Source organism: Heterodontus francisci, chromosome 20, assembly GCF_036365525.1.
Source record: "Heterodontus francisci isolate sHetFra1 chromosome 20, sHetFra1.hap1, whole genome shotgun sequence".
In the NCBI taxonomy this organism is placed as follows: domain Eukaryota; kingdom Metazoa; phylum Chordata; class Chondrichthyes; order Heterodontiformes; family Heterodontidae; genus Heterodontus; species Heterodontus francisci.
The window spans coordinates 47,579,443-47,651,531 of record NC_090390.1 but is presented as its reverse complement, the minus strand read 5'-3'; the positions used below and the strand labels follow the sequence as shown (position 1 = coordinate 47,651,531).

The window sequence follows — 72,089 nt, the reverse complement described above, 5'->3', positions numbered from 1 at the left end:
CCCTTTTAATTTATTTCCTTGAATTTAAGTATTTTTATAGTACAGTTAGAAAGGCATTAGTCACTTATCACCTTGGATCACTCCAGCAAGAATGAAAAAAGGGCCATTCAGCTTAATGGCAGCAATGGATGCAAGAGCAGAGATATCACATTGGCCAAAACAGATGAGTCCAGACATAGAAAGGCTAGCCAATGGCTCCTTAAACAAGACCTAATTCAAGCTGGTGAAAGTGTGGCAATGGACTGCTCCTTGCTTTGTATGTTTTTTTCTAAAAGCACTGAAAATGCTTTCCATTTTCCTTGGATTTCTTTTGAGTGGCAGAACAACTAAGCAGAGCCATCCTCCTTGCAATACAACAAGATTTCCTCTTAATCTCAAAATTAATTGCTTTCAGAACTGATTTTCAAATTTATGAATTAATGCATAAATTAAGGAATTAATTGAAAGGTTCATTTGCAAATTTATTAACTCATTTCCAAATAATTTATTTTATATTATTGAATGGTAACTGAGAAAATACTACATATTTCAACACTTCTACGTTCCCATGGCAGGTTAAAATACAGTGGACAAAATGATAATTTTGTTAAATTGCTAAATAAGTGAGAAAAAAAATTCCAGCATGAACAGCACCAAAGAAACAATGAAAGCTACTCTCCTCCAACCAATAGCAATTTCTATGAATATAAAATTCAACAATTCTTAATATAAATGAATCTTGAGAAAATTATGTTTGGTGTTTAATTATTGTGTGGTTGTATTAACATATAAATTCAGTTAAACTGATACTTCACAAGAGATTTTGAAAATAGAGAAAATATTTTTTCAAAGTCCATGATACATAATTGGCTAACATTGTAAGTAAAGCAAGTCTAGAATTCCTACCCCTACCCAGTAGAACTAACTTCTCAAATGTAATAGCGCTCTGATAATAGTGTGAAATCAAAAATTAGATACAATTCTTCTGGCTTAAGTTCTAGTTCATCAGTGTGCTGCACTTCCGACACGGAAACGCCGCTGCTAAGCCCCCACGATATTTCGCGCGGTGGCTCATTTAAATGGAGGGGACGGAGCAGCTGCCCCTGATGACGTAGACGGGGTGGCCGCTCCGTCCCCGGCAATGGCACCCGTCGCCACTGCGCAGGCACCATTTTTAAAGGGCTTCAGGTCCTTAATAAAAATTTGAATGTTTAAAGAGAAAGTACTTTGTTAATTTTTTGAAATAAAAATCAAATGCAGGAGATCCTTTCCCAACACCCCCAATGGTTGTTTTATATGCCAATATGACAGACATTAATTTTATTTCCACCCTGAACTTTCCCTCCCCAAACTCGTCATTTTTGCCTTTCAACCCCTTCCGACCATCCCCACAGCCAATAAAAAAACGTTTTCCCCTCTCCATCCCCCCCACCCTAATTATTTCAGTCCTCCCCTCTCCCCACTAGTGTCTCGCCTCGGAACTTCGTACTGAGTTCTGAAGGCGCGCAAGTTGTGGCCGGCAGCCGTAAAATCGCCGTGGGACGGCCGGCGGGACCAGGTAAGCTCATTGCAATATTTATTCTGCTAATTTTAATATTGAAATGAAGGCCCTGCCGGCCGCGCCAAAGCCTCTTCACCACCGGTAACACGCAGCGAGGCCTTCTTGGAGTCCTGGATCGTGGTGGGCCACTCCCACAAGGATTTTACAGACCTCCCCATCACGATCCACGACGTCAAGGGGCTGGTAAAATGCAGCCCCTAGAAGCAGTATTTTCTTACAGTTAAAACGTGACCTATTTTATTTAGGGCCCACATAAAATTGCAGAATTACATAGCACAGAAAACGGCCGTTTGGCGGTTTATGCTCCACTCAACTATCCTCCCATCTTTCCTCATCTAAATCTATCATCGTCATCCTCTATTCCCTTCTTCCTCATATGCTTGTCTAGCTTCCCCTTAAATGCATCTATACTATTCGCTTCAACCACTCCCTAAGGTAGCCAGTTCCACATTCTCACCACTTTTTGAGTAAAGAATTTCCTTCTGAATTCCCGATTGGACTTCTTGGTGACTAACCTATATTAATGGCCTCTAGTTATGTGCTTCTCCACAAGAGGAGATATTCTCTCTGTATCCACTCTATCAAAACCTTTCATAATTTTAAAGATCTCTATTAGGTCACCCTTCAGCCTTCCTTTTTTCAGGAAAAAAAGAGACCCAGCCTCTCAATCCTTTCCTAATATGTATACCCACGCATTTCTGGTATCATCCTTGTAAATCTTCTCTGCACTCTCTCTAGTGCCTCTATATCCTTTCTATAATATGGCGACCAAAACTGCCCACAGTACTCTTAAGTATGGTCCAACCAAGGTTCAATACAGGTTTAGCATTACTTCCCTATTTTTCAATTCTCTCGCTCTAGAAATAAAGCCTATTGTGTAGTTTGCTTTTTTAATGGTGTTGCTAACCTGTAGCACAACCTTTAGTTGTTGGTGTATTTGTATTCCAAGATCCCTTTGTTCCTCTACCCCACTTCGACTTGCATCTTCCTATCATAATCTTCCTATCAATCAGAATCTTCCTATCAGAATGTACTACCTCCCATTTAGCCATGTTGAACTTCATTTGCCAATTTGCCCATTCTGCAAGTTTATTTTTGTCCTCTTGTAATTTATTGCAGTCTCACCTCTCAAATTTGGTGTCATCTGTAAATTTAGAAATTGTGTTTTTGATTCCAAAATCCAAATTGTTCATGCCAATTGTGACAGTAGTGGTATCAGCATTGATCTTTGTGGAACACCGCTTCCCACCCTCTGCTACTCTGAATAACTACCCTTTACTACCCTCTCTGCTTTCTGTCTTGAAGCCAGCTAGCTATCTATTCTGGCACTGTCCCCTGACTCTGCATTCTCTGGCCTTATTCATTAGCCTATTGTGGGGCACCTTATCAAAGGCTTTTTGAAAATCCAGATAAATTACATTTACTGCACTGCCATTGTCTACTCTCTCTCTCACCTTCTCAAAAAATTCAATAAGGTTGGTCAAGCAAGGTTTTTCTTTTTGAAATCCATGCTGCCTATTCATTATTATATTTTTCAATTCTAGATGTTCTTTTATTCTCCCCTCTAATAGGGATCCCATTATTTTTCCTATCACCGAAGTTAAGCTGACTGGTCTAGAATTGGCTGGGCATGTTCTGTCCCCCTTCTTAAATATAGGAATTACATTAGCCATCTGCCAGTCCTCTGACACTATGGCCGGAATTTTACGCTGGGCGGTTGGGAGCCGAACTCCGATGTAAATTTCGGTGCCGATCCCGCTCAGCCTGGGAAACCGTCCCGTTTTATATGTTTCCCATTATTGTTCTACATTGTTTTTTAAAAATTTGTTATAGTTATATACCCTACAGTATTCAGAAATGAACATTAATCTTCTGTCAGAAATGTAGCAGCTTAATATTTCAGCTGCTTTAAATTCAAACCTCTGGTTGTGGTTCAATTAGTTCCCACTTAAGATATTTTTGTGATGTTCAGCAGTGAAGCAAAATTACACAAATTTATTTATAAAAGTAGCAAAGATCTGCCCATTGCACCAAGTTTAATAAGGCTAGTTCTATAAAATGTAACAGGAATCTGCACCTTTTTTTTTTAAGTGACATACAGTGTTGTTTCAGCTCATTTTGACACAAGTAACTTTTTTGATTTTAATCCATTGAATATATGTAAAATTACTAGAGGAACAATGTTTTACTACATTTAAAGGTACTATACAAATGCAAACTGTTGACTGAAGATTGAAAATATGACCTGGCAAGAAAATACATCCCGACTAGGATTACTTCATATGCATAAGTTCAACTTCCAGTTGTCATCAGTCTCCATACAAAGGCATTACTGCTCTCTTCTATTGTCACTTGTGAAGTTGACTTAAAAAGAGTGCCAGCATTTCAGCCATTTACTAGCATCCTTAATAATTTTAGTTATTGATTATATAGAGAAAGCCGATAGATGGAAATAGGTTACGAGAGATCTATGTAATTGAAAGCTGCATTTGGCCAAAATCAGACTCCAGTATACCTTAATTAAATCGTAACTAACCTATCCTATCTATTAAAAAAACCTTGCATCACTATCAACGGACTACACAAGTCAACATTAGAGATTTACAAAGCGGAGATGAAAAGCATGTTTATTCCATTCTATGCTTGGTCAGCATAGACAAAATGTAGAATTTCTTGTTTTGAGAAATAAGGAACATTTGATGCACAATATATAAGCTACTTAATAGAGTTGCAAAATCATTTCAAACAGTTGAAAAATCATGTTTAAATCTAATTGTTAAACGTATCATTTATGTCAAGAACATTTCATGCCATCTTTAATTTCAACATATCCAGGCATTCCAAAATAGTTTTAGTTTCTCGGCCAATGTATTTTGAGATGGAATGTTGGTTTCACTCAGCATTTTAAAATCATAATTAGATTTAAAAAATGTTGAGTGAATCCAACATTTCATCGCAAGATTCATGGGCTTAGAAAATTGATTATACTCCAAATCAGGTGTACACCGCAGGCTTCATTGATGCCACTTAAAGGCAGCCAGCCTCTCTTAAAAAGGGGAGGCCGTCTCTAGCTGCAGACAGAAGGGGAAACTTTACAAGTGGAAAATGGCTTCAAGTGATACAGAGAGGGTATCCAACTGCAGCACGGTTGTTTGCAAGAACTGCAAGGAGGAAGGCCATCAGACCAAGGACTGTAAGCAGACTAAGTGTTGCAACTTGTGCAGGGCGGCAGGCCATCTCTACAAAACCTGCCCCAAATGCTGCCTCAGTTATGCTCAGGCGGCAAGGTCCAAGGAAAGGCCGGGAGAAGGCTCGACGAAGGCGTCCGCTGTTCGAAAGGAGACCAGCAACCTTCTTCTCAGTGAGGAACTTCAACCTGAGAAGGAGGAGGAAGGGGAGGCAGCTGAAACCAGCGACCCAGCACCTACCCTGCGCTCGGAAACCCCTCCTCCACAGACAGAATCAATGGAGGAGGAGGCAACAGATGGACAAACAGGTCAGTGGCAAGTGGTCCAGAGGAAAACCACAAAGAAAAAACATCCCAAAGCGGAACAGGCCACCACCCAAACCAGTGGCAAGAGGAGGCTATCTTCTGAATCAGACTGCAACAACTCCTCTTCACTGGACGGGGGAATGCTGGAACGACAGCCCCTTCAAAAGAGGCGGCAGAACTCCAAGGAGATGGAAGATAAAGCATCCCAGCCCCCGGGCACTGGAAGCTGTGATGTGCCCGGCGTGCCCCAACCCCAAAGCGCCACACGTAACGACGTGGCCAACGCGTCTCAGCTCCGGGAAGCCGGGAGCAGTGATATTATCGAGGAGGAACAGATGGAAGCAGCTGAGGACAACCCAATCCTCTCTGCCTAGAAGACCCCCCCCGATGTCACCCCAGCGGAACAAACCCTGCATGAAAAAAAAGTAGGGATTTCTGAGCCCAACCAACGTGAAACTGCTTGCGCACACGATGGGTATGCAGGAACATCCCGAAGGACTGGGACTAGCAAGGACAAATGGCATGGGAAGCAACAACTAACTTTAAAAAATGGGTGTAAGAATTGCTTCCATTAATGTGCGTAGCATTAAATCTACTACGCGATGTGTTTCAACCTTGGATTACCTTGCCAAGGTCAAAGCTGACCTACTGTTTCTGCAGGAGTGTGGAATACCACACCTCAGCACTGACAGGCAGTGGTCGCGATGGTGGTCCCACGGGCCATCGATCTGGTCGGGGGGTAATGATTGCTGTTCCTCTGGCCTGGGTATTCTGCTGCGGGGAGGTAACTTCACCATCTCCAAAGTTAAGGAGGTGGTGGGCGGTCGCCTCCTCGTAGCAGACGTGATGTACAACAACGCTCCGCTCCGGTTGATCAACGTGTACGCCCCGGTACAACGCAGCGAGCGGCTGACCGTCTTCCAGCAGCTCCCACTGCTGCTGGCGACGTCCCGGCCGGTCATCCGAGGCGGTGATTTCAACTGCATCATCGATGCGGCTGGACGGTCCAGCAGTGACGCCAGCAAACGGGACGCTACGTCCAGATTCCTAATAGAAACAGTTAAAGATGCCAAACTGCACGACGTCTTCAGCAAACCTGCAGACGGAGCGCAGCGCAGATACACATGGTCAAGATCGGACGGGTCTGCCCATTCCAGGATTGACTACCTGTTTGTGTCCCATGCTGTCACGATCAGATCCACCGACGTCAAGCCGGTGTTCTTCTCCGACCACTGCCTCTTACTGGCCGACTGTCACTTACAGGACGACCATCGGGTTGGCAGAGGGACGTGGAAGCTCAATGCTACACTGCTGACCCCAGAGAACGTTGAGGAACTCAAAAGGGATTACAAAGGTTGGAGGACTGTGAAACGCCTCTTTGAGTCTCCAGTTCACTGGTGGGAAGCGATTAAGGAGAACATCAAGAGGTTCTTCGTCCACAAAGGTGTTCAGAGAGCGAGAGAGAGACAGAGGGAAATGTCCCAACTCCAGAAAAGTATGCAAAATCTGCTCCGGTTGCAGTCAATGGGGGTCGAGGTCAAGGAGGACCTCTAAGAGGTGAAGAGCCAGCAGGCCTCGCTCTTTGCCAAGGCGGCCTCCAAGATCATCTGCCGGTCCAGAGTCCGCTCCATTGAGCAGGATGAGACGTGCTCGCGTTACTTCTTCCAAAAGGTACACAGAGAGAGCTCTGTTATCAGCAGCCTGAAGGAAGAAGATGGCTCGGTAACGTCTTCGCAGTCCGACATACTGAGGATCAGCAAATCCTTTTATGCTGGGCTGTATGACGCGAAGCCCACAGACAGCAGAGCCTCCCAGTCCTTCCTGTCATCTATCACAGAGGTCTTAGATGACAGCAGGAGGGAGAGACTGGACAAGCCGCTAACTCTGGACGAGTTGACAAAGGCCGTCGAGTCCTTCGAGACGAGTAAAACTCCCGGAAGCGACGGTTTACCGGTCGAGTTGTACTCAGCCCTGTGGGACTGGGTTGGCCCGGACCTGCTGGAAGTATACGAGAGTATGCTCCTGGCCGGCAGCATGTCAGAATCCATGAGGAAGGGCATCATCACCCTCATTTACAAGCGGAAGGGGGAGAGGGCAGAAATCAGAAATTGGCAGCCCATCTCACTGCTTAATGTTGACTACAAGATTCTATCCAAAGTCAGAGCCAGTCAAGTCAAATCTGCTCTGGAGTTGGTGATTCACCCCGATCAGACCTGCACTGTACCCGGCAGGAAGATCTCTGATAGTCTCGTGCTACTCAGGGATACGATCGCCTATGTACGGGACAGGAGGGTGGACACCTGCCCCATCAGCCTGGACCAGGAGAAGGCTTTTGACAGGATATCACACACCTACATGATGGACGTGCTTTCCAAAATGGGGTTTGGGGAGGGAATCTGCAATTGGATCCAACTGCTCTGCACAAACATCAGTAGCGCAGTCTCAATCAACGGGTGGGAATCGGAAAGTTTTCCGATCAAATCTGGAGTCAGACAGGGCTGTCCTCTCTCCCCGGTCTTGTTTGTTTGCTGTATTGAACCCTTTGCTGAGTCTATTAGGAAGGATGCGAGCATAGGAGGGGTGAAAATCCCAGGCAGCGGAGGCACTCAGGTTAAAACCTCCCTGTACATGGATGACGTCGCCGTCTTCTGCTCGGATCCGCTGTCCGTGCGCAGACTGATGAGCATCTACGACCAGTTCGAACTGGCCTCGGGAGCCAAAGTTAACCACGGCAAGAGCGAGGCCATGTTCTTTGGGAACTGGGCTGACCGATTCTTTGTCCCCTTCACCGTCAGGTCAGATTACCTGAAGGTGCTGGGGATATGGTTCGGAAGGACCAGGGCGTGCACCAAAACCTGGGAGGAGTGAGTAGCCAAGGTACGACAAAAGTTGGGCATGTGGGGGCAGCGATCTCTCTCCATTGTGGGTAAGAACCTGGTCATCAGGTGCGAGGCGCTCACGTTGTTGCTGTATGTGGCGCAGGTCTGGCCCATACCCCACTCCTGCGCTGTGGCAGTCACCCGAGCCATTTTCCGCTTCATCTGGGGATCTAAAATGGACCGGGTCCGGAGGGACACGATGTTCAAATCTCTGGACAAGGGCGGGAAAAATGTACCCAACGTGGCCCTCATCCTGATGACCACCTTCGTGTGCGGCTGCATCAAGCTGTGTGTAGATCTCCAGTACGCAAACTCCAAGTGTCACTATGTGCTGAGGTTCTATCTGTCCCCGGTGTTGCGAAGGATGGGCCTGGTCACATTGCCGCGGAAGGCTCCATGCAGTTGGATTGTGCCGTACCACTTATCCTTCGTGGAGCAATTTCTGCAGGAAAACACCTTTGACCACCGGTCCATCAGGCAGTGGTTTGCACAGAATGTCCTCAAGGCCCTACGGGAAAAGGAGACGGTGGATGCTGTCTGATGGTTACCCGAGCAGACCGCCAAAGTCATTTGGCGGAATGCCTCATCACCAGAACTTTCAACAAGCACCAAGATGTAGCTTGGCTGGTGGTGAGAAGAGCCCTCCCTGTCAGATCCTTCCTGCACACCCGAAGTCTTGCCCCCTCTGCACAATGCCCTCGCGGTGGCTGTGGTGGGGAAGAGACGGTTGCCCACCTCCTCCTGGAATGTGACTTTGCAAAGCAGGTGTGGAAAGAGATGCAGTGGTTTTTGTCAAGGTTCATCCCAAGCAGCTTTGTAACACAGGAGTCTGTGCTCTACGGGCTGTTTCCCAGGGACACACACCGAGATAAACATCAACTGCTGCTGGAGGACTATCAATTCGGTGAAACAAGCCCTTTGGTCTACCAGAAACTTGCTGGTCTTCCAGCGCAAAGAGTTGTCCACGAACGAATGTTGCAGACTGGCACATTCCAAGATCCAGGACTACGTGCTGAGGGACGCACTAAAGCTTGGGGCAGCCGCAGCAAAGGCTCAATGGGGAAAGACTACAGTGTAAGGTCCCCCCACCAAGCTGAACTGAGGGGCTGGATCCATAGGAAACCCCTCGAACTGTATGGGGAAAATTTTGTGTGCTGTAAAATGTAAAAATGTATGTGGCATAACAAATGAAATGGAAGGGTTGTGAGGCAATTCATGATTGTATTGAAGGAAACTGATCACCTTTGCACGGTTTGTATTTTTTGACTTGGTGCTGTTTGAAACTCTTTGGTAATGTATTTTTTTTTTATACAGATTTTTATGAATAAAGTATATTTTGGAAATAAAAAAAAATGTTCTCTGATGCAGCATTGGAAGCTCTGATTTAAGCAAAAGGCAGGAGGAGGAAGATCCTCTTCCCCCCAGTGAGAGAAAGCCCTTTAAGCAAGAGTTTCACCACTAGTAGGAGGTGTTCGCTGAGGCAGTTAATGTCAGAAGCTTACTTCCCAGGACATGGGTCTAATGTAGATTCAATGATCTCTCCAGAGTTGCCAAGGTAAGAATTCGGTTCCCTCATTATTTGCTGAGATCTGCTGCCTCACTACGTGAAACACCATCCCTCCTCATCCTTCTAGAGCCGTATACAGCTTTTGACATGATTAACCACATCATCCTCCTCCACTGCCTCTTCACCGTCACCCAGCTGGGTGGGACTGCACTCACCTGGTTCCATTCTTAACTGTCCAGTCATAGCCAGTTACCTACTCATCCGACTCCATTATCTGTGTGTCAAAGAAAGATACAGCACTGAAACAGGCCCTTCGGCCCACCGAGTCTGTGCCGACCAACAACCACACATTTACACTAATCCTACATTAATCCCATATTCCCTACCACATCCCCACCATTCTCCTACCACCTAGGGGCAATTTACAATGACCAATTTACCTATCAACCTGCAAGTTTTTGGCTGTGGGAGGAAACCGGAGCACCTGGCGGAAACCCACGCAGTCACAGGGAGAACTTGCAAACTCCGCACAGGCAGTACCCAGAATCAAACCCGGGTCGCTGGAGCTGTGAGGCTGCGGTGCTAACCACTGCGCCACTGTGCCTGTCCCCCAAGATCAATCCTTGGCCCCCACCTGTTTCTCATCTAGATGCTAGCAACATCATCCAATAACACACCATGTTCCACATGTACGCTGACAACACCTGTCTCTACCTCACCACCACATCTCGACACTTCCACTGTCCCTAAATAGTCAGACTGCTCATCTATCATCTAATACTGGACGAATAGAAATTACCTCCAATTAAATATTACGAACATACAAATTAGGAGCAGGAGTAGACCACTCGGTCCTTCGAGCCTGCTACGCCATTCAATAAGTTCATGGCTGAACGAATTACTCCACATTTCCACCTACCCCCGATAACCTTTCACCCTCTTGCTGATCAAGAATCTATCTACCTCTGCCTTAAAAATATTCAAAGACTCTGTTTCACTGCCTTTTGAGGAAGAGAATTCCAAAGACTCATGACCCTCAGAGAAAAATTTCTCATCTCAGTCTTAAATGGGTGACCCCTTATTTTTAAATAGTGACCCCTAGTCCTGGATTCTCCCACAAGGGGAAACATCCTTTCCACATCCACCCTGTCAAGACCCCTCAGGATCTTATATGTTTCAATCAAGTCGCTTCTTACTCTTCTAAATTCCAGCAGATACAAGCCTAGCCTGTCTAATCTTTCCTCGTAAGACAGCCTGCCCATTCCAGGTATTAGTCTGGTAAATCTTCTCTGTGCTGCCTCCAATGCATTTACATCCTTCCTTAAATAAGGAGACCAGTACTGTACACAGTTATCCAGATGCAGTCTCAGCAATGCCCTGCATAGCTGAAGCATAACCTCCCGACTTTTGTATTCAAATCCCTTTGCAATAAGCGATAACATTCTATTAGTTTTCCTAATGACGTGCTGTACCTGCATACTAACCTTCTGCGATTCATGCACTAGGACACCCAGATCCCTCTGCATCTCAGAGCTCTGCAATCTCTCACCATTTAGATAATATGCTTCTTTTTTATTCTTCCTGCCAAAGGGGATAATTTCCCACTTTCCCACATTATACTCCATTTGCCAGGTCTTTGCCCACTCACGTAACCTATCTATATCCCTATGTCCTCTTCACAAGTACTTTCCTACCTATCTTAGTGTCATCAGAAAATTTAACAACGATACCTTCGGTCCCTTCATCTAAGTCATTTATATAAATTGTAAAAAGCTGAGGCCCCAGCACATATCCCTGCGGCACACCACATGTTACATCTTGCCAACCTGAAAATGACCCATTTATGCCTACTCTGTTTCCTGTTAGCTAGCCTATCTTCTATTCATGCCAATATGTTACCCCCTACACAATGAGCTTTTATTTTCTGCAATAACCTTTGATGTTGCACCTTATCAAAAGCCTTATGGAAATCTAAGTACAATACATCCATCCCTTCATCCACAGCACATATAACTCCATCAAAGAACTCCAATAAATTGGTTAAACATGATTTCCCTTTCACAAAACCATGTTGACTCTGCCTGATTACCTTGAAATTTTTCTAAATGCCCTGCTATAACCTCTTTAATAACAACTTCTAACATTTTTCCTAAGACAGATGCTAAGCTAACTGGCCTGTAGTTTCCTGCTTTGTCTCCCTCTCTTTTTGAATAAAGGAGTTATATTGGCTATTTTCCAATCTAACGGAACCTTCCCTGAATCAAGGGAATTTTGGAAAATTAAAACTGGCGCATCAACTATCTCACTAGCCACTTCTTTTAACATCCTAGGATGATGTCCATCAGAACCCGGGAACTTGTCAGCCCGCAGCTCCAACAATTTATTCAGTACCACATCCTTGGTGATTAATTTTCTTGAGTTTCCCCCTCCTTTCCACTTCCTGACTTACAGCTAATACTGGGATGTTACTTGTATCCTCAATAATGAAGACCAATGCAAAATATCTGTTCTATTCATCTGCCATCTCCTTATTATCCATTATTAATTCCCCAGACTCACCTTCTATAGGACCAATGCTCACTGTTAACTTTTCATTTTTAAATATCTATAGAAACTCTTACTGTCTTTATATTTCTAGCTAGCTTTCTCTCATACTCTAATTTTACCTTCCAGATCAATCATTTAGTTGTTCTTTGCTGTTTTTTATATCCTGTCCAATCTTCTGACCTGCCTCCCATCTTTGTGCAATTATAGGATTTTTCTTTAAGTTTGATACTATCTTTAACTGTTTTAGTTACCAACGGATTGTTGGGCCCCACCCTTGGAATCTTTCTTTCCCATTGAAATGTATCTATTCTGTGTATTCTGAAATAGCCCCTTAAATAGTTGATAGGTAAATTGGCCATTATAAATTGTCACTAGTATAGGTAGGTGGTAGGGAAATATAGGAACAGGTGGGGATGTTTGGTAGTAATATGGGACTAGTGTAGGATTAGTATAAATGGGTGGTTGATGTTCGGCACAGACTCGGTGGGCCGAAGGGCCTGTTTCAGTGCTGTATCTCAAATCTAATCTAAATGTCTGCCACTGCATCTCTATTGACCTATCCCTTAACATGATTTGCCAGTTCACTTTAGCTAGCTCTGCTTTCGTGCCCTCATAATTGCCCTTATTTAAGTTTAAAATACTAATCTTGGACCCACTCTTCTCTCCCTCAATCTGAATGTAAAATTCAATCATATTATGATTGCTGCTACCCAGGGGCGCCTTTACCTTGAGGTCATTAATTAATCCTATCTCGTTGCACAATACCAGGTCTAGTATAGCCTGCTCTCTGGTTGGCTCCAGAACGTATTGTTCCAAGAAATTATCTCGAAAACATTCTATGTACTCCTCATCCAGGCTACCTCTGTCCTACTGACTTTTCTAATCTATATGTAGATTAAAATCCTCCATAATTATCGCTGTACCTTTCTGACCAGATGCCATTATTTCTTCCTTTATATGCTGTCCTACAGTGTGGTTAATGATAGGTGGCCTGTACACCACTCCCACAAGTGACTTCTTGCCTTTATGATTTCTCTTCTCTACCCAAACTGCTTCTGCATCTTGGTGTCTTGAACTTGGGTCATCCCTCTCTATTGCGCTAGTAGCATCATTAATTAACATTGCTACCCCACCACCTTTTCCTAGCTTCCTGTCCTTCCTAAATGCCATGTATCCTTCAATATTCAGGTCCCAATCTACGTCGTCCTGCAGCCATGTCTTTGTAATGGCTATCAGATTGTAAAATAAAAGCAAAATACTGCGGATGCTGGAAATCAAATAAAAACAAGAATTACTGGAAATACTCAGCAGGTCTGGCAGCATCTGTGGAGAGAGAAGCAGAGTTAACGTTTCAGGTCAGTGACCCTTCTTCAGAACTAGCAAATATTAGAAATGTAAAAGGTTATAAGCAAGTAAAGCGGGGGTGGGGCAAGAGATAACAAAGGAGGTGTAAATAGGACAAGGTCACAGAATAGCTGACCAGAAGGTCATGGAGCAAAGGCAAACAATATGTTAATGGTGTGTTGAAAGACAAAGCATTAGTACAGATAGGGTGTTAACGGACTTAAATTGAACAGCCACAAGTACAAACATGAAAAAAAAGTGGGTAAGCAAACTGAACAAAATATGAAATAAAATAAAATAAGCAGAAAAAAAATTAAAAGAAAAAATAACTAAAAATAAAAGTAAAATGGAGGGCCCGTCTTGCTCTGAAATTATTGAACTCAATGTTCATTCCGGCAGGCTGCAGTGCATCCAATCGGTAAATGAGATGCTGTTCCTCGAGCTTGCGTTGATGTTCACTGGAACACTGCAGCAATCCCAGAACAGAGATGTGAGCATGAGCGCAGGGGGGAGTGTTGAAATGGCAAGCAACCAGAAGCTCGGGGTCCTGCTTGCGGACTGAGCGGAGGTGTTCCGCAAAGCGGTCACCCAGTCTGCGTTCGGTCTCCCCAATGTAGAGGAGACCACATTGTGAGCAGCGAATACAGTATACTACATTGAAAGAAGCACAAGTAAAACGCTGCCTCACTTGATAGGAGTGTTTGGGGCCTGGGATAGTGAGGAGAGAGGAAGTAAATGGGCAGGTATTACACCTCCTGCGATTGCAGGGGAAGGTGCCATGAGAAGGGGACGAGGTGGTGGGGGTAATGGAGAAGTGGACCAGGGTGTCACGGAGGGAACGATCCCTTCGGAATGCTGCCAGGGGGAGGGGAAGATGCGTTTGGTAGCGGTGGCAGAAATGGCAGAGGATGATCCTTTGGATATGGAGGCTGATGGTGTGGAAAGTGAAGACGAGGGGAACCCTGTCGCGGTTCTGGGAGGGAGGGGAAGGGGTGAGGGTAGAGGTGAGGGAAATGGGCCGGACACGATTGAGGGCCCTGTCAACCGCAGTGGTGGGGTGGGGGGAAATCCTCGGTTGATGAAAAAGGAAGACATATCAGAAGAATTGTCATGGAAGGTAGCATCATCACAGCAGATACGTCGGAGATGGAGAAACTGGGAGAATGGAATGGAGTCCTTACAGGAGGCAGGGTGTGACGAAGTGTAGTCGAGGTAGCTGTGGGAGTCAGTGGGCTTATAATGGATATTAGTAGACAGACTATCACCAGAGATGGAGACAGAGAAGGCGAGGAAGGGAAGGGACGTGTTGGAGATGGACCATGTAAAGGAGAGAGAAGGGAGGAAATTAGAAGCAAAGTTGATAAGGTTTTCCAGTCGGGGCAGGAGCAGGAAATGACACCGATACAGTCATCGATGTACCGGAAATGGGGGAGGGGGCCTGAATAGGACTGGAACAAGGACTGGTGCCAGTGCCCCACGAACCAGAACCCACTTCTACCACACCAGTCTTTGAGCCACGCATTAATTTTTCTAATCTTATTTGCTCTATGCCAATTTGCATGTGGCTGTTAATATTCCAGAGATTACCACCTTTGAGGTTCTGTTTCTTAATTTGGCACCTAGTTCCGCATAATGACTATGCAGAACCTCCTTCCTTGTCCTGCCTATGTTGTTGGAACCTACATGGACCAAGACGACTGGATCCTCCCCCTCCCCTGTAAGTTCCTCTCCAACCCTGAGCAGATATACGAGAACCCTGTCACCAGGCAGGCAACACAGCCATCTGGACTCTCGCTCCTTGCTGCAGAGAACAGTGTTAATCCCCCTAACTATACTGTCCCCTACATTCCTTTTCTCTCCCTCCACTTGAATGGCTTCCTGTACCATGTTGCTGTGGTCAGGTTGCTTATCCACCCTGCAGCCCCCACTCTCAAATATTAAAGAAGAAGCTATTGCCTTCAGGCCCTGCCACAAACTCTGGTCACTAGCCACTGACTCCATCCCTCTCCCTGGCAACATTCTTTGGCTGAGCCAGGCTGTGTGCAATCTTGCTGTCGTGTTTGATGCCGAGATGAGCTTTCAACTACATATCTGCACAATCACAAAGCCCACCGATTTCCATCTCCATAGCATTGCCCTTGCCTCAACTCCTCTGCTGCTGAAAAGATCATTCATGCATTTGTTACTGCTATTCCAACTGACTCTTGGCCAGTCTCCTATCTTCCATCCTCCATAAACTTAAGGTCATTAAAAAACTTTTGCTATCCACATCCTAACTAGCACCAAGATCCATTTACTCATCACTCCTGTGCTCACTGACCTACACTGACACCCAGTTAAGCATAGCCTCGATTTTAAAATTCTCATCATTGTTTTCAAACTCCTCCATGGCCCCATCCCTCACTATTTCTGTAATCATCCTCCAAGATATCTGCACTCCTCCAATTCTGGCCTCTTGCGCATCCCCAATTTTAATTGCTCCACTAGTGGAAGCTGTGCCTTCAGCTGCTGCAGCCCTAAGCTCTGGAATTCCTTCCCTAAACCTCTCCATCTCCCTTTCCTCCTTTTAAGACGCTCCTTAAAACCTGCCCTAATATCTCTTTATGTGACTTTTTGTCAAATTCTGTTTGATAACACTCTTGTGAAGTGCCTTGGAGTGTTTCATTATGTTAAATGCACTACAAAAAAGCAAGTTGTTGGTGGTGTTCCCCCTCCCGTTCACTCTCCCACAATCACCACATTTCACTCCTCCTCATCCTACTCACATACTATATATTTCCCATTTTCACCAATGTTGCAATCCTCACTTCCCCACACCTCGTGCAAACTATTTTGCAATGACTGGTAGATTCTCTAAACACCTTATAATGATGTCACTATTACACCTTTCTTTTTTGAGGAGGTTGTGCACAACATGTGACAGGAGGCAGTGACGAGAGAAAGCCGAACATGCCTGAACATCTCTCAGTGCAAAAAACGTGGTCATCATGCGTCAGGGAAGTCATGACCGTTGTGAAAGGCATCGCTGGAGATACAAACATACATACGAACATATGAATTAGGAGCAGGAGTAGGCCACTCAGCCCCTCAAGGCTGCTCTGCCAGAATTTATTACCTCTGCCTTAAAAACATTTAAACACTCTGTTTCCATCACTATTTGAGGAAGGGAGTTCCAAAGACTCACGACCCTCAGAGAAACAAATTCTCATCTCCGTCTTAAATGGGCAACCCCTTATTTTTAAATAGTGACCCCAAGTTCTAGATTCTCCCACAAGGGGAAACATCCTTTCCACGTACACCCTGTCAAAACCCCTCAGGATCTTATATGTGTCAATTAAGTCTCTTCTTAACTCCAACAGATACAAGCCTAGCCTGTCCAACCTTTCCTTGTAAAACAACCCACCCATTCCAGTTACTAGTCTAGTAAACCTTCTCTGAACTGCTTGTAACGCATTTACATCCTTCCTTAAATAAGGAGACCAATACTGTACACAGTACTCCAGATATGGTCTCACCAATGCCCTGTATAACTGAAGCATAACCTCCCTACTTTTGTATTCAATTCCCCTCGCAATAAATGATAACATTCAATTCACTTTCCCCTTCTTGCTTCTATCTCACTCCATACACTCTGCATGGCAAGCAATAGCTGCTTTCACTAGGTACTTAGCTTTTAATCTGAAAGAAGAGGAGAAAAAGCAAACACTTGTTCCTCACTTTAATTTCAGGTGCTTAAAATATGGAAGCCCCACTACCAGGAAGAGCAGGCCAGCGGTTCTTGAAGATGGCGTTCAGCCCCAAGCAAGCATCAGCTCAGATACTAGCATCATGCCACAGACAGTGCTGTCCATGCCCGATTCGAGACGCAGTTCTGAGATAGGTTCCTTAGTGAAGACAGGGTTCCTGACATTGCTCTTTAGTGAAATTAAGGGAGCAGAAGTCTGTCCCTGAAGACGCAGTGGGGGATGTTTTCTGCGCAATGCCATCCTCCTCCTCTCCCAGTTGTCCCTGCTCTCTCTTCCGTCTTATTGGCTGCTCCCCCATGTTCTCCAGCCCCAGACCTACCTGAGCATCCATGACAGTAGTTAAACTGTATAGACTGACAAAGGCAGTCCAGCACCAGCAAAAAGTCATTAGAAGTCAGAAATCAGTTGTAGAAAGCAGAAAAAGAGAGACATACTGTATGGCTACCTCTTAAGGCCTCGAGAAAAGTGTAATTTTCAATATCAATTTTCAGGAAGATGTATTAAACCAAGAAATGCATCTTTATATCCAGTGGTCCGGCCCCTTCATCTGCAATTTCAGAAGTAGAATGAAAGCTCTCATTACACATCCACATTGATCCCCTACTATATCACTCTAATTTTATCTTTCTTTCAGGATTATAAGGACTCCAACTGTTTTTGATCACATATTCAAGATTTTGCAGTACTCGTCTGTCCCTCAACTATTATTCTTGATATGCCATTAATTAATTCAGTTTTTCTTCTTGGTCACAGATCAAAACTAATCAGTCATATTCATAAAGCAAATCTCAAATATAACCTGAACCTTACAATGCCTTTAGGTATATCTCTGTTTTGTTTGCCTCATCCAATAACTATAGCAATCATCGATAAGGAAATATCAACAGCACCTTATCATGGTTATTTGACATTGAACATTTTTTTTTCAACAGAATTAAGTTCAACCCTTCCACCACAAAGGGATTTGGGACCAGACTGATGAAGCAATAGTCCTCAAATCATCACTTTTCATTTTGGTAGAGCAACTTTTTCAGCTGTGCAGTGCACTCTAACTTCAACTATCACATCACATAAAGCTATTTTTGCTGAATATTTTAATGTTGAGGCATTTGGGAGATTTAAACAGTCTTTCCCCCAATAACAAAAAAACATGAAATACATCTTAAAGGATGCACAGTACTGGAGGGGCAAGTACTATAAAAACAGATTATTTCCTAATATTAACATTAATATATTAATTTAAAAAGCATTGCTTTTTAGGAGAAATATTTACCTTCAGTCCAATATCATGACTCCAGAGGATAACTGTAATTTTGCATTAGGTAGCTGTTGCTGCTCAGAATTAATTCACGGACTCAACGTCAGTAGAATTGCTGAGGCTGGCAATGAATCTCTGCTCAGAAGCGACATCGAATAATAAAAAGAACACTTCAAATCCTAACAACAGATCAGCCACCAACTGAATCTAACACCAGCAAAGTGAAAATCAATACTGCCATTTGATGCAAACTGTTGGGAGTCCTTGCATGCATGATGCTTTGGAGACTTTATTCAGAGGAATGAACTTTGTAATTTTCAGTCCAAAAGTGCTTTTGTAGAACACAAAACTGTCATACTTTATAGTTACTCATTCTATTCCCAATTTCTTCAATGCCGTCAGGGAGAAATGGTGAACAGAGGTCAGGCACTTGTCCTCCTCTGCCAGGGAAACCTGACTGATAACATCTTTGTGAATGACTCAATAGGCCCCTTAGATTACCTGCCCTTTTAGTTACTGATGTACAAGAGGCAAATGAGAAAGAGAATCCTGAGAATAAGGAAAACTGTCAACTGAATTGATATTAAAGAAATAACTACTACAAATAAGTGTCACACCTTTTAACTTTTAGCACCCATTTTATTTTAGCTCAAATTTAGTTAAACCTAAAAAGAGCTTAGAAAGCAATCAAATGTCTGTTAAACACAGCTGTAAACAAAGTAGATAAAAACATATTGAATAGTACCAACTCCATTCCCACCATAATCTGTACAAAACTTTCTCTTGGCATCTGTCTTGATGCGTGAAATACAAAATATTACATGCCCAGCACATTTGTTTCAGAATGAAGTTTTGTAAAAGATCGTACAGCATTTTGCACAACAGTTTCAAATTACAATCATTTGCAGAAGTGATTAAAAAATGCTAGCAGATATTTTCTAAATATAATCTGAGGTAAACATTTAGTATACAGCTTCCTGCTGAGTATTTCTCAAAAACACGAGTACTAGTACGTTATCAAAAGTGATATCTAATTTTCAATCTTTTTTCCCCAATTATATTGTAAAAAAAAGTATGGACACACTAAATATAAACCATCACAAAGTGATGATACAGATCCAGTTCAGCCAGGCCATTTAAGGGTACTACAAATTAGAGACAAATTTCTTCTCTGGCAAGAGGGAAGCAGTCTTTCCCTCCCTCCCTCCCAGCCTACACCATCCCCATTTATAAATCAGAACACGCCAACCTGGGCAATGCTCTCAATGTTCTGATGTAACACTGGCAGAGGCCTCCAAGAGTTCGTTGATCTATCCTCTCTCTTTCAAGAACACCAACAGGTATGGGAGGAAACAAAATGGTTTACTGGGTTTATGCACCGTGCAGCCTAGAATTGACTACAGACCAAAAGCTGTGTTTTTTTTTATGTTACTGATTTGACACTGAGCTAGGGCAGCAGTTTAGGTGATATATTTCACCTGATTTTGTCACATGTCGAACACCCAGCTAATAGAGAAAAAAAAATGTCTTGAGCACTTCTGGGCTTACCATCTAGTAATCCTACTGGAAAGTGAATAAGTATGGACAGAATCAGGCTCTACTATAATGGCTGCTCAGCTTGCTGTAACATACTAGCTTGGTTTACAAATGAAGAATAGCACTTGGAGAGTTGCCAGAACCCATGAAATTGTACACCAGCATTAGCCAACTTTTTCATGAGAAAAACAAAAGGAAAATGGAAGAAAAAGTAGCAGAAAGAATCTGTATACTTATTCTGTAAATAAATTACCACAGATTAAGTTGTTTATCTTCTGGCATATAAAATATGAAAAATATGGACAAAAATACAAAATTTACATAGCTTTAAAACATGACAACCATTTTCTTTTCAATCAGAAAATGAAGCAATAGTTTAATAAAAATTTCTAAATAAGTGATTTAAAAACAATTTTAATAAACATTAGTACATTGTCATCAATTCTATACTGTAGTACTAATGTTCTCAAGTATTACCTTATTGATTAATTTAAAATCAATGTTATAACTTTTCACAACCAAACCTTGGTGGGAAAATTCCTGCTTGATAATCATTTAACTTCCTCTGGCTAGAAAACAAATGTTACAAAGGAACATACTAGCAAGAGTAGGCCGTTCTTCTGCATTCAGCATAACACAGCACTGATCATTAGAGAGCTCAAGTACAACAGGTAATAATGCCAGCTATTTTCATCAGGTGAATCTTGGTTAAGCTTGAAATCAATATCTTGTCATATAAAGTCATTAAGTAATTTAGACTTCTCTTGTAGAATCGTCACGCAAAAGTCTCAAAGAAGATGTCTTCAGTTTTACATGATGATTAAGGCAGGTATGCTACCTCATTTTTTTTCTTTTAGCTAGCCATATGATTAATATGACCCTGAAACAGAAAAATATAAATTATAAAATTCAACAGGCAGAACAGGTATGCTTACCCTTTGAAACAAACTACATACAATGCAGAAAATAGCACATAACATGTCAAGCAAAAGTTGAAAAATGATAAATTAATGTGGCAAAGCAAATGAGGTGGCGCTGTTTCTTCCAGAAGCCAGAAGAAATACCAGTCACAAGAGCCAACGATAGCCATAATTTCTGGGCATGGCAGACAACACCTCTGCCTGCCGAGTCTTTCATTCTCCTGTCCCCACTCTTTTTAACTTTCTTCACCTGTTTTCTCTTTTCCAACCTCCTCTGGAGGTTTTGACTCTTTTTTGGGATACGGTTTCCCAACCTCTGGACATCCTCTCGTCCCTTACCTAAGTGGCTGTTATTCATGTAATATGTGACAATAAACATTAGCAGTCTATTCAAACTAAGAAGTCTCACAGCCAAACCGGTCTTCCACATGTACTTCTGCTAAAATTCAACAGATAGTGAACAGAGGACAGAACTCTGGGCAATTTTGCTTTCCTAACCAAGGGTGCTGAAGTCCTTGTGATCAACAAAACCACCACAGATTAAGGGCTGAATATAGGACCTTCCTAGTCTGTACGACTCTAACTCACTGCTCAGACCTCTTGAGCCAGTGTGGAGCCTCAGAGAAGCCACCTTGGCTCAAGTGGTAGCACTCTCACCTCTATGCCAGAAGGCCACAAGATCAAGCTCTACTCCAGAGACTTGAGCGCATAATCTAGGCTGGCATTTCCATACAGTACTGTGAGAGTGCTGCACTGTTGGGGGAAATGTTAATCCAAGATCCCCTCTCCCAGCTGGTGGACATAAATAGTGCCATGGGATCCTTGAAGAAGAGGAAGGGAGTTCTCCTGGTTTCCTTTAACCAGCACCTAAAACAGATGGTGATGAAATTTTCAGTGTACTTGCAACCAGAGACAATTGTAAAGCAAATGTCTGGCATAAAAGATTGAGAAAACGCATACACAAGTGTATTATGCATGTAATTATGCTATGCTTGAATTTCCTTGATCTTTTATGTCCGTCTACTGATTCCTGTACCCAAATATATCTCAGGCTCATTAAAATGGCTCAACTCTATGCTAAAGAGCTGGGAATTTCATACAATTACACTGACTCAAAATTAAATGCAAAATTCAACACAGAATTTTAGGTGCAGCAGGAAATAATAATTTCTCTGGTGTTTTATTTGAATTTTGGTTTAAGACAGTTAAAAAATTTATCCACACAGAGACCAGCAGTGTATTTTCTGTTTCTTTGGATGTATTTTAATAGCTTTAGTATCAGTCATATGAAAAACAGAAAATCTTTCCTGATTACATGCTGTGCCGAATGTGCAGGAATGATGGTGAGATGGCTTGAAACTCTAAATATCATATTAAAAAATATAATGGTGTCAGTTTCACACTTTCCTCAGGCCCCAAATGTTTACTCTAATTTCAACTGAATTTAATGTTTCAGCATATACTAATGGCAGAAAATTTAGCTGCAAGTTGATAGCGCCAAAATGTGTGCAAGAATGGGTGTAATTTCGGGTGTAACGTTCCAATTACGCGCTCTCAGGAAATTCCACCCATAATCTATTCACTTATTTTTAATTAGCTGTAAAGTGCTTTAGGACACCCTGAGGTTGTGAACAGTGCCATATAAAAAAAAGCAGATGTTTATTCCTTTGATTTGCTTCCTTCTTTACTGGCCCTTTTAACTGTCAGATTGGCTCAGTTGGTAGCATTCCTGCCTCAGGCAGAAGGTTGTGGGTTTAAGCTCTACTCCAAAACTTGAGCACATAATCACTTTGGTGCATAACTGAGAAAATGCTGTCTTCCAAATGAAATATTAAACTAAGTCATCCACATGCTAAAAACAAGTTTAAAAAACAATTCATTTATGGGATGTGGGCGACGCTGGCCAGGCCAGCATTTATTGCCCATCCCTAATTGCCCTTGAGAAGGTGGTGGTGAGCTGCCTTCTTGAACCGCTGCAGTCCATTTGGGGTAGGTACACCCACAGTGCTGTCAGGAAGGGAGTTCTAGGATTTTGACCCAGCGACAGTGAAGGAACGGCAATATAGTTCCAAGTCAGGATGGTGTGTGACTTGGAGGGGAACTTGCAGATGGTGGTGTTCCCATGTATTTGCTGCCCTTGTCCTTCTAGTTGGTAGAGGTCGCGGGTTTGGAAGGTGCTATCTAAGGAGCCTTGGTGCATTGCTGCAGTGCATCTTGTAGATGGTACACACTGCTGCCACTGTGCGTCGGTGGTGGAGGGAGTGAATGTTTGTAGATGGGGTGCCAATCAAGCAGGCTGCTTTGTCCTGGATGGCGTCGAGCTGCTTGAGTGTTGTTGGAGCTGCACCCATCCAGGCAAGTGGAGAGTATTCCATCACACTCCTGACTTATGCCTTGTAGATGGTGGACGGGCTTTGGGGATTCAAGAGGCGAGTTACTCACCTCAGGATTCCTAGCCTCTGACCTGCTCTTGTAGCCACGGTATTTATATGGCTACTCCAGTTTAATTTATGGTCAATGGTAGCCCCTAGAATGTTGATAGTGGGGGATTCAGCGATGGTAATGCTGTTGAATGTCAAGGGGAGATGGTCATTGCCTGGCACTTGTGTGGTGCGAATGTTACTTGCCACTTATCAGCCCAAGCCTGGATATTCTCCAGGTCTTGCTGCATTTCTACACGGACTGCTTCAGTATCTGAGTCACGAATGGTGCTGAACATTGTGCAATCATCAGCGAACATCCCCACCTCTGACCTTATGATTGAAGGAAGGTCATTGATAAAGCAGCTGAAGATGGTTGGGCCGAGGAGACTGCTCTGAGGAACTCCTGCAGTGATGTCCTGGAGCTCAGATGATTGACCTCCAACATCCACAACCATTTTCCTTTGCGCTAGGTATGACTCCAGCCAGCGGAGGGTTTTCCCCGATTCCCATTGACCTCAGTTTTGCTAGGGCTCCTTGATGCCATACTTGGTCAAATGCTGCCTTGATGTCAAGGCAGTCACTCTCACCTCACATCTTGAGTTCAGCTCTTCTGTCCATGTTTGAACCAAGGCTGTAATGAGGTCAGGAGCCGAGTGGCCCTGGCGGAACCCAAACTGAGCGTCACTGAACAGGTTATTGCTGAGCAAGTGCCGCTTGATGGCACTGTTGATGACACCTTCCATCACTTTACTGATGATTGAGAGTAGGCTGATGGGGCGGTAACTAGCTGGGTTGGACTTATCCTGCTTTTTGTGGACAGGACATACTTGGACAATTTTCCACATTGCAGGGTAGATGCCAGCGTTGTAGCTGTACTGGAACAGCTTGACTAGGGGCGCGGCAAGTTCTGGAACACAGGTTTTCAGTACTATTGCCGGAATATTGTCAGAGCCCATAGCTTTTGCAGTATCCAGTGCCTTCAGTCGTTTCTTGATATCACGCGGAGTGAATTAAATTGGCTGAAGTCTGGCATCTGTGATGCTGTGGACTTCAGGAGGAGGCCGAAAGGGATCATCAACTCGGCACTTCTGGCTGAAGATTGTTGCAAATGCTTCAGCCTTATCTTTTGCACTGATGTGCTGGGCTCCCCCATCATTGAGGAAGGAGATATTTGTGTAGCCACCTCCTCCAGTTAGTTGATTAATTGTCCACCACCATTCACGGCTGGATGTGGCAGGACTGCAGAGCTTGGATCTGATCCGTTGGTTATGGGATCGCTTAGCTCTGTCGATCGCATGCTGCTTACACAGTTTGGCACGCAGATAGTCCTGTGTTGTAGCTTCACCAGGCGGACACCTCATTTTGAGGTATGCCTGGTGCTGCTCCTGGCATGCCCTCCTGCACTCTTCATTGAACCAGGGCTGGTCTCCTGGCTTGATGGTAATGGTAGAGTGGGGGATATGCCGGGTCATGAGGTTACAGATTGTGGCTGAGTACAATTCTGCTGCTGCGGATGGCCCACAGCGCCTCACGGATGCCCAGTTTTGCATTGCTAGATCTGTTCAAAATCTATCCCATTTAGCACGGTGATAGTGCCACACAACACGATGGACGGTATTCCTCAATGTGAAGGCGGGACTTCGTCCCCACAAGGACTGTGCGGTGGTCACTCCTACCAATACAGTCATGGACAGAAGCATCTGCAGCAGGCAGATTGGTGAGGATGAGGTCAAGTATGTTTTTCCCTCGTGTTGGTTCCCCCACCACCTGCCGCAGACCCAGTCTAGCAGCTATGTCCTTTAGGACTCAGGCAGCTCGGTCAGTAGTGGTGCTACCGAGCCACTCTTGGTGATGGACATTGAAGTCCCCCACCCAGAGTACATTTTGTGCCCTTGCCACCCTCAGTGCTTCCTCCAAGTGGTGTTCAACATGGTGGAGTACGGAGTCATCAGCTGAGGGAGGGCGGTAGGTGGTAATCAGTAGGAGGTTACCTTGCCAACATTTGACCTGATTCCATGAGACCTCATGGGGTCCGGAGTCGATGTTGAGGACTCCCAGGACAACTCCCTCGCTAGTGTGGCTGTGGCACCACCTCTGGTGGGCCTGTCCTGCCGGTGGGACAGGACATACCCAGGGATGGTGATGGCAGTGTCTGGGACATTGTCTGTAAGGTATGATTCCGTGAGTATGACTATGTCAGGCTGTTACTTGACTAGTCTGTGGGACAGCTCTCCCAACTTTGGCACAAGCCCCCAGGACTTTGCAGGGTCGACAGGGCTGGATTTGCCATTGTTGTTTCCGGTGCCTAGATCGATGCCAGGTGGTCCGTCCGGTTTCATTCCTTTTTATAGACTTCATAGCGGTTAGGTACAATTGAGTGGCTTGCTAGGCCATTTCAGAGGGCATGCAAGAGTTAACCACATTGCTGTGGGTCTGGAGTCACATGTAGGCCAGACCAGGTAAGGACAGCAGATTTCCTTCCCTAAAGGACATTAGTGAACCAGATGGGTTTTTACAACAATCGACAATGGTTTCATGGCCATCATTAGACTAGCTTTTAATTCCAGATTTATTAATTAAATTCAAATTCCACCTTCTGCTGTGGTGGGATTCAAACCCATGTCCCCAGAGAAATACCCTGGGTCTCTGGGTTACTAGTCCAATGATAATACCACTACGCCACTGCCGACCCAGTAGAAGATCCCATAGCAGTCATGGAAGAACAGGCAATTCTACCAGTCTCCTGGCCAACATTCTTCCCTCAGCCAGCACTAAAAACAGATTAGAGTCACAGAGTCAGAGTTTTACAGCACAGAAACAGGTCCTTTGGCCTGCGCCGACCATCAAGCACCCGTCCTAACTAATCCCATTTCCCCGCACTTGGCCCGTAGCCTTGTATGTTATGGCGTTTCAACTGCTCATCCAAATACTTCTTGAATGTCATGAGTGTTCCTGCCTCTACCACCCATTCAGGCAGTGTGTTCCAGATTCCAACCACTCTCTGGATGAAACAATTCTTCCTCGACTCCCCTCTAAACCTCCTGCCCATTACCTTAAATCTATGCCCCCTATTTATTGACCTTTCCGCTAAGGGAAAAAGCTTCTTCCTATCTATCCTATCAATGCCCCTCATAATTTTGTATACTTCAATCAGGTACCCCCTCAGCCTTCTCCGCTCCAAGGAAAATAACCCCAGTCTATCTTCATAACTGAAATGCTCCAGCCCAGGCAACATCCTGGTGAATCTCCTCTGCACCCTCTCCACTGCAATCACATCCTTCCTCTTGTGTGGCAACCAGAACTGTACACAGTACTCCAGCTGTGGCCTAACTAGCATTTTATACAGCTCCATCATAACCTTCCTGCTCTTACACTCTATGCCTCGGCCAATAAAGGCAAGTATCCCGTATGCCTTCCTAACCACCTTATCTACCTGTGCTGCGGCCTTCAGTGATCTATGGACAAGCACCCCAAGGTCCCTCTGACCCTCTGTACTCCCTAGGGTCCTACCATCCTTTATATATTCCATTGCCTTGTTAGACCTCCCAAAGTGCATCACCTCACACTTCTCAGGATTAAACTCCATTTGCCACAGCTCCGCCCATCACCTATCGTCCTGTAGTCTAAGGCTTTCCTCCTCACTATTCATGACACCACCAATTTTCATGTCGTCTGCGAACTTACTGATCATACCTCCTATATTCATGTCTAAATCATTAATGTACACTACAAACAGTAAGGGTCCCAGCACCGATCCCTGCGGTAGACCACTGGTCACAGGCTTCCAAACGCAAAAACAACCCTCTACATCACCCTCTGCCTCCTTTCACGAAGCCAATTTTGAATCCAATTTGCCAAATTACCCTGGATACCATGGACTTTTACTTTCTTAACCAATCTCCCATGCGGGACCTTATCAAAAGCCTTACTGAAGTCCATACAGACCACATTAACTGCACTACCCTCATCCACACCTCTAGTCACCTCCTCGAAAAATTCAATCAAATTTGTTAGACATGATCTCCCCCTGACAAAGCCATGCTGACTATCCCTGACTAATCCCTGCCTCTCCAAGTGGAGATTAATCCTGTCTCTCAGAAATTTTTTCCAATAATTTCCCTACACTGATGTTAGACTCATTGGCCTGTAATTACCTGGTTTATCCCTGCTACCCTTCTTGAACAGTGGTACCTCATTCGCTGTCCTCAAGTCCTCCAGTACCTCTCCTGTGGCCACAGAGGATCTGAAAATTTGTGTCAGAGCCCCCGCTATCTCCTCCCTTGCCTCACATAGCAGCCTGGGATACATCTCATCTGGACTTGGGGATTTATCCACCTTTAAGTCCACTAATACAGCTAATACTTCCTCCTTTTCAATGCTAATTTGATCAAGTATATCACAATCCCCTTCCCTGATTACTACACCTCCATCGTCCCTCTCCAGATGAAAAGTAATTGTTCAAAACCTCACCTATGTCCTCCGGCTCCAAACACAGATTGCCCCTTTGGTCCCTAATAGGCCCCACTTTTTCCCTGGTTATCCTTTTGCCCCTAACATACTTATAAAATGCCTTGGGATTTTCCTTTATCTTGCCTGACAGTGATTTTTCATGCCCCCTCTTCGCTCTCCTAACTACTTTTTTTTAAAAAAAAAGTATTCCCCTACACTTTCTATACTCTTCCAGGGCCTCCGCTTTTTTCAGCTCTCTGAATCTGCCATACGCCTCCTTTTTTTTCCTTATCCAATCCTCTATATCCCTTGACATCCAGGCTTCCCTTGACCGGTTGGTCCTACTCTTCACCTTTACAGGAACATGCTGCAGCTGAACCCTCATAATTTCCCTTCTAAATGACTCCCACTGGTCTGATGTAGACTTTCCTATAACAAGCTGCTCCCACTTCACTTTGGCTAGATCCTGTTTTATCATATTGAAATCTTCTCCCCCCAGTTCAGCACTTTTATTTCCAGTCCGTCCATGTCCTTTTCCATAACAACCTCAAACCTTATAGAGTTATGGTCACTATCCCTGAAATGCTCCCCCACTGACACTTCTACCACTTGACCGGCTTCATGCCCTCGGATTAAGTCCAGTACCGCCCCTCCTCGTGTAGGACTCTCTACGAGTTGGCTCAAAAAGCTCTCCTGAATGCACTTGAAGAATTCCGCCCCCTTTAAGCCTTTTGCTCTAATACTATCCCCTCTAATGTAGGGGAGGTTGAAATCCCCTACTATTACCACCCTATTATTATTGCACCTCTGAGATTTGCCTACATATCTGCTCCTCTACCACTGCCTGACTGTTTGGAGGCCTGTAGTACACTCCCAGCCAAGTAATAGCCCCCTTTTTAACTGCTCATTCATTCATATTGGGAATTTGCTGTGCCACATTTGTCCACATAACAGTGGTTACACTGCAAAAGTAATTCACTGATTATAAAGGACTTTGGAACAGCCAGAGGACGTGACAAAGCACCATCTCTTTCTTTTTGGGCCTTCCTCAGAAACAGAGTTGTGAACTCAACATAAAAGCAGCTGCACTACAAAATATGCAGTGGTTTTCAATGAAATCATCTGAAATAGTTGATTTTAAACACAAGCCATTACAAACTCAAACGTGGCTAGTTTCTTTTTTTATATAATTTAATGGGGAAAGTTATGGAATGTTCAACTTTTAGCATTCCAATTTATTGCACTGCCCAATAATGTTGCTGCAACTTTCAACATATTCATTGCATATTTTCAAAAAGTTATGGTAAATAATATTACATTTCTGATTTAACTTTGCAATGAAAAAAAATAGCATTTTTCAATGGCTCAGGGAATTTATCCAATGGATAGCTGAGTCAATCAGGTCCAAAGTTTGAACCCCAGCCTGTGCGAAGCTGCTGTTTGGGCTCAGCAACCTGAGATCTCCTGATCACCATCAACCAAATGCCTGCTAGAAGTGTGTGCGTATAAGATACCAGTTGGAATAGTATCTGGCTCAGCTGCAAAGTCTCTTCTGGTCGAGTAACATTAGGAATGGTCACTTAGTTGTGTGAAACTATCTAAGCAAGGAGTCCATGCCTTCAGGGAGAGAACATTAAAAAATAACATATGGACTTTAATTTGCATTGAATAAAATAAGATGCATAGAGGAAATATATCTATTAAGCATATAATATGATCCGCCTCACACTATTCTGAACATTCTATCAGAAATAATTGGCTGGATTTTGCTCTCGCCGTGAATGAACAGTGCTAGCCATTCATTACAATCACACTTGCCTACAGACTTTCTATGCGTATTTGCACTGGCACTTGCACTGATTAGAAAGCCATTTTTGGCATAGTGCTCTCTACATGGGATCTGGGACCTGTGTGAACAGGACAAGCAACGGTGTATCACCCTAACCAATCAAACTGGAAGAATCGTTAATGAGCAGCGCAATGTCTGAACCAGGAAGTGTCAGAATATTTAATTCAGCATCAAATCAGGTACAGAAAGAAAAATTAAAAAAAGGGAAAGAAAAATGGGATTGAGAAATAGAAAAAAACCAAAAGTAAAAAAAACTTTTTTTAAACTGTCCAACAATAATTCAAATCTGAGGATAAGAAACTTTACAATTATAAAAGTAAGCTTTCAGTGCCAGAGAGGATGTTTGTCAGTAATTAAAACTGATTATGCCATAAAAAAATTGCTTTTACTGCAAGCCCTAACATTTTCTGGTGCGTTTAATGGGTATATATAACATCCTGGATGCTTCTCATGGCCTGAATGACATGTGCAGGAAGTGCCACCAGCTTGAGCTCTGGGTTTCGAGCTTCAGTGGAGGCTGGAGTCACTACGGTGCATCCACAGGACTGAGAGCTTCGTGGAGATGGTCATCCAGCAGCTTAAAAACATGCCAGCAGATAGGGAATGTTTAATTGCCATTAGGACACGGCAGGCCGGGCAGAGATCCCGAGTGCATCTCGCTCTCCAATCCGTAATCAGTTCCGAGCCAAGTTCATGGCACCATGGGTGACTCAGTGCACAAGAGGTGAGGAAGAGTGGAAGAGCAATAATGGCAGGGGATTCGACAGTAAGGGGAACAGACAGTCGCTTCTGGCCCAAACACTTGACTCCAAGTATGTTGCTTCCATGATGCCAGAGTCATGAATGCTACTGAGCGGCTACAGAACATTCCGAGGGGGGGTGAAAAAGAGTGAACAGCCAGAGGTTGTGATCCTTTATGGCACCAATGACAGACAGAAAGAAGGAAAGATGAGGTCCTGCAGGCAGAGTTTAAGGAACTAAGAGAGACTGGAAAACAGGACCTCAAAAGGTAGTAATCTTCAGACCACTCCCAGTGCTAGTGAGTACAGAAATGGGAAGATAGAGCTGATGAATATGTGGTTGGAGAGGTGGTGTAGGAGGGAGGGTTTTAGATTCCTTAGGTATTGGGACCGCTTCTGGGAGAGGTGGGATCTGTACAAGGCAGATGGCTGGGCCCATTATCCTTGCAAGGGGTTTTGCTAGTTGGGAGGGTTTAAACTAGCTAGGCAGGGGGATGGGAATCTGAGAGTAGATTCAGAAGGGACAGAAGAAATGTTGGAAATGGAAGGCAGAAAATTAGTTAAGCATATTTGGAAGGCAGAGTAAACAAAAGCTAGCAAATAGACACAAAGGATGCGCGGCAGTGCTGATTGGCATATACTTTAATGCAAGAAATCTAACATACATACAAACATATGAATTAGGAGAAGGTGGCCATTCGGCCCCTCGAGCCTGCTTTGCCATTCAATAAGTTCATGGCGGATCAGTTTGTGGCTCAAATTCCACACTCCCATCTACCCCCGATAACCTTTGATTCCCTTGCCCAACAAGATTCTATTCTGCCTTAAAAATATTCAATGACCCTACCTCTTGAGGCAGAGAGTTCCAAAGTCGAAAAACCCTCAGAGAAAAAATTTCTCCTCATCTCTGTCCTAAAAGGGCGACCCCTAATTTTAAAACAGTGCCCCCTAGTTCTGGACTCACCCACAAGAGGAAATATCCTTTTCACATCCACCTTGTCTAGACCGTTCAGGATCTTCTATACTTCAAATAGAGTCTCCCATCACTCTTCTAAGCTCCAGTGAAAACAAGCCCAGTCTGTCCAACCTTTCTTCATAAGACAACCTGCCCATTCCAGGTATCAATCTAGTAAACCTCCTCTGAACCGCCTCCAACACATTTACATCCTTCCTTAAACAAGGAGACCTAAACTGCACATAGTATTCGAGACGTTGTCTCACCAATGCTCTGTATAACTGAAGCATAACATCCTTACTCTTACTTTCAATTCCTCTTGTAATAAAGGATAGCCTTCTTTATTACTTACTGTACCTGCATAGAAACTTTTTGTGACTCATGCACTAGAACACCTAGATTCCTCTGCACCTTGGAATTCTGCAGTCGTTCGGTTTAAGTAATACTCTGCTTTTTTTTTTTAAATCCTTCCTGCCAAAGTGAACAACTTCACATTTTCCCACATTATACTCCATCTGCCAGATTTTTGCCCACTCACTCAACCTGTCTATAATCGGTCTGCAACCTCCTTATGTCCTCTTCATAACATACTTTCCTACCTATCTTTGTCTCATCTGTAAATTTAGCTACCATGCCATCACTCCCCTCATCTAAGTCATCGATATAAATTGTAAAAAGTTGAGGCCCCAGCACAGACCCCTGCGGGACTCTACTCATCAGACCCCTGCCAATCAGAAAAGGACCCATTTATGCACACTCTGTTTTCAGCCAGCCAGCCAATCTTCTATCCACGCTAATATGTTACCCACTACACCATTAGCTCCTACTTTATGCAATGACCTTTTATGTGGCACCTTGTCAAATGCCTTGAAAATCTAAGTACAGTACGTCAACGGGCTCCCCTTTATCCACAGCTCGTTACTCCTTCAAAGAACTCCAATAAATTGGTGAAACATGATTTCCCTTTCACAAAACTATGCTGACTATTCCCGATTACCTTGAGTTTTTCCAAGTTCCCAGCTATAGTCTCCTTAATGATCAATTCGAATACCTTTCCCACGACAGACATCAAGCTAATTGGCCTATAGTTATCTCTTTTCTGCTTCCCCCCTTCTTGAACAGAGGGGTTATATTTGCTACTTTTCCAGTCTGATGGAACCTTTCCAGAATCTTGCGAATTTTGAAACATTAAAACCAACGCATCTACTACCTCATTAGCCGCCTCTTTTAAAACCCTAGGTTGAAGCCCATCAGGACCCGGGGACTTGTCAGCCCACATCTCCGTAGTTTGCTCAGTACCGCTAGGGAATAAGGCAGACGAGCTGAGAACACAGACTGACATGTAGGAATTTGATATTTTAGCTATTACCGAGACATGCTGAAAGAGGGCAGAAATGGCAGCTCAACATTCCTGGTTACAGGGTTTTCAGTTGAGATAAGGAGGGTGATAAAAAAAGGAGGGGTTGCAATATTGATTAAAGAAACAATTATAGCTGTGAGGAGGGATGATATGGTAGAAGGGTGATCAAATGAGGCCTGTTGGTTGAAGTGAACAACAAAAAAGGGGCAATCACGCTACTGGGAGTGCACTACAGACCCCCAGTCAGAGGGAGATAGAAGCACAAATATGTAGGCAAATATCTGAGAAGTGCAAGGACATAGGGCAGTAGTAGTGGGGGATTTCAACAAATGTAATATTAACTGGGATAGAATGTGTGAAAGGCACAGAGGGAACAGAATGCTTAAAATGCATTCAGGAGAACTTTTATAGCCAGTACGTAGCAAGCCCAACAAGAGAGGGGGCGGTCTGGACTTAGTTTTAGGGAATGAAGCTGGCCAGGTGGAAGGGGTATCAGTTGAGGAGTACTTTGGTGGAAGTGATCACAATTCAGTTAGATTTACGGGAGTTATGAAAAAGGACAACAAAAGACCAGGAATAAAAGTTCTCAATTGAGGAAAAGCTAACTTTACTCAGGTGAGATGTGATTTAGCTAAAGTGAAGTGGAAATAGCACTTGAAGGTAAATCAGTGCTAGATCAGTGGGAGGCATTCAAGGAAGAGATGCGAGGGATCACAGCAAGTATGTTCCCTTAAAGAAAAAGGTTGGGACTAACAAACCCAGAGCCCCCCTGGATGTCAAGGGGCTTAATGGAGAGGACAAAGAAAAAATGGGAATCTTATGGCGGATACCGAGCACTCAATACTGCAGAAAACCTAGAGGAGTATAAAAAAAGTGTAGGGGTGAAATTAAACAAAGGTAATTTGGAAAGCAAAGAAAGGGCATGAAAAAATATTGGCAAGGGAAACCCAAAGTTTTTTTTTTTAGTAAATACATAAAGAGCAAAAGGGATCACTCAAGATAGAGTAGGTGGAGGATGTGGGTATGGCTCTTCCTGGATACTTTGCTTCCGTTTTCACAAAAGAGAGGAATGATACAGACATTGCAATCAGGAGGAGTGTGAAATTTTAGATCAAATTAACATAGTGAGAAACAGGAAGTATTAAGGGGGTTAACATCTTTGAAAGGATATAAAACTCCAGGCCCGGGAAGGGAAGCAAGAGAAGAAATAGCAGAGGCCCTGACCATCATTTTCCAATCCTCTCTGGCTACAGGTGGGGTGCCAGACGACTGGAGGGCAGCTAAAGTTGTACCATTGTTTAAAAAGGGAGAAAGCGATAGATCGAGTAATTACAGGCCAGTCAGCCTAACCTTGGTGATGGGAAAATTACTGGAAAAAATTTTAAGGGACAGGATAAATCTTCATTTATAAAGGTTGATCAAAGACAGTACGAATTTAAGGGAAGGTCATGCCTGACTAACATGATTGAATTTTTTTGAAGAGGTAACAAGGAGGGTCGATGAGGGTAGTGCAATAGATGTAGTCTATATTGACTTTAGAAAGGCTTTTGAGAAGTCCTAAAATAAAAGTTAAATTTCCAGCAGATGCTGGAAATCTGAAATAAAAACAAAGTGCTGGAAATACTCAGCAGGTTTGGCAGCATCTGTGGAGAGAGAAACAGAGCTACCGTTACAGGTAGATGAAAGAACAAAGAACAGTACAGCACAGGAACCGGCCATTCGGCCCTTCAAGCCTGCGCCGATCTTGATGCCTGCCTAAACTAACACCTTCTGCACTTCCGGGGCCCATATCCCTCTCTTCCCTTCCTATTCATATATTTGTCAAGATGTCTCTTAAACATCGCTATCGTATCTGCTTCCACCACCTCCCCTGGCAGCAAGTTCCAGGCACTCACCACCCTCTGTGTAAAAAACTTGCCTCGCACATCCCCTCTAAACTTGGCCCCTCGCACCTTAAACCTATGTCCCCTAGTAACTGACTCTTCCACCCTGGGAAAAAGCTTCTGACTATCCACTCTGTCCATGCCGCTCATAACTTTGTAAACCTCTATCATGTCGCCCCTCCACCTCCGTCGTTCCAGTGAAAACAATCCAGTGAAAGGTCAGATAGAACTCGGTTTCGCTCTCCACAGATGCTGCCAGACCAGTGAAAGGTCAGATAGAACTCGGTTTCGCTCTCCACAGATGCTGCCAGACCCGCTGAGTTTTTCCAGCACTTTCTGCTTTTATTTTTGATAAGACTCACATGGCAGACTTCACAAAAGTAAAAACCCATGGGATCCAAGGCAAAGTGGCAATTTGGATCCAAAATTGGCTCTGAGGCAGGAAGCAAAAGGTCATGGTTGATGGGTGTCGTGTGACTGGAAGGCTGTTTCCAGTGGCATTCCACAGGGTTCAGTACTAGCTCCCTTGCTTTTTGTGGTATATATCAATGACTTGGACTTGAATGTAGGGGGTATGATTAAGACGTTTGTAGATTATACAGAAATTGGCTGTGTGGTTGATAATGAAGAAGAAAGCAGGAAAATATCAGTAGACTAGTCATTTGGGCACGACAGTGGCAAATGAAGTTCAATCCAGAGAAGTGTGAGGTAATGCAATTGGGAAAGGCTAACAAAGCAAGGAAATATACAATAAATGGTAGGATACTGAAGAGTGCAGAGGAACAGAGACCCCTCGGAGTGCATGTCCACAGATCTCTGAAGGCAGCTGGACAGGTAGATAAAGGTGGTCAAGGCAGTACAAGGAATACTTTTCAAGCTTCAGCTAAAAAAAAAAAGCTGGAACTGTATAAAACACTAATTAGGCCACAGCTGGAGTACTGCGTGCAGTTCTGGTTACTACAATATAGGAAAGATGTGATTGCACTAGAGATGGTACAGAGGATATTTACGAGAATGTTGCCTGTACTGGAGAATTTTAGTTATGAAGAAAGATTGGATAGGCTAGGGTTGTTTTCTATGGAACAGAGAAGGCTGAGGTGAGGGGTCTACATAGAGAGGGATAGGAAGGCCTTATTTCCAGTGGTTAAGGATCCATAACAAGGGGGCATAGATTTAGGGCAAGAGGTTTAGAGAGGATTAGAGGGGAAATTTTTTCATCCAGAGGGTGGTGGGGATCTGGAACTCACTGCCTGAAAGGGTGGTAGGGGCAGAAACCCTTATAAATATTGAAAAAGTACTTGGATATGCACTTGAAGTGTCGTAACCTACAAGGCTACAGACTAAGAGCTAGAAAGTGGGATTAGGCTGGATGCCACCCTGTTGGCCAGCACAGATGAAGAGAGGCCGAATGGCTTCCTTCTGTGCTGCAAATTTCTATGATTCTAAGTACAGCAGCTTCACACTGTTCCATGTACTTGAATTTTGAGTCTCTGGGCGAGATACCAGTATAGTGCAACTTTCTGGGGCAGCAGGGGAACTTTGACAGCAGCTTCTTGATTACAGTATGTAAATTGTGTGATCACGGCAAGTTGCTGTCTATTTACACTTCAATGACGTTAAGCACTATGTCTCACCCTTATTTCTACAGCAAAAGCCAGCCCATTTTAACTGAAATAAAAACAGAAAATGCTGCATATGCACAGTAAGTAAGTCAGCATTTGTATAGAGAAGACACATTCTGGTGAAAAGTATACAATCAAAGAGTCAGGGTCTGTTTTTTCTCTTTACTGTTCCTGCCTATTCTGTTGTTTATTTCCAACATTTTCTGTTTTTATTTCCGATGTCAAAGAGTGACAGTTAATGCAGACATTTAGTTCCCTGACGAGATAAAAATTTGAATTTGCCAAATTTACCAGACAAAATACATAAATTAAATTCTTTCCACTTTAGGATACCAGCAAGCTGCCTTGTATGTGACTCTAATGACTCTCAGTTCACAGACTCACAGCTATAGTTGAGCCTACAGTAGGTACAAGGCCATCATAAACATTACAAGCTGAATTGTGCTCTGGGCGCCAAACGAATGGTGCCAGCTGGTTCGTTCGACTTGCACTTGACCACAGACTTTGTATGACAAGTTGCTGTCAGCCAACCAGCCAAGTAGTGCAGCACCCTCTACAGGGCATTTGGAACAGGATAAGCAACTGTGTATTTCCTTAAACAAACTGAAGAATTGTTTACGAGCAGTGCAGAGTCTAAACTGGGAAATGTCAGTTAGAATGTTGAATTCAATGTTAAATCAAGTGCAGAAAGTGAAATAAAGAGAGGAAAGAAAAATTGGATTAAGAGATAGAGATAAAAGAGACAAAGGCAAAAAAGGATTTTCTTATTTTTTCATCTCTCAACATTAAGTAACAGCTGAAGGAATGAGACTCCATACTTAAAAGTTAATTTACAGTGCCAGAGAGGTTGTTTGGCAGTAATCAAGACTTACCATGCTGTGAAAAGGGAACTCAGACTAGAATGGACAAGCCCCAACTGTTCTTGGCAAGTTTAGTCCACACCTATGAACTTCACACCATTCAATGTATTTAAATTATGATTCAGATGGCAATATGCTGTTATTGGGCAGCTTTCGGAGGAGCAGTGCAACTTAGACAGCAACTTTAGGATTTCTGCATTTAACTGCAAGTGCACTCGCCGGAAGTGGCTGAATGATTTGCACATAAATTTGGCCTCAAAACTATTTTTACAGCAAAATCTGGACCCATAATGAAGGCATAAGGAGAGGTTCCCAGCATTCCTTTCCTGAATTCCACAATGCAAAGCCCCAAGAAACCTGGCAGCTTAGCTCACGCCACGACACTCTACAATTCAGAGGCTTCAGGGTCCCACAACACAGACACCTCTCTAGTGGGGGTAAAATGTATTTCCATTTAGAAAGACCCTCAAGTTGCAGTTGATACTGAAGCAGAATATTTCCCAGCATCCTATCACACCTTCAGCTGAACCTCTGACCCATGTGCTCTCCAGCACAAAGACTGCCTACTTCTGCCCTGCCTCAGCCCACCTGCTGCTTAAATCCTCATCCAAGTCACTTGTCACCTCCAGACTTGACTATTTCAATGATCTCCTGGCTGTCCTCCCATTGTCTACCTTCTAAATTTTAGTTCATCCAAATCTCTGCTGCCCATATCCTATATCAAGTTCTGCTAACTCATTAACTTTGTCCTTGACAATCTACATTGGATCCCCATCCCCAAACATCTCAAATTTAAAATAATCATCCTGGCGTTTAAAATCTCTTCTGGACTTGTTTTGTAACTTCTACCAGTCTTACACCACCAAACCAAACTCTATTCCCGAGACGCTGGCCTTTTGTATATCCTCCTCCCTTTATTTCACCATTGGTGATCATGCCATCAGCTGTCTAGCCTTAAGCCTTCCTAAATCTCTCCGTCTCTCCCTCCTCCTTCAGAGCCCCCTTTAAGACATACCTCTTTGGCCAAGCTTTTGGTCACCCCTCCTAATATCTCCTCCTTTGTATTTGCATTTATTTTTGTTTATTACACTTCTGTGGAGTGCCTTGGGATGTCTGTCTATGTTAAAGGTACAGATACTATAGAAATGAAAGTTGTTTTGGTATTAATAAATTCTGTTGAGAAAAGCCCCATAATGACTAGATATTTTAAGCGAAAGATCAATACTTACAACAAAATTATTTCTCTTTTCCACCCATGTCACCAAATATAAGATCATGGTGTAACAGTGTGCATTACCCACTTTAAATAATATCTGGCATTCTTTGGCCCATCATTTGTCCAGTTTCTTTAAATGATATAATTTTCCCCCACGAGCCACCTAATCACAGTTTTTTTTTAGATTAACAAGTTTTCCAACCATATTAAATGCAGCACAAGGGGCACATTTCATTGATAGCTCCCTGCAGTACCTGTTACTCCTGTTGGTGGCACTGATAGGCTGTTCCAATGGGGCTAGATTTTGTTATCCTGCTGCTGGGATAATGGTGGCCGCCCCACAAGGGACCCACGCCGCTGTGATGGGCGGCCACTTAACATAACGATAGCGACCGCCCCCCCCCCCCGAATCACGTGATGGGGACGGCATCGGCGATGCCGTTCACGGCATCACCTGATGCAGCAGCAGATGTCGGCGCCATTTTTAAAAGGCTACCAGCCCGACAAACAGTTCAACATAATGCAGAGTTCCCTTCCCCATACAAATCATGCAGAGTTGACCCCTTCTTAAAGTCCTACTCGGGTATACAATTTAAACCTGACCTGACTACATCTAACCCGAACCCGACCCAGGCCAGAGTCCTTTAGTTTTTTTCCCGCGCCCGACCCAACCCGACTCGACTACTGGAAATTAATGACGCTTACTCTTACTTCCTTTTCCCCCCCTGACCAAAAGGCAGCACTGCCACTGCGTCCGACCCGATTCGAGCCCAAATGCTGGACCCAGAAGAGCGACCCAACCTGAACCCAACACATGTTGTCGGGTCCCGTCGGACAGCCATGCTCTACCCCATCCCCGACACAAATCATAGAGTTGACCCATTCCCCACCTCAGTGGCGCCAGCTTTGCCTGGACGGGAAAGTGAAGGCACGAGTGCCGCACGACGTGCTCAAGATTGGTACTGAAGGTTAGATCGCAGGGAATTAAATTTAAATTTATGCAGTGAGCTATTTTAAATATTTAAAGTCGGGTCCCGTCACAGTGGCGGAGGTGCCGCCACAGAGCCTCGCTACCACCGGGAAGATTGGGCCCGGCAATCCCAGTGTCTGACTCTGTGGCGGCTGCTGCTGTTCATGGTCTCTGGCCCACCCCCCCTCCCACCACGGAACCCGATGTTGGGCTCAGAACAAAATCCAGCCCAATGTTACTGGTGTCAATCTATGATACACGATAGCTGCTGCAGAGACAATAGATCAGCTTGTGATTGTACAAACTGGCCGCCTCAATATTTTCTTGAAAAATCTTACATCTCTATTTTCTCTCTCAGCAACTGGAATTTCTAATGCCCAAATTAAGGGATTAAAAAAAATTAGACACTTCACAATAGAATTACTCGGATTGGCAAGGAGCAGATGAAGTTGAGCAAAGGCAGCCATGAGTGAATGGACAGCCTCTACAGCATCAATAAGCAGTGTGACAGGAAGTTATTAACATTGGAGTTCCCATTACAGTATTACCTAGTAACATTACAGGGGAGACACTTTTCAAAGTTAAAATGCCAACATTTTCCTTTAATGATTCCCTGTAATGCCACTAGGTAGTGCTGTAATGCTGAAAGACAGCTGGAGTATAACATTTTCGATTTGCTAAAATTTATGATTGTGGGATTTTCGTCTAGACCAGCTTCTACTCTTGCTGTAACTTTACCTTGGGTCCCGTGAGATTATCTTCTCTTTCCACACTCGCCAGACAACTTGTTCCAAAGTCCCTCTGTGTTCTTGACCTGCAGCTTTGGTGGTTCCAATCCTGACTATGCAGTGTGGCCTGTAACCCACTGTTTAGCCGTTTTGACTGTCCTCCGCTCCTGTACTGGCTGACAGAGTAGTGTCAACAGACACTCTGCAAAATTACCCCTACTTTGGTGACACCATACCCACTTCCTCTGGTGAGAAATGCTTAAGAAATGGTGCAACAACCCAGATCCCACGACCATTCACTGAATCAAGCAAAATTCTATATAACTTGTTTTCAGAGTTACCACTGAAAATAGCATGATTTAAAAAAAAACTTTATTTGCATGTATCAGCTCTAGATTCCATCCAAGTAACAGAAAGGTGTATTGCTAAAAGAAGTTATTTGCAAAAGTTACACAAAATTTGGTCAAAACTTAAGAAAAAAAACTTCTTAAATTTATACATTAACTTTCACATCCTCAAAGGGTCCCAAAGCTCTTCAAAACCAATGAACTACTTTTGAAGAGTAGTCATTGCTTGATTTGCTTGTTGTAAAAGGTGGCAGCCAATTTGCACATTGCAAGATAAATGACCAGATAATCTGTTTTAGCGATGGTTGAGAGATAAATTTTGGCGAGGACGCCAGAACTTCCTTATTCTTTGTTGAAAAGTACCATGGGATCTTTTATGTCCATCTGAACAGGCAGAGAGGGGTTCAGTTTAACATGTCACCTGAAATATTGCACTTCTAATAATGCATATACCCCATTTTACTGCACTGAAGTGTCAATTTAGTGTATGTGCTCAAGACTTATCGTAAAGCTTCAATCTGTGATTTTCTGACTCAGAGGCAAGAATCCTACCACTGGGGTCAAGCTGACATTTATTTCATACTTGTGTTTTGACTTCTCTCTTTCACTTTGAAGGTACATTGAAATGCAGCTACCAGTATGAGATCAGACTCCAGCCAGGCAAACCATGTTTACCTTGTATATCTCCTGCTTAGGAAAGGTCTGCATTTTTTATTTTAGAATTCTCTGAGATGTGGTCATTTATTAGCCATCCATGGATGGTCAAGAAGGTGGTGGTGAGCGGCTTCATGAATTACTGAAATCTATGTGGTAAAGGTACTCCCACCATGCTGTCAGGTGGGGAGTTCCAGTCTTTTGACCCAGCGGCAATGAAGGAATGACAATAAATGCCCAAGTCAGGAATGGTGTGTGCCTGGGAGGGGAACATGTTCCCATGAACCAGATGTTTCCAGGTGGTGAAGTTCGCTAGTTTGGGAGGTGCTGCTGCTTAAGTCTTGGTGACTTGCTGCGCTGCACTGCATTCTGTAAATCAGGGTTGTCCAACCTTTCGTATGGGGGGCTACGTTACAATTATTTGTCTTACATTGGAGGCCAGTGAGACAATTTCAGAAAGGTGAAGGCATTAAAAATTGATCTTACTATCAAAACCTCAACAAATATGTATTTTTGTGAAGAAGCTTTAAATTTCTTATCACTACATTGAACATGGATTTAGTGAGATACCTGGCATTCTTTTCTTGTACAAGCTATCAATATTTGCCTGCACACTTCTTGTAGCGATGCAGAGTATTCTGGATAGATGTCCATTTGTCAGGAGTGATCTTGATCATTCTCTCTCCCCCATCCTCACTCTCTCTTCACCCCCCCCCCACCCCTCATGCTCTCTCCTCCACCCCCACCCCGCTCTCTCTATGCAACCCCCCACCCCACCCCCCCAACCAGCACAGCAGCTTTATGGTTGGTCATTTTTTTTTAAAAAAAGATGACAAATTAGGTTCACAGCTGACTGGTGCTAACATTGGGAACAGTGGTTTCCCAACTTCGGACAGATTTGGGGTTTTCCAGTGGGCTTTAAAAAAAAAAAAGTCAGAACCTGCTGGGAAACCCGAATCTGTCCGAAGTTCGGAAACCGCTATTCCCAATATCAGCACCTGTCAGCTGTGAAACAGACTTGCTATTTTTAAAAAAAATCTGCCTGTTCCTTGAAAATTAAATGGTCATTGAGGGCTGTTGCCTTTTAGAAATGGCGCTGGCGCCAGCACATTGGTGCCAGACACCGTTGCTGGGGACAGCTTGCCCATCCCCTCTACATCATCGGGGGTAGGGAGTGGCCGGCCCAGCCATGCTAATGTGCCTTTGGAATCACAGTGGCTCCGTGATGTGGGCCCCATGCGTGCAGGCCGCAAATTTTTCCGCCCGCCGCCAATTTCAATGGTGGGCTTTTAAAATGCAGCACAACGTTTAAATTCATTTTCAAGCATTTGAAAGGCTAAATAATATATGTCCCCACTTACCTTTAAGTGTGTGCATTCTTTAAACTTGACCTGTTATCTCTTAGGTTAGCTGCCAATGGAAGGCTAAAGCAGTGCTGAGAGCTCTGTTAATTATTCCAATGAGCTGACCCTACAAAATTGGACATTCACCTCATTGCAAGGTGGGCTAGCATCATCACTGAAGGTTTTCTTCATCCTTAAAAATGAGGACTTTAGTACCATTTTATTAAATTTATGAATAATTTGAAAATACTTGGTCATTTAGATGATCAGTTTGAGGCTTCATTCATGTATCCTATCGTCCATTTATAAAGACAGTACATGTATGGGTTCAGTATACCTTAAGAAATAATAAAAGTACTTACAGATTCACCTGCCAAACATCGAGGACAAGGCTTTGATGTGTTCACTTGTGCATGGTTGTGTTGCATCTTTGAAAAGAAAATGCTATTGTAATTAACTAATTTGATGATGTGATCATCAACCATCAAATAATCAACAATAATCATTGATAGCCTTTTGGGGTATTCCATAAAAAGTCACTAATTGCTCAGAAGACTCTACATAGACAGATGTGTTATAATGAAAATTTACAAGTGGTTCCTTATGCATTGATGCTCCAATATACTACATAATGATAGGAAACAAGAGTACACCAATGATTGCCACATTTTTGCTGCGATATCGTGGCGTGTAACTAAAACAAGAGTTTTGTCACAAGCCAAAAAAGGTACTAATTGGAAGGAGTGGGGAAATCAGAGCACTAGGAACAAGATACCTCCCAGCTTCTTGGCTGGGAAATAGTCTTACATTCACTAACAATAAAATGGTCAGGTTCAACAACAGGTGAGTGATTCACTTCACCAGTTTGCTGGTGAAGTGAATGATGGTCAAAGTGATGGTCAAAATTATCCCATGTCTCTTTTTTAAAATTATGGGAAAGAGGGAAAGGCATCCCTTTTCTTTTAAAATAGTATCTCCAAAAGGATTAATCACAAAAACAGAAAACACTGGAAATATGCAAGCTAACATTTCAGGTGTAAATCCTTTATCAGAGCACACTAAAATGGTCCATACTTCCAACAAATGTTGCTTTCATTTCAGATTTCTTATGTTTGAGGATAAAAAATTGCAATGATTATTAAGTGGTGAGTGAGAATGTGGTGCAGTGTGCATATCTCAGGTGATAAATACACAAAATATAACTAGACTGCAACTTTAACAAAATTATTGATTTAACATATTCCAATCGGTAGAATAGTTTAAAATTTGCTTTAGACTGATTATAGTCAGTCAATCAGTTTGAAATTACTTATTACTTATACTATAGGTAATTCCATAATCTCTCATTTCCAAAAGGGAACCATGCTGAGAGAGCGTGGGTTTGAGATAGAACTACTACTATATGTCGAGTGTTATAATGTAAAGCAGGAAGGAAATACAATGTTATCATTGCTACCAATACCCAATAGGAAATATAACACTTATGCCAACATATGTTAATATTGTACAATACGCTTTACTGAGCACCTCAATTTGCTCACACGGCCAGTGAGAAGAAATGCATCCTAGTGTTATGTATAACTCAGAAAGTTCTCCAAGTGCAAAATAGTGTTGGATGAACAAAATCTATAATTTAGGAACATAGGAGCAGGAGTAGGCCATTCAGCCCATTGAACCTGCCCCGCCATTCAATATGATCATGGCTGAACATCCACTTCAATGCCTTTTTCCCACACTATCCTCATATCTCCTTATGTCATTTGTATTTAGAAATCTGTCAATCTCTGCTTTAAACATACTCAATGTCTGAGCTTCCACAGCCTTCTGGGGTAGAGCATTCCAAAGATTCGCAACCCTCTGAGTAAAGAAATCTTTCCTCATCTCAATCCTAAGTGGTTTCCCCCTTATTTTGAAATTCTGTCCCCTGGTTCTCGACTCCCCAACCAGGGGAAACATCTTACCTGCATCTACCCTGTCTATCCCTTTAAGTATTTCATAGATTTCAATGAGATCACCTCTCATTCTTCGAAACTTTAGCGAATACAGGTCCAGTTTCCCCAATCTTGCTTCATAGGACAGTTCCGCCATCCCAGGAACAAGTCTGGTGAACCTTTGTTGCACTCCCTCGATGGCAATAATGCCCTTCCTAAGGTAAGGGGACCAAACTGAACACAGTACTCCAAGTGCGGTCTAACCAATATTCTATACAATTGAAGCAAGGACTTCATGACTCCTGTTACTCAAATCCTCTTGCGATAAAGGCCAACATACCATTACCCTTCTTAATTGCTTGCTGCACCTGCATGTTAGCTTTCAGTGACGTATTGACGAGGACACCCAGATCCCTTTGTACATCTACACTTTCTAATCTCTTACCATTTAAGGAATACTCTGCACACCTATTCCTCCTACCAAAGTGGATGACCTCACATTTTTCCACATTATATTCCATCTGCCACGTTCTTGCCCACACACTAAGTCTGTCCAAATCCCCTTGAAGCCGCTTCGCATCTTCCTCGCAATACACATTCCCACCTAATTTTGTGTCATCTGCGAACTTGGAAATACTACATTTGGTCCCCACAGCCAAATCATTGATACATATTGAGAACAGCTGGGGTCCAAGCACTGATCCCTGCGGTATCCCACTAGTCACAGCCCACTGTCAATGTGAGAATGACCCATTTATTCCTACTCTCCGCACTTTGCCTGTTAATCAATCCTTAATCCATGCCAGTATATTACCTCCTATCCCATGCGCTTTAATTTTGCGAACCGACCTCCTGTGGGGGTCTTTATCAAAAGCCTTCTGAAAATCCAAGTAAACCACGTCCACCGACTCCCTTATCAATTCTGTTAGTAGCATCCTCAAAAGACTCCAACAGGTTCGTCAAACATGATTTTCCATTCATAAATCCATGTTGACTATGCCCAATCAGATCATTATTATCCAAGTGTCCATTTATCACATCCTTTAGAATAGATTCTAGCACTTTCCTAATGACTGATGTAAGGCTAACAGGTCTGTAATTCCCTGTATGACTTTGTACGACTAAAGATAACTCAACATTAACATGAAGGGATGAACTTTATTGCTAGGTTGCAGGTCCTGGTGCAGCATCCATTGTGTCAATCAGCAGCAACCCTAACCCAAGTACCTGGATCAAGAAAAGGGTCAATGACCTCATCCAGTCTGCCAAGGTGCGTGCTCCATTCCATACCAACCCTTTGCACCCAGCTTGTGTCAGAATGAAAGATTTAAGTTTGTCGAGGAGGGAGGGATAACTGAGCCATAGAAATAGAGTATTTGAGTCACCTACAGGGTATGAGGCATGGCTGCACCTCCGTTAGAGGTGGCCATCTGTCAATGGATTCCCCTGAATAATCCTGAGAGTATTCCCATACAGGAGGCATATGTGTGCCCCCATCATGGCTTGATGGGCTATCATCTGAGGCCTGTGAGGTTTTACTCCTGGCAGACTAACATTGTCCCTCATTGCGTCTGCAGGAAAAGACTGCCCATAACAGGAGGGAGCATGCCAAGACTGGCTGCAACATCCCTTATCTATGTGCATTAACACTGAGAGGAGGCAGCCATGGAACTGGCAGGACATCAAGGCAGCCAAGCCATAGGAGATGGCAACGGGGCGCCCACCCAAGAGAGCGAATGACCATCTCCCGGGGCAGAAGGGTCTCTCTAGTGGCAAAGTGCCATGTAGTGCATATGTTCCCCATGACATCAGTGAAAAGGTACATTTGGGGTGATATGAATCAGATGATGTGCAGGTCAAAAGGTGACCGAGAAGAGAGAAGAGGTCCAGAGGTGGTGGGGGGTGGTGTGGGAGGAAAACAGTCATCCACCTCTGAGGAGGAGAAGGTAGCCTCAGAGTGTCCACCATCATATCATTCCCCCACACCCTCCACCAGCACAGATACTCTCACATCGGTGGGTAGTCATGTGCGTTTAGAGATGGGCACACAATCTGGTGAACACACCACAGAAGCGCCAGGGCAGGGACTAGCCAGGCCACTGGCTAGTTGGAGGACTGGAGGAGGCCAGGGTCACGCTGAGGTCCAGGCAGATGATGTGCCTCAGCATCAACATGGGAAATGCTGTAGCTACAGCGAGAGATCAGGCAACATCTGACAGAGATGCCAGCGGCTTTGCGTAACCAAGTGTGAAGAACGGAAGATTCCATCCAGGCCTTCGGTGCTGCACTGTCTCTGTCAATTGCACATCTGGCTTCCTCCACTGAGAGACTGGCAACTTTCATGGAGAGCCAGAGATGTGCACAGACCTGTAAACCATCACTTTGCCCATGAGCTTGATGTAGCAGTGGCAAGGCGAGAGGGGGACAAGGCACCTGGAGTATTAACCTGAGGGGGTTATGGACCTGGTGATCAGGGAGGTTCAAGTCTGCCTTATGAAAGGAGGGGGGGGGGGGGGGGGGGGGGGGGGAGAAAAGGAGCAGCTGGCTGCCACATCTGGGGGTTCTTTTCAGGGTGCATCTGGTGCAGACAGTGGCTCCAAAGCCCCTCTGACACCGACAACAGCACCTTCATCATCCCTGCCGACTGAGGCTGTCTCTACACTTTTGCAGGAGGCCCTCAGTGTTCCATGGCCCACTAAGCCTCAGGCAGCCAGAGGATGGAAAGGTCAGCAGCCTGCCTCCACCTCAGCTGACAGCGCAGGGGGAGCACCACAACAGAGCACCTGCAAACAAGGTCAGAAAAGCACACAGATGCACGTATAGGATCACTGTGATAATGCTGCAGAAAAGGGTGTTGTTGTGATGATTGTAACACGTCAACAAACTATGATGTTCACTCACCATGTCTCCTTTTTGTTGTTCATTCATTTTGCATGTTCATTGCAAGCCTTCTTCCTAAGGGGCTGCTAGTGAGGGAGCAAGCCCCGAGCAATCAAACCTTCAACTTTGTCATTTTATGATCTGCAACTGGGTGCTGCAGTACAGAAGTAAGGATGTGACAACGGGCTGAATATTGGTAAAGCTTTATTTGAGAGATTCTGGAAGTAGATAAGATTCAAAGGAAAAGTGCAGATATGAAGGCGTGTCATGCCTCCCTCACATGTCATGGCGTCTTTCATACTATGCCAGGAGTCCTTCATCTGTTAAGGCAGCATCCTCATCATTGGAGGAGACATCTCGCTCCATAATATCCTCACTGGTCATCGGTTCGCTCCTCTGTAGTGCCAGGTTGTGTAGTGCACAACAGACTACTACAATACGCGAGACCCTTGCCGACATACTGCAAGGTGCCACCAGATCGATCTAGGCACCTAAATCTCATTTTAGGTAGACCAATGGCCTACTTGATAGTTGCTTGGGTTGACCCATGCCAAGGGTTGTAGCTCTTCTCTGCATCTGGACGTGGGTTCCTCACAGGCATCAGCAGACATGTCCTCAGTGGGTAGCCTCTGTCTCCAAGGATCCATGCCTGAAGGTCGGGCACCTGGGACTGCCTTAGTATGTATGCATCATGACTGCTTCCTGGGAATCATGCACACACCAGTAATAGTTGTTTGCGGTGGTCGGAGACCAGCTGCACAGAGGGAATGGAAGTCCTTCGGTTGATGAAGACAGCAGGCTGATCTTTGGATGCCTTGATGGCCACATGCTTGCAGTCAGTCAATCACCCCCTGCACCTGGGAAATCCAGTGATGGCCCCAAATTCTATAGGCCCCTCAGCTTGACTGCATGGATCGGTACAGAAGCGTACATAGTCAGCTGTCCTCCTAAACATGGCATTGGTGACCTCCTTGATGCAGCGATGTGCCAGAGATTGGAAGATTCCACACCTATCTCCAGTGGATCCCTGGACTGATCTGGTGGCATAGATATTCAAAGCCATGGTGACTTTCAGTGCTGTGTCTGCCAAGTCCCATGGACCTCAGCTCAGCCTGCATTTTGGCACATAGATCATGGATGGCCTCACCGGAAAGTCAGTCTTTAAAGGCACTACCACTCGGACATCTGCAAGTAGTGGAGCCTTGGCTGGTACACCCTCTCCAGATGGTAGCTTCTTCTGAGTGCCGTGGTTGTTGCTGTGCTCCTCTACAGCCTTCTCCAGCCTCCTGTGCCCGGAACTGGCCCTCATGTGGGCCCCCCAAAATGGTGCTGCTCCTTTGCCCATCCCTGAAGTTCCCTCCCACTCTGATGCTGTTCCTTCTCCATGGGGACCTTGAAGCCAGGGTGAATGAGGCCTATGAGAGGTTGCCTGCCCCGAGTGCAAGGTCTCCGGTCCAAATAGATCTTCCCACATCCCCAACCTGTGCCCTTCAAGGATGTGGCACTGTTCCGGTGCCCCACAGTGCTGACACCTTGACCCCCACTCCTGACAGTGTTTCTCAATGCCCCCCTCCTCCACCTTTCCTGCCAAGTGACACTAGCTCAACAATGGCTTCCCCGTAAAGCCAGCATGGAGTTCCTGCCTCCTTGTTGCTTTCTTGCACCAGGCGAGACCCGGAAGCTCTGTGGCTCCCACGTGCCCTGAAGAAAATTCAAAACTGAGAAAATTTACGTATATTTGGCTTGTTAAATACCTTAATTGGCTTCCCGCCATGTGAATGTGCAAGGCCTACCCTCCACGTAGGCCGCCAATGGGAAAATCTGGAAGGGTCAATATGACATCGGACTTCCTGTCCAACGTCTTCCATCCCAATTATACGGGCCCATAAAATTCAGCCTGAAGCATTTTGCATCCATCATTGTGCTTTACTTAAATCTTAGTGGCGACTCTTAAAGTTATAAAGTGATGGTCATTTGTTGAACGTTCCTTAATGTGAAGCATTCTAGAAATGATGCACTGATTGTTGGTTAATATTTATGCTCAATTCTGAAAAACTTAGTTGATCATGTAAGCTTGGTAGATGACAGAATAATAAGATATTCCTGGTCAGTAAGAGCAATTCTTAACCCTTTACTTGAAAGCAATGATACCCTTAAAATAATTTACTTTTCAAATAACAATCACCAAGTAGGTATTAAAAAAAAACTGCACAGTACCACAAAAGCCAACTTGTCTACATTAGGGAGTCCAGCTGTCATACTCATCAGTCCTGCAGGATGAACATGCTTCTGTAGATTCTGATGATCTATGGAGCTCCTGATTAGCTGGCTATATGGTATATCATTCTCAACTGGAAAGCTGCCATCTAATCCTTGGCAAAACCGTTTCTGAAATTAAAAAAATGTATTACACCAGTTAGATAAGTGAATACAAATCTGAGCTTTCCCATTTAATAGCAATATTCTGTAAAATGTACTGAAAAGGCCAATAAAAATCTCAAGCTATAAGCACTGTGTGGAACCATGCTTAAAGGAAGCACAGGTCGGAGAATCAAGACTGCAATGTTCCAGCCCTATCTGCACAGCACTCTGTGCTGGCAGCACTGAATTTACCACAATAAATTTTATGATGACATATGACTTAATTTTTAGTTTGATATTTTGACAATCTTGACCTTGAAATTATGACATGGGATATGCTTAATACATTTGTTTAAAATAGTGAAGCGATGAATTCCAGATAAACATGTTAGACGTTCATGTGTTGGTATTTCGCAGCATAATTTCAGGTCCCCCATTTTTAAACAGGACATTAAAAATTAACATACAAATTTGAGACTACAAATGTGCAACAATCTTTGACTTGAAATGAACTATTGTTGTTAACTTTCCCTACATTTGTCTCCTCTCTCAAATACACCATCTCTTGCTTGTGTCAACCCCCAGTACCTCATCCCAGTAGCTATTCTTCAGATGCAAGACCAGGCTGCAAATTTCAGCATAATCAGGGTATTATACCTCAGCTACATCTAGCATGTCCACACATTGCACAACAGAAAGATTGGGTAATGACAGAGGCTGATTTTCCCACTGCTAGTCCAGGGCACTAAGGAAAAATATATTGGGACTTTGCCAAAATAGAGAGCAGCACAGACCAAAAGGCACTAGAGTTAAGACTACTGAAGACAATGTAAGTATGGTAACATAGTGGTTATGATACTGGACTAGTACTCTGGAGACATGAGTTCAAATCCCTCCATGGCAGCTGGGGAATTTAAATAAATCTGGAATAAAAAGCCAATATCAATAATGGTGACCATGAAATTACCAGATTGCCGTAAATCCCACTAGATTCACTAGTGCCCTTTAGGGAAGGAAATATGCCATCCTTACCCTGTCTGGTCTATTTGTGCCCTCTGAAATGGCCTGGCAAGCCACTCAGTTATTTTCAAGAAGGCAGCTCACCACCAACATCTTAGGCCAATTAGGGATAGGCAGTGATGCCTATATCCCATGAATGAATTAAAAATAAGGCAGAACCTCAATATACCATTAGTTTTACAATGCTCTACAATCTACCACTTTAAGTAGTGTGTTCACTGGTTAAGCATAGCATTGGAATTGGGTCAAATGATCATAGGTTATTGAATAACATGACCTGAGCCAAATACACTCATTGGAAAAATACAAAATTACATTGCTAGCATTTTTCAACTAGCCTCAGAATGGATAGATCACATGGTAATACGGTGTAATCTTCCAGTTACTCTAGAGAGCACAAATAATTCCTCAAAAACTTTAATAAAAAGAAAGCCTTCTCAATTTAATAGAATAGTAACTTCTAATAGCCCACGCTATGTTTGGCATGAATACACTAGCTGAAGTTACAGTTTTAGTAATGCATTTTACAAATGGCTCCAAGATAAAACACTAAAACTAGACCTGATAATTGATTAGTTCAGATACTATATAATTTATATTAAACCATTACCCACTGCAGTAACAAGAGTAATGATTTGACTAGAGATTACACAACATAAATGGCTCTTCTGGGGCAACTGGAAACCTTATTACATACGAAAATTATAATTTCAACTATAAGAGACTCAGAAATATGTTTAGTTGTGTCAGTTAGAGCTTATTTAGTGATGATCATATCTTTCATTTCTCCTGTAGAGACATGCACAGATTATTTTACAGGTCTAAAATTGGCAATACAAATCACATGGTTGTACCTCAATATATATCTATGCATTGTGCATTATCATGAAATCCTTAGCTTTATATAAGTAGAACTATGCACAATGTGGACAAAGAGCTAAATTCCAGAGGTAAGGTTAGAGTGAATGCCCTTGACATCAAGGCAGCATTTGACTGACAGCAGCATTAAGCAGCCCCAACAAAACTGAAGTCAGTGGGTATCAGGGGGAAATTCTGCACTGGCTGCAGTCATACCTAGCACAAAGGAATATGGTTACTGTTGTTGGAGGTCAATCATCTCAGCCCCAGAACATCACTGCAGGAGATCCTTAGGGTAGTGTCCTGGGCACAACTATCTTCAGCTGCTGCATCAATGGCCTTCCCTCCAACAGAAGGTCAGAAGTAAGGATGTTCACTGACTGCACAGTGTTCAGTACCATTCGCAACTCCTCAAATACTGAAGCAGTCCATGCCCGCATGCAGCAAGAAGTGGACAACATTAAAGCTTGGACTGATAAGTGGCAAGTAACATTCATGTTACACAAGCACTAGGCAATGACCATCTCAAACAAGAGACAAACTAACCATCACCCCTCGACAGTGAACAGCATTATTATTGCTGTATCCCCCCAGTATCAACATCCTAGGGGTTATCATTAACCAGAAACTTAACTGGACTAGTCATATAAATACTGTGCTACAAGAGCAGGTCAGAGGTTGGGAATTTGGTGGCGAGTAACTCACCTCCTGACTTCCCAAAGACTGCCACCTACAAGGTACAAGTCAGGAGTGTGATGGAATACTCTCCACTTGCCTGGTCGAGTGTAGCTCCAACACTCAGGAAGCTCAACACCATCCAGGACAAAGCAGCCCGCTTGATGGACACCCCATCCACCACCTTAAACATTCACTCCCTCTATCACTGACGCAGTGGCAGCAGTGTATACCATCTACAAGATGCACTGTAACAACTCGTCAAAGATCCTGTAATATTACCTGTTCCTTTGGTATGTGAACTACAGGATTCACAGGACTGCCAGTAATATCCAGGAGTATGAGAGTTTTTATTATAATTATATATATTGTTATGACCGACCGCTCCTGTCAAAGCTCCCAATCAAAATATATGATTCCGATTGTGGTGGGACTAACGCACTGTTAATCCAATCCTGTCGCTCCACAGATCGGCCAACATATCATATAAAACTTGCCAAATTAAAGAAAGACCCAGCCAAATTCTACCATCTATTAACCCATGAGGCTAACCAAACCAGGTGTCTTTAAATCAACAAATTAACTCTTTAATTAGAAGAACTAAATTCTGAAACACTATGAAGATATAAACATTTAAAATAGAAAAAAAATTAGAGTCCTTGCAAATTTACAGTCCAATGTTGCTTGAAGTCCTCACAGAATGTTGCAGCAAATTTACAGGCCAATGTTGCTTGAGGTCCTCACAGAATGTTACTTTCCTTCTCCAGCGAATTTCAACAATTAACGACTTGCCAACTCTTTCAATGGAATCAAACTGACTTTAGAGTTATTGAGGGATAAAAGATTGTCAAAGTCTAACCTCCCTTTCTTCAATTTAAATTACCAGAGAGCTCTGTTTAGGCTTGACTTTTCCTTAGAATTTTGACAGAACAATAAACAGACTAAAATCCTATTGCTTCAGTTTAAATGGCTGAGAACTCTTTTTCAGGCTCTGACATCACAGCTGTGCCCTCTGTGTCTGTGTGCTCTGTTAGAACAAACCTGTCTTCAACTAAAAAGCCAGTTCAAAACTGAATTATAACAAATGTATCGTATGAAACTCACTCCCAGTGGCTATAACTATGGTAACAAGAATGCACCCTTTGAATCGCAGTCTCCAAATGGCTGTTTCCAAGGCAACGAAAATGCACCTTCCTATAACTCCTAAGGCTTGCGGGTTCTTAAAGCAATACTGATTCTCTGCAAGTCTTAAAGGCAAACTGCATATTCCCGGAAACAAAAACTACAGGACCATGATAATATATATTTAAAAAACCAGAGCTATTACAGCAGCACATCTACATACGTCTCCCTGTCAAGCTACAACTCTACTCCCTGGTCATGTGAGGCGAAGTCACTTCTTCCAGCGACCTTTCACTTCGAGCCTCTTAAAGTGCTTCCACAACAGCTCCGTTCAAACCCGCAAACCTCTACCTCCTAGAAGAATAAGAGCAGCAGCTGCATGGGAACACTACCCCCTGCAAGACCCCTCCCAAGTCGCACACCAAACTGACCTTTCAGCCTGACTTGAAAATATAATGGCTGTTCCTTCACTGTTGCTGGATCAAAATCCTAGAACTCTATCAGCCTACAAGAGTGAGGTGGGTATCAAGTCAAGCTGAAAGGTTGGATCACAGTGGGATCTGCCAAGAAGAGTGATTCATGTTGCGCATAGAGTTGGTCAGCTAAATTGGTCAAAGAAGCTGGGGTGGGCCAGGATCCGAAGCATGCAGCCATCCTAAGAGGGATAGTCAAGTTAGGTGGAGCAGGTATAAAAGAAAAAAAAATAGTGAAGCAACCCAAAACTGGACAGAAAGGACAAAAGTCCTAAATACACATACATACAACGCGTTTGGCACAATATCCAGCCCAAGCCTGGATATTGTCCAGGTCTTGCTGCATTTCTACACGGACTGCTTCAGTATCTGAGGAGTTACGAATGGTGCTGAATATTGTGCAGTGAACATCCCCACTTTTGACCTTATGATTGAAGGAAGGTCATTGATGAAGCAGCTGAAGATGGTTGGACCTAGGACACTACCCTGAGGAACTCCTGCAGTGATGCCCTGGGGCTCAGATTGACCTCCAACAACCACAATCATCTTTCTTTGCATTAGGTATGATTCCAATCAGCGAAGTATTTTCCCCGATTCCCATTGACTTCAGTTTTGCTAGGGCTCCTTGATGCCATACTCAGTCAAATGCTGCCTTGATGTCAAGGGCAATCACTCTCACCTCACCTCTGGAGTTCAACTCTTTTGTCCATGCTACCAGGGGAATGCCTTAGTCTTCCTCAAATAGTACAACGGAATCTTTTACATCAGCTGAGGTTATTAAGGTTGCTGATCCTGTAATATACTAAATAACAGTCTCTCTGTGGACTGGAAAAGACAACCTATGCAAGCTACCACAAGAGGGCACTCAATCCATTGGACTGTTTGTATTCAGCTTGGGGCAGTGAATTTTTCTCCATTGCCATGGGAATACCAGGTTTTTCTCTTTGTTAATAAATTCTGACTGGGATTATTCTTAGCTCTGACCCTGGCTCTACACTAATAAATATTCTGAGAGAAGTTTTTCCTCAAACAGAATAGATATAATTTTCTCAATCTGTGGCAAATGTTATAGCTGTAGCTTTACAAAATGTGTGCTAGCTACACTATCACCCACCTTAGATCACAGAACATAACCAAAAAGCAATCCTCATAAGATTCACTGCAATATTCCCAGCTGGGTTTCACCATAGTACTGCCAAACATTTCAGATCATTTTTGACTCAATTATTTGGTTTGAGTAAACTTTCAATCTTAAGAGCAAATAAAGTAGTTTCCATTTAAGTTAGTGAAGTGACAAATAATTATTCAGGTATACTTGTAAGCAGGTAATTCCCTGTTTCCACAGCAGCCAAGGGAAGGAGTTTAAAAAAAAATCCAAGTTTCACATTGACCTAGCCTTTCATTGTTAGACTGAGATGATCTTGCATATTATCTAGCAATTTTTGAACTCTTCCCAGCTTTTAAAAAAAAACCATTCCAATCTATTAAACTCATTAACTGTCTCTTCATGACTGAAGCCAGCTTATTTGTCTTGTAACTGCTCAGCCCCTCACCCCTATATGTTTAGTGTTTTTTATGGAGCTTGCCTATCTTCTAGTTCTGACCAAAGGTGTATGTTCAAAATGGTAACCTATATTTTCTCTTGCAAATCAACAAAGAAATGCTGGAAACGCACAGGTCATCTTAAATTTCCAGCATTTAAATATTTTTTAATCTCCCCTGTAAACAAAGATTTCTTTCCCCTCCCATCTTAATACACCTCCAAATCAAGAGTAGAACACTGATTTTTATCACTGCATATTGAAGAAAAGGATCATCAAATCAAGACAGCAATTGGAAATAACTCCGATTCTGGAGGATGGCAAGAGGAAGTGGAGGCAGAAAGAGAAACCCACACACGCACCTTTTTAGCAGTTGATTATAAAACAGAGCTTCATAGATCACCCAGAAATGCCCTTTCACCTTCTTAACCCAAAGAACAGCCCATGAGGTACCCAAAGAGGGAAAAGAGAAATGTAATTTGGTGTGTTGCAGTAATTTTAAATATACATCTTTAAAAATATATAGTATTTTCCAAGTGAAAAATGCTTTAGAAATTGGATTGAAAAATAGCATATCCAAATGTGAAATTCCAATAAATTGAATTATTTCTAATTGTATTGCAACCATGACATTTACATTTATATCCCAAGTTAATGCATTATCATCCACATTCCAATCTATAATTGGTTCAGAGCTCAAAACAATTTTTAAAACTTGATAACTTTCAATTATGTTTAGCAGTACTAAAGGAATCCAATTAACAGTTTTAAAAACTGTATTGATCAATTCAGGGCAGACGCATCACATAGCACATTAAGGAATCAAAGCTAGGCCATTTTCTACAGCAAATTGCAGTACTGTGCAGTTAATCTGAGCCCTTTAGCTATACACCAGAGAATCACACTAATTCCTAAAAATTCAGATTTTTTTAGGTTTGCCAAAATCAACTTTGTTTGAATGAGTACTGATGACATCATTAGTGGAACTTTCTTGGTGGCATTTCCAAGCCATACTTCAGAGAATCGATATACAGACATTAGCTCTACTCATTCAGCCAGTTCTTTCAGCAATCTTGTCAAGTTTCCGTATTAATCTAATTTACTTACACTGTCAGGTATAATAAACCAGCTGTGCAAAGATGACAACAGCATTCTTATTTGTTCATGGGATGTGGGCATCATTGGTAAGGCCAACATTTATTGCTCAGCTCGAACTGCCATTGAGAAAGTGGTAGTGAGCCAGTTTCTTGGAGTGCTGATGTCTTGTGGTGTAGGTACATCCATAATGCTGTTGTGTTTCAGGATTTTGACCCAGTGACAATGAAGGAACGGGGATATATTTCCAAGTCAGGATGGTGCGTGACTTGAAGAAGAATATGCAGTTAATGCTGTACCCATGCGCCCAGTGCCCTTGTTCTAAGCAGTGGAGGTAGCAGGTTTGGAAGGTGCTGTTGAAGAAGCCTTGGCAAGTTGCTGCAGTGTATCTTGCAGACAGTGCACACTGCAGCTACGGTGTGCTGGTGGTGGAGGGAGTTAATGTTTAGAGAGAGAAAAAAAAGAGGGGGATGATGCAGACACTGCAGTTAAGGATGAAATGTGTGAAACACTGGATGGGATAAACATAGCGAGAGAGGAAATATTAAGGGGTTTAACATCTTTGAAAATAGATAAATCATCAGGTCCAGATGAAATGTATCTTAGGTTGCTAAAAGAAACAAAGGAGGAAAAAGCAGAGGCACCCACCACCAATTTCCAATGTTCTCTAGCTGCAGGCGTGGTGTCAGAGGGCTGCTAACATTGTACCATTGTTTAAAAAGGGAGAAAGGGATAGATTGAGTAATTACAGGCCAGTCAGCCACGGTAGTGGGCAAATTATTGGAAAAAATTCTGACACTCAATGTAGATCATAACTTAGAAAAGCACAAATTAATCAAGGACCATTAGCATGGATTTGTTCAGGGAAGGTCGTGTCTGACTAACTTGATTGAATTTTTTCAGATCATAGAATGGTTATAGCACAGAAAGAGGCCATTCGGCCTTTTGTGTCAATGCTGCCTCTCTGCAAGAGCAGCTCAGCTAGTCTTACTGCCCTGCCCTTTCCCTATAGCCCTGCAATTTTTCTCTTCGGGTGCTTATCTAATTCCCTTTTGAAAGCCACGAATGAATCTGCCTCCACCACACACTCAGACAGTGCATACTAGATCCTAATCATTCACTGCGTGAAAATGTTATTTCTCATGTCGCTGTTGCTTCTTCTGCCAATTACCTTCAATTGGTGTCCTCTAGTTCAGATCCTTCTGTCAACAGGAGCAGTTTATCTCTATCTACTTTGTCTAGACCCCTCATGATTTTGAGCACCTCCACCAAATCCTCTCTCAACCTTCTCTTCTCTAAGGAGAACAACCCCAGCATCTCTAATCTATCCATGTAACTGAAGTCCTTCATCCCTGGAACCATTCTTGTCAGTCTTCCTAAAGTGCGGTGCCCAGAATTGGACACAATACTGTAGTTGAGGCTGAACCAGTGTTTTATAGAAGTTTATCATAACTTCGTTTTGTACTCTATTTATAAAGCTCAGGATCCCGTATGCCTTTTGAAATCACTTTCTCAGCCTGCTCTGCCACCTTCAAGAATTTGTGTACATATACTCCAAGGTCTCTCGTTCCTGCACCCCTGTCAGAACTGTACCATTTATTTTCTATTACGTCGCTTCGCTCTTCCTACAAAAAGGTATCACTTCAAAGTTCTTTGTATTAAATTTCATCCCCCACATGTCCACCTATTCCATCAGCCTACTGTCACGGATCTGTAATTATTTTTCTCCTCGGATTAAAACGGTGTACCCTTAAAACAGGGAGAGAAGTTTTGGATTTCTAGGGCACAGTGTGTCATAGCTGCATTTTGTTACCTAGGCAACAGCAGGAGAGAGAGGTCACATGGTATAATATTTTGATTTGACTGTGCGTAAAACTGGCAAAAACCAGTCTGAACCAGTTTGTTTTGAAAGACTCTCTAGCAAGGCGTGCTACAGAAGAACTTTCCATTTTCTTTCAGCAAAAATTCAACAGGGAACTATGGGCCGAGTTGATTACCTAAAGAGGAAATAACCCTTTTTAAGAGACCATTTGGTATTGCTGAAGGTAGTAAAACTCACTTTCTTTACTTTCAAGGCAGGAAGTATTTGCTTCAAGATTGAATCTCTCCTGACTGATTCAGTTTGCTGGAATTCGAAGTTTCAACTGAAATATTGTCAGTTTTAAAATTCAAGTTGAGCTATTACTGTGCTCATCGTTCAAAGAACTGTTTAATACCCAGTGCAGCTAAAGAGTTTGAATGCCTATCAAAAACAGACTGTTTCATCAAATTCACGTGGAGCCTTCGAGTAGCATTTGATTATTTCCACAAAGACTTATCTATTTATTCTTAAGAAACAGCTAATTTTAACACCACCTTTTAAACTGGTTAACTACTGTGAGAATGGGGAAGTTAGGTTAAAATCAGAAGTTATAAGGTCTTTAGAGATAGGTTTATCTTAATAGTGTTTAAGATTTAGTTTTTAATAAATAGTTAATTTGTTGTTGCGCAAAGATACCCGGTTTGGTCTATTTTATTCCGGGGATTACTGGAGTGTTTAATTTGGCTGTTTTCTGGTTGGGTGGGAAAACTTTTTATAATATGCTGAAACCTGCAGAGTGACGGGACTGAACTGACAGTGCACTGCTCCCGCCGCGGTCATAACACTATGTCTTCTTGAAGACTACCACTATCCTCCTCACAGTTAATAATATTTCCAAGTTTTGTGACATCTGCAAATTTTGAAATTGTGCTCTGTGCAATCGAGTCTAAGTCATAGAGTAATGAGTCATTTATGGCATAGGAGGAGGCCATTTGATCCACTGTGTCCATGCTGGCTCTCCGTGCAAGAGTCCAGTCAGTCCCACTCCCCCGCTTGATTCCCGTAGCCCTGCAAATTTATTTCCTTCAAGTGCCCATCCAATTTCCTTTGGTAATCATGGAATGTCTCCACTTCCACCACACCCGTGGGCAACAAGTTCCAAGTCACTATCACTCGCTGCATAAAAAAGTTCTTCCTCACATTACTCCTGAATCTTTGTCCAAAACCTTCAATCTGTGCCTCCTAGTCTTTGTACCATCAGTTAATGGGAACAGTTTTTCCTTATCCAAGCCTGTCATAATCTTGTACACTATTAAATTTCTCCTCAATTTCCTTTGCTCCCGGGAGAACAATCACAGCTTTTCCAACCTAACCTCGTAACTAAAATCCTCCATCCCTGGAACCATTCTGGCAGATCTCCTCTGCACGTTCTCAAGGACCCTCACAGCTTTCCTAGTGTCATGACCGGAAATCGATGCAATACTCTAGGTGGGGTCTAAACCAGAGATTTATAGAGGTTCAGCATAACTTCCCTGCTTTTGCACTCAATGCCTCGATTTATGAAGTCCAAGATCCCATATGCTTCTCTCAATATGTCCTTCCATCTTCAAAGATCAATGCACATGTGCCCCCATGTCCCTGCACACTTTAGAACTGCACCATTAAGTCTATATTGCCTCACCCTATCCCTTCGCCCAAATGCATATCCTCGCACTGTCCATATTAAACTCAATCTGTCACCTGTCTGCCCATTCTGCTATAAAAGCAAAATACTGCGGATGCTGGAAATCTGAAATAAAAACAAAAAGTGCTGGAACTACTCAGCAGGTCTGGCAGCATCTGTGGAAAGAGAAGCAGAGTTAACGTTTCGGGTCAGTGACCCTTCTTCGGAATTGACAAATATTAAAAATGTGTTTTATGCCCATTCTGCTAGCCTATCTATTTCCTATTACAGGTGGTTCATATCATCCTCACAGTTAGGCAAATCTTGAAATTCTACTCTGTATTCCAAGACCCAAGTCATTTATATATAGCAAAAACAAGCAGCGATCCTAGCACTGACCCTTGCTTACCATCCTCTAGTCGGAAAACAACCATTCACCACGACTTGCTGTTTTCTATCCTTAAGCCAATTTTTTATCCAAGCTGACACTCCTATTCCATGAGCCTCAATGTTGCTGATTATACTTGTGCATTTCTTTTCAGCTGGTAGCACAGTTGGTGGGAGTTTCAAAAGAAATTGGTCCTGGCACTCATCATGAACTTTGCTTAATCTGTCTATGAAATTCTGCATTAATTCAAAGTGCAAAGAGGTACTGTGAGGTGTGATTTAAGTTTCCAACTGCTCTAATTGCCCAGCTAAGCCAATAGCTACTATTGTTTTGCTAATGCTTGTATGATAGAAGTATTAGAATCGGTTATTTTTGCATGAAAAATGTAATAAACTATCTCCATAGATTTTTGTGCATATATTTTTGTTTCTTCAGAGTTGACAGTGATTGCCCTAGGCATTAAGGCAGCATTTGATAAGAGCGTGGCATCAAGGAGTCCTAGTAAAAAATTAAATCACTGGGAATCGGGGGATAACTCTCCAGTAGCTGGAGTCATACTTTGCACAAAGGAAGATGGTTATTATAGGAGGCCAATCATCTAAGCCCAGCAAGAGTTCCTCAGAGCAGTATCATAGGCCCAACTATCTTCATCAATGACCTATCCTCCATAAGGCCAGATGTAGGGATGCTTGTTGATGATTGTACGTATTCAGTTCAATTTACAACTCCTCATATAATGAAGCAGTCCATGCCCGAATGAACCAAGACCTGGACAACATTCAGGCTTGGGTTGTTAAGTGGCAAGTAACATTTGTGTCATAAGAACTAGGAGGAGGAGTAGGCCATTCAGCCCCGCAAGCCTGCCCCACCATTCAATAAAATCATGGCTGATCAGTCCCAGGCCTCAACTCCTCTTTCGGGCCTGCTCTGCCGAACTCTCGACTCCCCGAGATTTGAAAAATCTATCTACCTCCTCCTTAAATACATTTAGTGACCTAGCCTCTACAACTCTCGGAAGCAGAGACAGGAAATGAGTCAGGAAATGACCATCTCCAACAAGAGAATCTAAATGACCTCCCTTTGAAATTCAACAGCATTACCATCACTGAGTCCCCCAACAACATCCTAGGTGTCACTATTGATCAGAAAATTAACTGCAACAGCCGCATAAATACTGTGGCTGGAAGAACAGGCCAGAGGCTGGGAATTCTGCAGACACTGACACCTCCTGACTCGCTAAAGCCTTGCCACCATGTACAAGGCACAAGTCAGGAGTGTGATTGGATACTCCCCACTTGCCTGGATGAATGCAGCTCCAACAACTCAAAGCTCGACGCCATCTGGACAAAGCATGCTGCTTGATTGGCACCCCATCTACCACTCTAAACATTAAAGGCACAGTAGGAGATCCTTCAGCCCATTCTGTTTGATTCAGCTGTAAAAGAACTATCTGGCCTAATCACACTTTACAACTTTTGATCCCTATCCCTAATGCAATGAGGGTTTCTGCCTCCACCAGCCTTTCAGGCAATGAGGTCCAAACCCCCACCACCCTCCGGGTGAAAAATAAATTCTGAACTCTCTTCTAATCCTTCTGCCAATTAGTTTAAATCTATACCGCTGGTTATTGACCTCTCTGCTAATGGAAATAGGTCCTTACCACCCATTCCATCTTGGCATTTCAGAATTTTATACACTTAAATTAAATCTCCTCCCTGTTCCAAAGAAAACAACCCCGGCCTATCTAGTCTTTCCTCATAGCTAAAATTCGCAATTCCTGCCAATGTCCTTGTAAATCTTCTCTGTACCCTTTCTGGCGCCGATCACATCTTTCCTGGAATATGGTTATCAGAACTGTACACAGTATTCTGGCTATGGGCTAAATAGTGTTTTATACAGTTCCAGCATAACCTTCTTGCTCTTGTATTCTATACCTCAGCTGATGAAAGTATCCTGTATGGCTTCTTAACCACCTTATCTACCTGTTCTGTTACCTTCAGGAATCTATGGACATGTGTGCCAAAGTCCCTCTGTTTCTCTACACTTCTCAATATCCTACTATTTGTGTATTCACTTGCCTTGTATGCCCTCCCCAAATGCATTGCGTCACAATTCTCAGGATTGAAGACCAATTGCCACTTTCTGCCCACATGACCAGTCCATTGATATCTTTCTGCAGTCTACAACTTTCTTCCTAATTATCAACCATACAGCCAATTTTTGTATCATTTGAAAACTTAATCATGCCCACTACATTCAAGTCCAAATCATTAATATATACCAGGAAGAGCAAGGGACCTAGTACTGAGCCCTACAGAACTGAAAATAGCTTTCCTGTTGATGGTACAAGAACTAGGGCAGACAGATTTCAGGTTTTGGGCAAGAGATGCAGGGGGATGTGAGGAAGAACTTCTTTAAGCAGTGAGTGGTAATGACCTGGAACTCGCTGCCTATTAGGGTGGTTGAAGCAGAGACGATTAATGATTTCAAAAGGAAATTGGATGGGCACTGACTGGATTCCTCAACAGAGAGTGGACATGGACTCGATGGGCCCAATCGCCTCTTTCTGTGCCATAATGACTCTAAGACAACTCTGTAATCAACTCCAGAATGCATACATGAACAGAACACACACACACACACACAGAGAAGGAGAGAGAACGAGAAAGGCATTTTGGAATGGTACTTCTGTTCCAAGGACAAGCCAACCCATGATAAATAGGAGGGAGCTGTAACAGGTGGCAAACCCCATCCTCTACCCTTTCACCCTTATAAGAAGGAAGCACTTCAAATCCTGGCAAAGTAACATGGAGATGGGGTCGTAAAATTGCATGTGGCAGCTGTGGGTTTGCAATGGCATTCTGCTTCTCTTCTTCGTGGCAGCTCAGCCGGTAGCATTCTTGCCTTTGAATCAGAAGGTTGTGGGTTCAAGTCCCACACCAGGACTTGAGCACAGAATCCAGGCAGACATGCCAGTGCAGTACTGAAGGAATGCGGCACTGTCAGAGGTGCCGTCTTTCCAATGAGACGTTAAACTGAGGCTCCGCCTGCCCTCTTAGTTGGATGTAAAAAATACCAAGACACTATTTTGAAGAGGAGCAGGGGAATTCTCCCCAGTGTCCTGGCCAATATTCATCCCTCAATCAGCATCATAAAAACAGATTATCTGCCATCACCACATTGCTATTTGTGGGAGTTTGTGGTGCATGAATTAGTTGCCACGTTTCCTACATTACAACACTTCAACAGTACTTAATTGGCTGTAAAGCACTTGGACACATCAGGTGATCGTGAATGGCATTATACAAATGCAAGTCTTTCTTTTTCATCCTATTGTAATTATTAATAGTTTTCATTGAACATTCTGACTTGTGTCACTCCTGCTCAAACTGACAGATGACCTCTACTCTTCTGGAAATTATCTAACATTTTTTCCAATTTTTCTCTTCTAGATGTGACAAAAGAGGAAATAGCTCTTACTGCATCCAACACTGCCAGCAATTTTCACAGCATACATCAGCTGCTCTACCCCCAAGCACCAGATCCACCTCAAGAGAGTTCGATAGTAAGCAGGGGAGCACGCTTGATGACAAAAAAAGTATCAATGAGCTTGAGCAGCTGCTGGCAGCTCAAGGTGAATGACGCTAGCTGCGGGGTTAGGATGTGTTACTGCTCAGTTGAGGTGTCTGAAATGTTGAGCTCATGGGTTCTGCTGAATACTGGCAGAGCATTAGGCAGTGACATAGGTGCTGGAGACCATGTTCTGCGAAATTCATCTTGGGTAAATGAACCCACTCACAGCACACAAAAGTACATCAGAGGATGGTTTCACAATATTGCAAGCCATTACTGAAGCAGTGTGCACGTCTTCCATGGATTCTTAGATTGCTGTCAGATTATATTGAGATGCCTGTTTGGAGAAGGCGGTCTATTCCAACTTCAACCAGTTCGATAACCAGTTAGACAATATGAAGAATGGCTTCATTCATTTCACTGGTGCCATTAAGCCTGCTTTCCCAAAAAATAAGGGGGTAGCCACTTAGAACAGAGATGAGAAGAAATATCTTTACTAGAGGGCTGTGAATCTTTGAACTTCCACAGCCCTCTGGGGTAGAGAATTCCAGTCACTGAGTATGTTTAAAGCAGAGATTGATGGATTTCTAAATACAAATTAACTTCATCTAACTTATATTCTACTGTATTGGCTATATACAGCAACATTTGCATTGCTCTGTTGAATGCTGCACTTAATTGGACATTTTTAATGTTCTCCCAGTCTGTGAAAATTAAAATCTCCCATTATGAGCACATTGCTTTTGCTTCCCTGATATCCATATTTACGCCACCCACTAAATCACTACCATGAGGTCTATAGGCAAAACATACTAGTCTTGCATCCTATGTTCCTCAACTCTACCCACAATATTTCCACTACCTGGTCAGCCTTACTGAAATACCCTCTTTTTACTTGTTATTGTCTCCTTTGTCAATATTGCTATATCCCCTCCTCTCCCAAAGTTCCTGTCCTTCCTAAATATCCTATAGCCTGGGATATTTAGTTGCCAGTCATGCTCAGCTTAGAGCCAGGTCTCTCATAATGGTGACTGCATCATACCCTTTAAGCTGAATTTTTATTTTAATTCGCTTGTTTTAGTTCTTATGTTACATGCTTTTCTGTACAGAACTCTTATTTGAGTAACTGTGTCCACCCTGTCCATATGCCATGCAGATCTTTTTCTCACACAGGATGTCAAAGTGTGCATTTTCACCACCTACCCACCCCACCAACCAGTTGAAATTGCCAGCCCCCCCACTCCACACTTTTTTTACCCTTTTTACAAGGACATGGTTAGCTCACCTGTTTTAGGTGAAGGCCATTCCATTTCTACAGCCTTCGCTGGCACCAAAGTGGTCCCAGTGTCCCAGGAATCTGAAGCCCTCCTGCCTACCAGGCATTGGCAATCCCAATCTTTCTCCTTGTCTGGGCAAGTATGTGGAACTGGGAGCAATCCAGAGATTATCCAAAAGGCTCTGCTTCTCAATCCAGAATGCAACTATTTGAAATCCCTCTACAGAACCTCGATTCTATTGTTACAGCTACAACCAAGTGAGAAAGAGGTCTTGGGTTTCCCTTCAGCCTTCCCCAGGTCTTTGTAACAGGGTTTTTAGCTCCCCCTTGGTGAATCCTTATTCACCACTTTCCAATTATAAGGCAAAGAAACCAGCACAAACAGGCTTTCTTAGGTTTAAAGAAGGAAAGTTGAAATTTATTAAACTTATAACCAATTCGGTTAACGCCTACGGATACACGACGCGTCCCACGCTAGCATGCATACACGATACACACATGCAAATAGAGACAGAAAAGAGCAGAAAAAAAATAAAGTGGAAATGTTTGAGGCAATATCTGAAGAGTTGTTGTGTAGCTCGCTGTAGAGTCCTTGATTGTAGGTAGATCTTGCTTTTCATTGGGGCCCAGTATTCTTCTTAAACCTTGTTCGCTGAAGGAGACTTTTCTCTCTTGGGGTTCAGGTGTCTTCAGTGAATTCTGAGGCTTGTGAGAAAGAGATGGGGACAGGAGAGATCTTCTCAGTCCAGGAGCAAACAGACACTCAGCCCAAACTGTCTGTACAAATTCAAAAAACTCAGGTTGCCCAAGTTAGTCATGTGACTAGCTGGTTTGACCATGTCCGTTTGTGTATTCGGCCATCTTAGCAGTCAACCTGGAATGTGCCTCCCCACCTTCACCTGGTGATCAAAAGTCCATTATGGGTTTATCGTGTCAGGGAATGGCTGCTTTGTCCTTCCAAATACTGTCTGTTAATATGCAAATGTCTTTCCAGCCAAGATCTGGCAATGTTTTAAAGCGAGTCCTTTCTTCACTTTAACAACAGTTTGAAATTTAATGTCCAAGTGGTGAAATTAATATGCCTCATGCTTGGCAGGTGGGGGCCTGCATGACAGTGTCATTGGCTTCTACATGTATTTTTAAAATAAGTAAAGTAGCTCTTAATTACTACCAATATTATGCTTTCTAAAACTAAGCAGTTTTGCTTTTAATTAACTGCTGAATCAAAGTAGAATTCATGGAAATTACATTAAAATGACTCAATCAAAAGATTAAACTTGCAAACAGAAAAGTAAATCCACTGTCTACAACACTGGCATCTACCCAACAATGTGGAAAATTGCACAGGTATGACCAGTCCACAAAAAGCAGGATAAATCCAACCTGGCCAATTACTGCCCCATCAGTCTACTCACAATCATCAGTAAAGTGATGGAAGGTATCGTTGACAGTGCTATCAAGCGGCACTTAAACAGCAACAACCTGCTCACTAATGCTGAGTTTGGGTTCTGCCAGGGCCACTTGGCTCCTGAACTCATTACAGTTTTGGTCCAAAATGAGCTGAGGCAGAGAGTGATTGCCCTGGCTATTAAGGCAGCAGTTGACCGAGCGTGGCATCACGGAGCCAGAGAAAAACTGGAGTCAATGGGAATCAGGCTGAAAACTCTCCACTGAAAGGGCGGCACAGTGGCGCAGTGGTTAGCACCGCAGCCTCACAGCTCCAGCGACCCGGGTTCAATTCTGGGTGCTGCCTGTGTGGAGTTTGCAAGTTCTCCCTGTGTCTGCGTGGGTTTCCTCCGGGTGCTCTGGTTTCCTCCCACATGCCAAAGACTTGCAGGTTGGTAGGTAAATTGGCCATTAGAAATTGCCCCTAGTATAGGTAGGTGGTAGGGAAATATAGGGACAGGTGGGGATGTGGTAGGAATATGGAATTAGCGTGGGATTAGTATAAATGGGTGGTTGATGGTCGGCACAGACTCGGTGGGCCGAAGGGCCTGTTTCAGTGCTGTATCTCTAAACTAAACTAATGCAGTCATACCAAGCACAAAGGAAGATGGTAGTGATTGTTGGAAGCTAATCATCTCAGCCCCAGGACATCGAGGCAAGATTTCCTCAGGTTAGTGTCCTAGACCCAACCATCTTCAGCTGCTTCATCAATGGCCTTCCCTCCATCGTAGGGCCAGAAGTGTGGATGTTCGCTGATTGCGATGATGCTCAGCACAATTCACAGCTCCTCAGATACTGAAGCAGTCCAGGTCCTTATGCAGAAATACCTGGACAACATTTATACTTGGGCTGATAAGCAACAAGTAACATTCATGCCACACAAGTGCTGGACAATGACCATCTCCAATGAAAATCTAACCATCTCCCCATGACATTCAACAGCATTACCATTGCTGAATCCCCCACTATCAACATCCTAGAGGTTATGATTGATCAGAAACTGAACTGGGCCAGCCACACAAATACCTTGCTACAACAGCAGGTCAGATACTGGGAATTCTGTGATGAGCAACTCACCTCCTGACTCCCCAACGCTTGTCCACCATCTACAAGGCACAAGTCAAGAATGTGATGGAATACTCTCCACGCCTGGATGAGCGCAGCTCCAAAAACACTCAAGAAGCTTGACACCACCCAGGACAAAGCAGCCCGCTTGATTGGCATCCCAACCACCACCTTCAACATTCACTCCCTTCATCACTGACGCATAATGGCAGCAGTGTGTACCATGTACAAGATGCACTGCAGAAACTCACCAAAGGTCCTTCCACAGCACCTTCCAAACTCGCAACCTCTTCCACCTAGGACAAGGGCAGCAGACACATGAGAACACCAGCAATTGCAAATGCCCCTCCAAGCCACACACCATCCTGATTTGGAAATATATCGCCGTTCCTTCACTGTTGCTAAATCAAAATTCTGGAACTCCCTCCCTAACGGCACTTTGGGTGTACCTACAACTGTAGCGGTTCAAGAAGGCAGCTCACCACCACTTTCTCATGGGCAATTAGGGATGGGCAACGATGCCCACATCCCATGAAACCAGGTTATACCTGCTCATTTGCGGCTGAGATAAATAGATCAGCTTTACTAAAATTGCCTTTAAATTGTACCAGGTGATTTTAACCAAGCTGAGTTTCAGAACTCATATCCTATTAAAACCACTTAGTACCACCTCTGCAACAATGCCTGTGTGACTGCCCCTTTGTCACCTTCAGACTCACGACATTGCCCTTGCTACTTGTATCCCCCACCCAACCCGTTAAAAATGATGCATGTGTCTTGTCTCACATGAAGTCTCTCTTGCCAACACTGAACTGCTCATTGATCCCTAACGTTTAAAATCCTTATCAATAAATGCCGGTGCTTTCACTCTCGTCAGTATTGCTGAATGCAACCTTCTTCGGTCTCGTATTCTCCACTGTTAGCAGAACACAGAGTCACCTGGATCTCCAGAACTCTCTCCCTGAACCACTCCTCAAAACTCACCTGTAAAGCTTCGCTCATCCCATGTTAATCTCGCCCTTCCCCAACCCTCTTGACCGCTCCAGAATTTTGATAAGGCTATTGAAGGCGTTCTATAAATACAACCTTCATGATACGGTAATCAAAGTTTTAAAGGTCAAAGTTCAGTAGCAAATAATTCAAAAATGAGTCATATTCCTATAAAAGGTTCGGGATTCTGATCTAAAGTAAGGAATTACAACTCAAAATAAAACTAGTTTGACTCATCGAAACAAGCAACTCCACGGGACCCTATCCGCAACACAAACATACGCTTCCTCTCTGCCGCCACTTGTTTGGTTAGTTCTGCTCTAAGTAGCTAAGTTCATTCATTACAATAGCCCAGCAAGATGCACTTTCCAGCAATGAACTCACATTGTCCGTATGTTCCCAGATAACCGGTTCCTGGCTCAGACGACGTTTTTGTACCGTCACCGAATAATCCATCGACACAGACATAGCTCAACAACTCTTTCGCCCTCTCGCAGTAAACTGCTTTCACAACGATTACACTGCGACCGCTCGGCTCCGTTCGGCTTCACTCGACCTCTCGGCTCCGCTCGTGCTCCATGGCTTCTTTCGGGCTCTGTTCGTGCTCCTCGGCTCCGCTCGTGCTCCATTCGGGCTCCTCGGCTTCTTTCGGGCTCTGTTCGTGCTCCCCGGCTCCGCTCGTGCTCCATTCGGGCTCCTCGGCTTCTTTCGGGCTCTGTTCGGACTCCTCGGCTCCGCTCGTGCTCCTTTCGGGCTCCGAATTTGTCCCGCGGCATAACTGCAGAATTCGGTTTGCAGAAAATTCCGTTCACGCGCCAACCAATGCGAATAAACCAATCAAACAGCCCGTCTCAGCCACGTGCTAATCCAACCCAGTAATGGCCGTGCAAGCGCGGCTGGATAATCCCAGCCTGAGGTTGGAGCTGAGCGTCATTTAAGATGATTCGGCCCATCGAGGTCCATGTTGGCTCTCCACAGAGCTATGCAGTCAGTCCCACTCTCCGGCTTGATCCCCATCGCGCTACAAGTCTATTTCTCTCAGGTGAACATTCAACTTCCTCCTGAAGTCATTGATCGGCCTCCACTTTTATCACCCTTGTGTTCTAGGTCATTACTACTCGCTATGTAAAAAAGTTCTTCCTCATATTCCCCCTGCATCTTTTGACCAAAACTTTCCATCTGTGTCCCCTAGTCCTTATACTATTTGTTAATGAGAACAGTTTTTCCTTATCTAAGCCTGTCATAATCTTGTACATTTCTATTAAATCTCCCCGCAATCTCCTTTGTTCAAAGGTGAACAAACCCATCTTTCCAACCTAACCTTGCAATTAAAATCCCCCATCCCAAGAACCATTCTAGTAAATCTCTTCTATACCCTTTCAAGGACCCTCACACCCTTCCTAAAGTGTTGTGACCAGAACTGGACACAATACTTGGGCCTAACCAGAGCTTTATAATGATTCAGCATAACTTCCCTGCTTTAGTACTCAATGCCTCGACTTATAAAGCCCAAAATCCCATATGTTTTACTAACCACTCAATATGTCCCACCCCCTGCAAAGATGGATGCACATGCACCCCAGGTTCCTGTACACTCTTTAGGATGGTACCATTCAGTATATATTGCCTCTGCCTATTCCTTATGCCAAAGTGCATCACCTCACACTTGTCAGTATTAAATTCCATCGGACACCTCTCTGCCCATTCTGCTAGCCTATGTCCTCTTGCAGGCGTTTCTTATCATCCTCACTTACAGTTGACAGCTGAGCCCTGACATAACTGGTGATAAGACAAACTGTCTGGCAGTCAAGGCTGCTTTGATGAGATAGATTACAATTGGCCAAAGTTTCAGAATCAAAAATATAACTTGTATGACAAAGAAGCAGAATCAGTATAGGCATTGCCATGCAAACTTCTTCATTGTTGTTGAAGCTGCACTCATCCAGGCAAGTGGGGAGTATTCTATCACACTTCCTGACTTGTTCCTTGTAGATGGTGGACAGGCTTTGGGGAGTCAGGAAGTGTGTTACTCACCTCAGAATTACAAGCCTCCTAACTGCTCTTGTAGCCACAGTATTTACAAGGCCGGTCCAGTTAAGCTCCTGGTCAATGGTAACCCCTAGGTTGTTGATGGTGGGGGATTCAGCAATGTTAATACTGTTGAATGTCAAGGGAAGTTAGTCATTGCCTGGCACTTCGGTGATGTGAAAGTCACTTGCCACTTATAGTCCAAGCGTTAATGTTGTCCAGGTCTTGCTGCATGTGGGCACGGACTGCTTCAGTATCTGACGAGTCTTGAATGGTACTGAACACTGCAATCATCAGCAAACATCCCACTTCTGACCTTAACAAAGAGGTCATTAATGAAGCAGCTGAAGATGGTCCAGCCTTGAACAGTACCCTGAGGAACTCCTGCAGTGATGTCCTGGGGCTGAGATGATTGGCCTCCAACAACCATTATCATCTTCCTTTGTGCTAGGTAGGACTCTCACCAGTGGAGAGCTTTCCCCCCAATTCCCATTGACTTCAATTATGCTAGGGCTTCTTGATGCCACACTCAATCAAATGCTGCTTTGATATCAAGGGCAATCACTCTCACCTCACCTCTGGAATTCAGCGCTTTTGCCCATGTTTGGACCAAGGCTGTAATGAGATCTGGAGGCAAGTGGCCCTGACGGAACCAAAACTGAGCACTGGTGAGCAGGTCGTTTCTGACTGCCGCTTGATAGCCCTGCTGATGACATCTTCTATCACTTTACTGATGGTTGAGAGTAGACGGATGGGGCAGTAATTGGCTAGAGCAGATTTGTCTTGCTTTTTGCGGACAGGACATACCTGGCCAATTTTCCACATTGTCGTGTAGATGCCTGTGTTGCAGCTATATTGGAATAGCTTGGCTAAAGGCACAGCTAGTTCTGGAGCACAGGTCTTCAGTACGATAGCTGAGTAGGCCACATCAAAAGAAAAAAAAAGAGGGTCAGGCTAAAAATGGGAGACACAAACACCAAAGAGGCAAGAAAATAGGTCATATCATCCTACCTCCAGCGAGCAAGGCGACAGACGATTCACTAGCAGTACAAAAGAACGCCTTGCCTTGTGTGCACTTCCCATAAATAAACATCAGACTTAAAAGCAGTTTTCTGTTATCGTTAAATGTATTATATATTGTTACAGCCAGGTGAGGAAGGGGGTCTAAGGCTCCCCTTTCATCCCTTCTCTGGTTTGACCACAACAAGGTGTATCCTTTTCTAACAGTGGATGAATTTACCAGCTCAGTGAGCGTTGGCTCCTGTTCCTCTAATGTAATTGCAAAAGAACCAGACAGGTTTCCTTGAGTTTAAAGAAGAAAGATGTAAGTTTATTACTCTTAACACTTGAAACCAGTTAAAATGACTAAAAATACACCATGCATTCATGCACACATTCACACAAGGGTCACACACACACGTGAATAGATCACAGAGGGGAAAACAGCTTTGGTGGTTGGAGAAGAGTCTGGAATAAATGGAATTTAAATACAGTTTTAAATCTCAAGTCATCAGCTGAAGTTGTATTCCTGAAGTCCTTGCTGGGCCACGTGCACGGTGGTGGGCTTGCTTCTCTCAGGGCTCCTGAAGGCAGAAGAGGTGTTTGATCCTTGTCCCCTAGTTGCTGGCTGTGGCGGCTTGAGGGGCTTTACCAGTTGCAGTCAGGTACTGTCTTGATCTTTACAGGGGAGAGAGAGCGCAAGACCTGCTTTGTTGATGGCTTTTCAGTTACTCC

The 72,089-nt window shown here is 43.5% G+C and overlaps 1 protein-coding gene across 1 annotated transcript; it reads right to left on the bottom strand.

Annotated features, from left to right (window-relative positions):
* Positions 1-18,949: 18,949 nt before the first annotated feature.
* On the bottom strand, positions 18,950-68,912 carry si:ch211-221j21.3 (uncharacterized). Its single transcript, XM_068053341.1, has 4 exons — positions 68,712-68,912; positions 49,198-49,368; positions 42,532-42,597; positions 18,950-20,730 (listed from the first exon to the last, which is right to left on the bottom strand). Exons 1-4 carry the CDS (start codon positions 68,793-68,795, stop codon positions 20,704-20,706), a joined length of 348 nt encoding a protein of 115 aa, XP_067909442.1. The 5' UTR covers positions 68,796-68,912; the 3' UTR covers positions 18,950-20,703.
* Between the last annotated feature and the right edge of the window lie 3,177 nt (positions 68,913-72,089).

Excerpts from the sequence above, each read along its gene's own strand:
- si:ch211-221j21.3 (XM_068053341.1), bottom strand. The coding sequence starts at position 68,795 with ATGTCTGTGTCGATGGATTATTCGGTGACGGTACAAAAACGTCGTCTG. Across the intron at positions 49,369-68,711 it reads TCTGGGAACATACGGACAAT|AAACGGTTTTGCCAAGGATT; the intron begins GTGAGTTCATTG and ends TTTTAATTTCAG. Across the intron at positions 20,731-42,531 it reads GATGTTTGGCAGGTGAATCT|GGTCATATTAATCATATGGC; the intron begins GTAAGTACTTTT and ends TTTCTGTTTCAG.